At 46.0% G+C, this 70300-nt stretch overlaps 2 protein-coding genes across 2 annotated transcripts; both read right to left on the bottom strand.

Annotated features, from left to right (window-relative positions):
• Window positions 1-12593: 12593 nt before the first annotated feature.
• Window positions 12594-31955, bottom strand: LOC119372095 (ras-related protein Rab-10). Its single transcript, XM_037642552.2, has 6 exons — window positions 31529-31955; window positions 29208-29268; window positions 25381-25609; window positions 23382-23483; window positions 18833-18917; window positions 12594-14387 (listed from the first exon to the last, which is right to left on the bottom strand). Exons 1-5 carry the CDS (start codon window positions 31653-31655, stop codon window positions 18834-18836), a joined length of 603 nt encoding a protein of 200 aa, XP_037498480.1. The 5' UTR covers window positions 31656-31955; the 3' UTR covers window positions 12594-14387; window position 18833.
• A 25538-nt stretch (window positions 31956-57493) lies between these two features.
• Window positions 57494-62421, bottom strand: LOC119406479 (uncharacterized). Its single transcript, XM_037673226.2, has 3 exons — window positions 62335-62421; window positions 59555-60013; window positions 57494-58558 (listed from the first exon to the last, which is right to left on the bottom strand). Exons 1-3 carry the CDS (start codon window positions 62413-62415, stop codon window positions 57494-57496), a joined length of 1605 nt encoding a protein of 534 aa, XP_037529154.2. The 5' UTR covers window positions 62416-62421.
• Window positions 62422-70300: the final 7879 nt, after the last annotated feature.

The following is a 70300-nucleotide window of genomic DNA, read 5'->3' as shown; positions in this document are numbered from 1 at the left end:
TAATGTCACTCATAAGTAGCTATCGACTTATATTCGTGACCAAAGAAACTCGACTATATATTGTCGACCAAAGCTAGCAAATGCACAGAGCTAAGGGACAACCCCTGACGTGCCCACCGTTCTTCAAGAAGCGTCTACTATTGGGCGCGAGGCCCCCCACTGGAAAAGCTGGCGCCACTGTCGGCGTGACGTGCTAAGCAGGATCAGAGCAGCATCGTCTGCTTCGGGAGCATCGACGCGCGCTGAAAACGAAATTTTAGAATGGCACCTGCGCTGTGATTCTGCATAAATGGGCAGTGTTCCCGCTTCAGCTGTGTGCTTAACAATACTTGAAAACACTGCAATATGCAGTCACTGTCTTTGAGGGCGTCTTACATGGTATCTTCTATCGGTATCGTCTTATATAGAACCCGGTACCACAGTGCAGGATGTACGCAACGGAGCCCGGTGTCACCTTTCACACGTGTCCGCAGGGTAAAATGCTGCGTGAAGCTTGGATTGTGAAACTTAGAAACGGTAAACAGTCATCGACTACAACACGCGCGTGAAGCCGGCATTTCCGCCAGGATGATTTCTGCTTCGGCGTGGGGCTGCGATGTTCGGTGATTGGCAGAAAGCTCTCAATGAGACGTTCGCCCGGGCACGCTCGCCGGCTAATGACGCCTTTCTCCCGTGAGCTAGCCCATATGTTGCCCGCTTCCGTATAGGCCCCAAAATTAGGCTAATTCACTCCCGAATTCAAGTTACCTCATCCCAACGTTATTTGTTTTCTGCGGATCCGTATACATTCATGTCGGAAAGGCGCCACACCTTTTGCATTGGAGACACGACTTTGCCACCAAATTGCTGGAGAACTCACCAAATGCTGCGCATTAGAAGTTCCCGTTGCGGTCTCTACAACTTGTTTTTACCGCGCTTTGGAACTACTTTCTGCAACAATATCTCGGTTTTTCACTGCGATTCCTAGCCCATGCGGGTCCTTGTTTACTGCCGTCGTTTGGAGAACTAGTACAGCGAACGTTGTTATGTAACATTTGTTCGTCTTTGCGTTGCACGATACGCCACATATATCGCCTCGTAGACTGCTTCCCCTACTCACAGCAATCGCGAAGTCTACGGTAAGTCTTGGTATACGCACTTTTTGATGCTATAGATACTGGCAAGTTCATTTGAATGGAAAGGGAGCGGTAGGAATCTGTTAAAAAAGGAGGCGCGGCATATGCTCATGTTTGTCTAAGCCCCAAACACTGAATGTACTGGATTTTTAAAAAAAAAGGAACCAGCGGGAAATTGTTCGCTGAAGAGACCGATAAACGTATGCGACGCCACTCGAGTAGTAATGATAACGAAACGTCGAAGAACATACAAGAAAAAGAAGAATCTTGCTGGAGACATGTGCAGTTAGTCGCCGTAGGCGCCCATTTTGTTAATTTTTAAGAATTTACTTTCGGAAAGTTTCGATAACGTCCACGCAAGAACGGCTGCCTGTGTACAGTTATAAGTCCTTTATGATCCGGCCGCGCTAACGCTTAATTGAGGCTTCATTATCGTATGTCCTATTTATTCGTACAGATAGAACACTGTGGGAGTGGGTCACATAGTTCGCCCTCGGGGATTGTCTGCATTTCATGCAAGGCCTACGTAATCGTCCACCAAGATAATGTGAGGACCAATGTGAAACGGAATACGGCCGTATTGAGGCACGGAGCATATTTTGATCACGATAATTATGAGGCGGTGCGCGTAGTTTTGAAGGGATTCATGATACGCGCTGCATTACACGGTCATTATTTGTCTACAGTTTTTTTTTTTTTTCGTGCTGCCGATGATTCAGTGTTGTCGAGACGGCAGTCAAACCGATAATCTCAAGAACATGCTGAATAATGTCTTACGTAAGGATATGAAACAAAATTTGATGCCCCTGTTACCCCGAGTCGGTTGCACGCGGCGGTGTAACAAGGAAGTAAGGGTGATAAGAGAAGCACTTTGCATTACAGCGTGAAAAGACATCAGCATATCCAGTTTTGTAGGTTTCCTATCTGTCCGGACCCGGAGAAGGGGGGCGGGGGTGCATTAGAACAATGATGTTATCACGCGATTCTTGAAATTCTGTCGCATCTCGTGGATGTGTAGGAAAGGATGCAATGATGCTTTCGATATTTGGCGCCTTGATCTTATCAAAACAGCACTTGGCAAGCGACGGATCTACAAGGCGCTGTAGTTTCGGAATTTCTTTTCTCGGAACTCGGATTTAGTGCTTCGCGATATCAAGTCCGTTTCGGTGAAGTTGTCTGGGAAGTGATTCGGAAATGCTATGATATTGTGGATATTCACCGTGGACTATGTCTTCTGTCTTAATTGTTCTTTCCCTCTTTTTTTTACGCTTCATGAACACAGAACGACGACCGGAGAACAGTATAAGTTATTCACGGTTTCATTTATCTCGCACGCTACCGTAGTTTCTTGTTTTACTTATTTCGGGTACTTTAGTATGATGTTATCACACTGTGTATAATAGCAGCTGCCATAAAAGTGTTTTTTTTTTTCCTGATAACAATCGGTAGAGACCCTTTAAGAAATTTGTCTGGTCCCAAAAGTTTGTCTTTTGTAACTGTCTAGTGTTGAATAAACTTTCAAACTGTCAAACCTTCGCAATTGGCAAATGGTGAAACAGAGGATTCTTGGACTGATATGTGAGAGAGCAAAGTTTTTGCCAGCGGACAAATCGGGGGATTTACATTACTGGCAATTGTTAAGGAATTTATCGTCACATTACATTAAGTCACTTATCATATGTGTGTCCTACTTATATGTATTATTATATATACGCATTCTATGCATGTGCTAAAGCCTGTGAGCTGTTATGTTGCCCACATGTGTGGATTCATCGCCATAATGACCAGACATCTTCCCTGTTATATTACCCATACGTGCGGATTCGATTAAGTGATGACCAGAGTCAGAGACATGATTAATTACCTTTCGGACATTTTCTTTTACATTACGGTGGTGTTCTTTGATGTGTGTGTGTGTGTGTGTGGGTGTGTGTGTGTGTGTGTGTTTACATAAGTGTGTTTGTGTGTTTATTTTTGTATGTTTATTACTTCTCTTTGTATGTTTATTTCTTGCGTTATATGCTCGATCCACCCAAGAGCTAAGGAGTAGCCGGCGCATTATTTGCGCGCCAACATCTCCTTCTACGCCAGGGGTCTCAAACACGCGTGCCGCGGGTTCACACGAAATAATGTTTTGTGACTTTCCTAAATAGCACTCGCATTGTTTTCTCGCCTATTGCAATTAATAGCGTTTCGTTCGGTTAAGCTACAGAGACGGGATTGATCGCAAGCATTCTTTTTTTGTGTGTGTGAGCCACCCCATGCGATTACTGTGAGTTGGAACATCAACGCGGAACGAAAACTTTATCTTTCAGAATCGGCGTCCACATTTTAGTCATTGTGAAAGTCAGTATCGATATGCGTTTGAAAACCTGACGTCAAATAGACCTCAGAAATGATCCATATATATGGGCTATATGGGAAAGGCGTTCTTTCAAATGGCAACGTTCGGTGCGTTCGGTGACATTTAGTTCAAACTCTCTGTTCTTTTTTTTCCTTCTCATGAATGCTTCTTTCCTTCTCATGAAGGGGTAATGTTTTAATTATAAAACGGACCTTCGGAGCTAAGGGTGTTGTGGGTTATCGAAACACCTGTGGCCCATACGACAGCGTGCCCGGTGATAATTGGTACTCGCTGATTAAAAAGTCGTTGGATATTAGACGAGTTTAGATTAGAAGATATGTCTCTTTTAGTGTTGTCTACACGCATACCATAAATTTGCGCCTAATCTGTGAATGTTTAATGTTCAATTATACGGAACAGGAACATCCCCACCGGCACTGAACGGCGGCTCAAGATAACATGGTTATTTATACCAGATGGTCGGTGTAAGGCTGTGTAGCGCTATATAGTGCTCCGTCCATGCGGTACTTTACAATATGCTATGTTATGTGTATTGTTGGACACGTACGTGCACCCTCTATGCCGATGTCATATGTAATTGGATGTTCCCTGACTGGCAGACTTTACTTTCCACGGTTTTCCAGTGATAAGGGTGTTTAGACGATTGGTAACCTCCATGATATGGGTGTTTTGATTCGCGAAAACGCCTATTTCCTAAGGTGTAAGGGTGTTATAGACGCGGTAAAACCCCCTTAATGTGTGTAAACTGATTTACTGTGTATCTGTCCCGACGTGGGAGCGTTCCGCCACGTGCTAGTTAACGCCCCGAAGGGCCTAATTAAAGATCTTCCATTCCATTCTCAGCAATGCACACGTGATAAGGGAGATGAGCTCTCCGTATGACTATACTGTTCACCAGTTCTGTTGTTATACTTTCATTGTTCGTTTTTTTATGAGCTAGCTTCTTTAATACAAAATGTTTTGTACGTATTAGTGCATATATAGTTTACGATTGGTAACAGTCCGTATATTTGTGTATATGTGTGTGTGACTGATGCATATAACTGATATGCATCGGTCACGTGACTGTTGCTATTTTTTTAGGCTACTATTTTTTATACGTCGAGAGTCGCTGTTGCCGTCTTTACTCCGCGATACAGAGACCAGTTCACTCCTTCCTATAGTCTTCTATTTAGCCTTTCTCTTTAGTCTACCCTCTTCTGTAGCCCGAGCGTGTCGACAAAGATATGATGGCAACCTCTCCCACAAGCACTTTCATTTTTAAACAAACAATCTTAGTTTCAAAAGCAATCTTGATTGACTAAATGTATTGCTGAGAAAACCCGCCGTGGTATAGCTTGTTAGCGGCTAAGGTAGCGGACTGCTAAATTCGAGAGCGTAAGTTCGATTCCCTGCCACGGCGACCGCACTTCGATGAGTGAGAATTTTTAAAAAAGAAATCGCGTAGATTTGGGTGGCGGTTAACGAACCCCAGGTGGTAAAAATTTTATCCGGAGAGCCCCGCTATGGAGTGTCTCATCATCACATCGTGCTTTTGACACGTAAAGCATCAGCACTTAATTATTCTTTAACTTAGGCAAAAAAAAAGACAAAACACGAAAGACACTTGAATACCGAGGTGTTTCCGCGATGTGCCGCGGCAGCGTACGCGAAAGCGTTTTGCCTCTAGCGTGCAATGCTTGCTGCAATCTCGCGAAGAGCCATGCAACAACCTTCTCTCCACTCAGCCTGTATCTTATCAGCTTCGCGCGGCGCGTGGGTTAAGACAGATAAGGCGGCAAACGGCAATGTCCCTTGCAAAGTTAGAGCAAAATACAAATACGCGAGAGCTACCTCTTTACGTACAAGCTGCTTCCACCTGTTTATCTTAGCGCGGTGATGCGAAGGAATGCCAACGCTGCAGCAGCGTGAACGATACGCACGCAGCGGGGCATTCCATTCCTAATAGGACCGCACGTGTGGACGACGCTGCGTCACGTCTCTCCGTGGCGGATGCTTCGAATTCCCCGAGCACGGCGCATTCTCCACGGGGAATTCGCTACAGAATTGCCACGCTGACGTCCTGCGGCAAAAAAGATAGCTTCGCTGCATGACGGACATGCAATGCGTAGAAGCTGCGTCAACTCTTTTGAAGGATGTCAGAGTTTGATGACGTGTCGCGTGGAGGGAGCGCGGGACAACTTGTCCCAGAGTTTTGGAAACTGGACGTCTCAGTTTATCTACAGTCACGTTCATTCATTAATTGGTCTCTGGGTTTACCAGTGTTGGCTTAGCCGGGGGGGATTAGACCCCCAACTCCCGAAAATTTTCAATTTTGCATGTGTATATACACACGCACGCATAAAAACACACGCACGGACATATATAAAGTGTGGTTGACCACTCCATCTCCACCCCACACGCCAGAAAAAAAAAAGAAATTTCTGGCTGTACGCCTTTGTTGGACAGAAGTTCAGGGAAAGATGTAGGCTTGAGGTGAGGGGGGGGGGGATCTTATATAACAGTGAACGCCGCTGGAGCCCAGGTTCCCACAGGTGGACTTTCATCCCAATTCTTAGCAGCGCAACAACCAAGAGAGGGGTCAGAAGAGATGAGACAGAGCGCAAATGTCTCCTCTTGGTTGTTGCGCTGCTAAGAATTGTAAACATGGTATGCCAACACGCCCAATCCTATACGCTCTTCAGACTTTTATTCGTCAGGTCCTGACGAAGACATGTCCTCCTGTCGAAATGTTGGCTCCAGCGACATTCCCCGTTATTCAATTTTGCATCACTTGGTATTCCGATATGACGACGATATTATACAATCCAATACAAAATACAAAGAAACACAGCTGTGAACATCTTTTCATGCACATTGAAAGCATAACATTGTCAAAAAATGTTAATTATGCAGTCATAGCAATGCACTTGTGTTATAAGCGGCCCTTCACTGATTCAATAAAACCTTGATTAAAATAGCCTTAAAAATAAAACTTCACTTGCGACATGCATTGTCGCGGCGCTCGCATTTTCGATGGATTCGCAAAAATGACAGAAGCGCGTGCGCTTAGATTTAGGTGCACGTTAAAGAACCCCAGGTGGGTCGAAGTTTCCGGAGCCCTCCACTGCGGCCTCCCTCATAATCATATCGTGGTTTTGGCACGTAAAACACCAGCAATTATTATAAATAAATTATTAGTAGGAAGGCCTTACGACCCACTGCAATGGTTCCCAAAAACATTGAGTGCTCTCTTTTGCGTTGCCTCAAATTTTGTTCTGATTCGTACCAAGCATGCCAGGCATGCCTAGTCAGCTAGATGCATTCCAGATTCCACTCTCTTCTTGCAGGACACTCTCCAACGTGCAGTATGCGTACGCCCGTCAAATATGCACGGCGTGGAACCCAACTCTCTCGTAAGCAAGCGAAGCTATTTCCTCTTACGCATAGTCAGTGCAGACGAGGAAACCCGATATCGCGAATGCGTCACACCACGCTGAATGCGGAACGAAAAGTAATCGCGCCTGCTAGATAACGTATACAGGCTATGACGTCACGGCAGCCATACGTGACATCATGCGCGTAGGCCGAATTCCCTTCGCACAATTGATGCGGAACGGCAAAACAGGCAAAATGCCTACGACGTTTTGTGCAATGTATGGTGTGGTTTTATTTCATAATTCTATTGTGTGTTATTTGTTTATTACAGCAGAGCTGTTATACTCGAGGTTTGCCGTGTGTCGTAGATAGCAAATTATCATCATCACGAACCGGCACTGCCTCAATCACCGCCCAAACAAGAGAATCCGAAACTTAACCGCGAGCTCTGTTGTGACTCCGCTTTGCGCGACTTAGTGCAAGCTGCGCTAATTTTTTTTTTATGTATGTGTTTTTCGAAATGCGCTAACGCTGCCAGCAAGCAAAAGCGAAACTAGAATTGAAATCCGCTGCAAGATGCCGTACTGCTTGCGGAGTGACACGAACGTGCCTTCGGAAGGCCCGCCTCCGTAGCCTTCGCTCCGCTGCCATTATAAGCTGTCCACGAGTATAGCCATCGATGAATTTTCACAAATGCTTCGCGTCTCCGGCCTTCCAAAATTGTATTCCCGAAACGGACCCCATATCGCTAAGCACTCCATCTGCAGGTTTCGGGTGAGGGAATTCCGAAACTACAGCGTCGGCTGCGTATATCGTTCGCCTGCCAAGTCCTGTTTTGATAAGCCGCGGTGGCCAATTGCGAGAGCCTCGTTTCGTGCCGTCCTACACATCCACAAGATGCGAAGAGCCGTGAGATATCGTTCCACCGTTTTACTAATGCTATGTCCGCAAGACAAAAGGCCAACTGCTGACAGCAATGGAGAAGATATTATTTCATGCTTGTACAGTCTTTAGTTGGATGACAACTTTTTTACAGCGAAAGCTGTTATGAGATCATTTCAACGGCCGCTCTTGGCGCCGTATTTATCCGCCGCTGCAGGTGTCCGTAACCACTATCGCGCGAAACAAGAAAAAAAAACGAAATAAGAAAAATTTCCAGGATGGAACGGGGTTCGAACCAGGGCCCTCTGCGTGGGAACCTAGTGTTCTACCTCACAGCCATACCGGTGCTTGAAACTGCCTTGCAAAAAGACGCTATACAGGCTTCATGTCCGGAAGTAACCACACTATTCTATGTAATATAGCGTGATAGAAGAGTGAAATAACAAACAGGCGTCACACGGCGTGAATTCTGTAACCAGGCCTCAACATGGTTACAGAATTCAACATGGTTACAGAAGCATTCAACAACCGAGTAGGTTGTTGAATGCTTCCAACCCATTACAGAGGGCTCTGCCATAATTCTTCATCATCATCAGGCACAATATCAACAAAGTGCGCATAATGCCTTACATGTTTTTAGCGGGTACCACGGTTCTCCGTTGAATGACGAAAAATGGCATAGTGGCTGCTTCCCTACCTCACAGAAATTCTGATGAGTTAGAGCGTAGTGGGTTCCTCGCAAGTGTACTTGTATTGGTTGCCAAGGAAGTCCATAAGCCCATGATCCATTTCCTCAGGGTCTCAATAAAGTTCTCCCCCCCCCCCTCTCTCCCTCTTCCTCACGTCAACGTATGTTATATTGCATGGTGGAAGAGCGAAATGGCAACCGGCCATCAAACAATGCGAATTACGTAACTGGTGGGCCGTTTAAAGCTTCCGACCCATTACAAAGGGCTGAGCCACAATTCTTCGTCGTCATCAGTCGTCACGTCAACAAAGTGCACATGCCTTACAGATGTGTAGCTGGTACCTCGTTTCTGCGCAGAATGTCGAATAATGGCGTTGTAGGTGCTTCCCAACTTCACAATAATGTGATTTATGGCGTAGTGGGTACCTTGCTAGTGTACTTGTATTAGTAGCCTCAAGAGAGTTTACAACGAGCTCTAGAAATGCCGCTCTTCCAGCTTTCGCTGTAACTGTGCTGCGCTCTCCGCGCAGGCCTGGCGTTTTTTTTTTTTTTTTTCAGCTAAAACGAGTCATAGGCATGCGCGGGGCAGGGGATTGGGGCAAGTGTCACTGAAGCGCACCCCCCACCCACCCGCTCGAAAGAGAACAAGTTTGGCTGCATGGCTGCAACAAACGTGGCTGCAAACATGGCTGCATGGCTACAACATGGCTGCATGGTTACAACATGGCTCGCAAAATGACTATGAAGCCATGACGTGCTTCTCACAACAGGCAGCCATTGGTCCACGGCTTTCCGAGGGTAAAGGTGGGCGGTAAACATGGCTTTCCTCCATGGCGGTAAATAGCAGCCGCCATTATTGTAAAAAACCTGCACTTACAAAAAATAACGGTACGGGTCCGGATGAGTAGAGGTATGCCCCCCCCCCTCCGCCCCTCGATCATTTGAGGCCCCAGCTGCCCCCACCCCTCCTCTGTGCGCCCGCGGGCCTATGATATTCGCGTTTTCTTTGAGGACCAAGCGCTTTAGCTACACTTATGTGCAGATAAGCTTCCAGATCCTTTTGGTACGTGCAGTCGCCTACAAATCGATCCGGTTTTACGTAATAGGTGTCGTTATTGTCGCTAGCAAAACAAACTTTTTGCATTAACACGACTAGTGATTTTAACTTAATCAGTTAATGATAATCACAGTTCCGAGACGTTTTTAATGCGAAGCATTTCTTAACAAACCAAAGGCATTTTGACCGTATCTATCTATCTATCTATCTATCTATCTATCTATCTATCTATCTATCTATCTATCTATCTATCTATCTGTCTGTCTGTCTGTCTGTCTGTCTGTCTGTCTGTCTGTCTGTCTGTCTGTCTATCTATCTATCTATGAGGAGGACACGAGTGTATGACGAACACGATTCACAGGTCATGGCACGAAGTGTGACTTGCCTGCCGCACACGTCACGAAACTCTTTCCACCAGTCACGTGCGGCACATACCCGCATAACACGGCCCGTGCAGTGGCGGATCCAGAGGGGGGGCGGTAGGGGCGATCGCCCCCCCCCCCCCCCCAAAGCATGTGTCAGTCCTCCCCCCCGCCTGCCTGCAGTGCTGTCTCTCCTCCTCCCTACCCTACCCCCCCCCCCGCTCAGATGAAGGAACCGCCCCCCCCCCAAAGTTGGCACCTGGATCCGCCCCTGGGCCCATGGAATAGGAGTATGCGCCACTGGTGATTCACAGTATATGTAAACCAAGGGGCAGGAAGAATAGACAGGAAGTGCACAAAGTACACTAACAATATGTCATTCCGTTAAGTTTTAAAAAAGTCCACAAAGGAGTCATAACCATACCATACACATCACCTTAAAGGGGCCATGGCACCCAATTTTCGATCACAATCTGTGTTACGTAGGTTAATCCTTGTGCGTTCACGAACAAGCTGATAAATTTTAGCGTATTTGGTCGAGCACTTAATTTATAATTAAATGTGTTGTAAACCCGCAAGTGGTCTGCGAGTCGGGCAACACTGGTGCACCCGTGAGCCGTGACGTAACAAGCTGCTTGCTGCGCGAGCGTCTGCATTCCGGCGAACCATTTCGTTCTATGGTCATCTGCGTGTGCAGTCGAGCTATTTAAGCTTTCTTCAACTTGGCATTGAAATTGAACGATTTACAGCAGCTCAAACTTTGGTCGAAGGCGACGGCTCCGCTCCATGCAGCACATGACGTCACACGACGTCAAATGTTATGGTATGTTAAACATTCGAGAGTCAATTTCAAGCTAGAATTTCATTCATGAATGTTCAACATATCATAAATTTTGTTAAAATGGGTCTAGAACACCCATTTTCGTTGCACTGCACACAGTTCAGATTCCAAATTATTGCATCATGCTGATTCAATTTTGTAACTCTTTGTTTAGAAAAAATCTTGCTCCCCAAAAGGCACGTGAAATACTTTGTACTTTAAAAACTACACATTATACTAGACAAATAAATGCATACTTGAAATCAGCAGACATATATATATATATATATATATATATATATATATATATATATATATATATATATATATATATATAAACTCGCCATGTTTCATCAGAATCGATGAAATAAAAATAAGAGCAGCGTCCCCCAGCTTAATTATAAACTCTGGAAAAGTGACTTCTTTGAATTGGAGTGTTCCTTTATAGTGTCAACCTCTAGCAGCCAGGTTTTTTTTTTTTTTTTTTGCCTACTGAAAAACATTCGCTTTGCATTCTAAGCGACCAAGGTGACATATGAAGGCTAGTTTAAAAAACTCAAATGAAACTTATGGCACAAAAAATGTCTTGGTGTAAAGATGTTCACAGAACTCCAGACTTAGCAGGTGAACCGATCTGTCACTTCATGGAAGTCTTCATTTTGCAGAGCAGATTTCAGTTTTTTTTAACGCGATAGCTCGTGTCGCAGAAATGCCGCCGTCGGTGTCGGCGTCGCTTGTGACCGAAAAATCAAGACACAAGTAAAATAAATAATAAAAATCTTCGGTCCCATTGCGGATTCAACCCGGGCCGTTTGCGTGGCAAGCATATGTCCTACCACAAAGCCACGATGTTACTTGCAACTGCTTCGCAAAAAACACTACATAAATGCCATGTAGTGGAAGGAGTCTCCTTGAAGAATTTCGTTCGGCAAGTGTCACGACGAAAATGAGCCCATTCGGTGGTTTGTAGGCGCATTGGCGAGGCCATCAAACTACGTTTTTTGCGCGACGTCATGCTTCGAAAAAAGCCGGGATAGTGCAGCCATCGCCGCTAAAAACACACACGAACTTTCAAACAGCTACAAAAATGGACAACTATGTCCATCTAGCGGAAAACATATAGAGCCAACGCCTGCTTTCTAAAGGAGGCGTTGATCAAGCAAAGAGCAAACGTTAGATAATGTGCTGACATTTGTGAGGCATTGTGACAAATATACCTCGACTCTTGCACAGGGCTGAACTTGAACTGATGGTGCAAACGTTAGACAGGGACGAAGAAGACACTTAAGACACGGAAAAGCCCGTGTCTTACGTGTCTTCTTCGTCCCTAACATTTGCGCCATCAGTTCAAGTTCAGCTATGCACCAACTAGCCCGACAGCAAACGTTACTTGCACAGGGAAGATCGAAAACCTGTACCATTACTATAAATACATCGCGCGCGCGCGCGCGTGTGCGTGCGTAACAATACACATTAATAAGTATGCACTTAGTGGTTTAAGTGCGCACTAGGGGCCGGATTTCGCTATCGCGTTCAACTCTTAAAGGCGAAGCTTAAGGGTCCCACAACTTTTTCTTTTTTTTTTTCTGGGTTTAGCGTCCCAAAAACACGATATGATTATGAGGGACACTGTAGTGGGAGGCTCCGGCAATTTCGAACACATGGGGTTTGTACGCGGGCCTGAAAAACTTTCGCATCCATCAAAAATTCAGCCGCTGCGGCCGGGATTCGATCCCGTGAGCTTCGGATCAGCAGTCGAGGGCCATAACCACTACACCGCCGTGGCGGGGCGCAGATTTCAGTTTGTACAGCTGAAATGGGTACAGCTGCACGAGTTCTCTTGAAGCGTTCACCTTTCTTGAAAGAAGGGTGAACGATCACTCACCCCCTCCTCCCCCTCAAAGACCAATCTAGCAATGCCCACTCAAAATGCACTCCATCATGCTCTTTCTAGAAGAACTGCAATTTATTCAACAAAAAGAGGAACGCTTATTGTACAGTAGAAAGAATGTTGCCTCACTTGGAGCCCATTCTTATTAACAAAAGAAGGCGTCGCGACATTGCTGGCAGCAGATCGTGAGAAATCGATGTAGAAGAAACAGACATAAGCTGCGAAAACACAACACCAAGAAAAGGGGGCGGGATTCAAATGCAATGAAAGAAAAAAGTACACAAACAAGCTTTCGCACAGTGCAAGCGACACTGGTACCCAAAGCGAAAAAAAGAAATCCGAGAAACTGAGGGGTAGACCGCGAGGTTTAAAAGCAAGCTAGCCGATGAGCAGGCAAAGTTGGGGTAAAAAAACAAAACAAAGCAAATCAAAATGAGTTCACTACACAAGTCTTTTTTTTTTCACACATTTGTTGTGGGCTACAAGTCCTCCACACGTCATCGGCGTTTCGCTCCTCGCCGGCTCCATCGGTCGGATGTGACTCGCCTTCGCAGAACTTGTGTACGAAGCACGCCGTGAGAAAGAAAGCTAAAGAAAAAAAAAACAGTGCGCACTCTCCCGTAGCACGATTTGTTTTAAAAAAAGTGGTGCACTCCACAAGCGAGGCAGGAAACAATCCCGTTCTCTCTCTCTCCTACCCCAATCTCTCTCGAAGAAATTGGCAAGACAACCCGACCAATAGGAGGAGAGATCACTTAAGGCTCTAAGAGTATGCTAGTGCAGACAATGAGAGGAGAGGGGGGGAGGCACGGGAACCAATGGGAGAGGACGGTCACTGTACTGTGCAGCAGGTGGGAACGTGTTCTTGCCCTTGACAAACCGTGACAGCTTCTTCTCAAGAGACCAGATGCAAAACTTGACGCCGAATTCACAAAACTGCACCCTTCTTGCCACTTCGGCCATCTTGAAGACACTCGCTGGGGTCTCCTGCTCCGTATCGTCGCCACCTCGGTGGCAGCACAGTCAAGAGACGCGCAACACTTCGTCGCGACACTTCGTCCGGACTCAGTGTGCGCACTCCATGTAGAACAAGGTGCATGGTGACGCAGTTGACACACACGGCGCCTGGGGGAGACGATGAGCGTCAAGCTTCTTGTCGCCAGCTCTTGCTCTCCGAGTGCGAGAGGCAGCTTCGACGGTGAGAGTTCCGAGGCCTCTCATTGCAAAGGCGATATCGAAAGCTCGGAATCCTCTGGGGGAGAGAGAGAAGCAACTGTGGCAGCCAAACGAAACGAAGCGAACAAAAAAAATGGGAGTGAAAGGAATAAAAAGTAACGGGAGAAAGCTTGTACACAGATACGGCACACACATCTCAGTCATCCACTATCACAATGTGGCCCGGAAAAAAAGGCCCAACAGGGTTTAGAGATGGGGAAGAAGGCTGGGAGAGAGCCAAGAGATCGCCGCTGCTCGTGACGTAGGAGGAAATAGAGCCGAGCTCGGCCTTTTTTTTTTCCACGGTGCAAGCACAAAAAGCGTGGTTGTTTCTTTGTCGGGACCAATATGCTACAGTTAAGACTGGCTTCTATTTTAGCGATGAGGGGAGGGGATGCACAGAGCACGTCAGAAGATGATGCCGGGGCGGCCAGCTCGATTTTCCCTCGTGTTCCATTTCTTCCTCCACTCACGGCTTCACACTTGCTCACGACGCCAAATTTCCTCTGTCCCTGTGTTGTCCCACTGATGCGCGCGAGTGTGTTGCGTGTGTCGTGTGTGTTCGTTCTCTTGCTCGTGTGTTGTCGAAGTGGCCTTCCCTCTACGCAGATTGGTGGCCGCCAAGTGGAACATTCCTGCGAGAGAATTTTGAAAATGCCACGTTACAAAAAGTTGATCCCTCCTGTTCAGAAAAAGGATGGCACACTGGGCAAGTTGGTTGAAATCCATGGTACCTGAACAACAGCGCAAAAGACTGAACCAAGAAATGTGACGACGCTGGCTAGAGAACGAAGGTGGAGGAAAACAAAACCCCTAGAATCATGGTTCATCAGTCGTGACACATCGGTTTGCAACAACAACCGTGGCCCCCTACCTGACATTTACAAGGACATATGTAACTAGTGGACAAGGCGACCTCTGCTCATTTGTTGCCAGTTTATATTGATGATGCCAACTGCATAGGCGGCGCAACATCATCGGAATAAACCTTTTACAATCATGAATTCACCTGGCTTTCTGAACATGGTTGCATGAAAGAGAAGACAACGCTGTACTTGCAACTGAGTTTATTGGAAGAAAGATCTTGCTTTCTAAGTCTGATAACAAGCATACGTGCACACTCATTGTCAAAAACAACACTGAAAAGAACATAAAAGGTATCAAAGCCTTGTCTCAAACACGTACACGCGATTAAAGCAAACGTTAGGCTTCAATGATCAGGCCTACCGCTTTACTAGACAAAGCTACAGAAGGCTGATTAACACGATTGATTCCTTCCCTAGAAATGTGAAAGGCTTCCACCACTTCTCTAGTACAGCATCTTTATGAACAAACAGAATACCAGTATCAACAAAGAATGGTGTACAACCACATTCAAAGCAGTACTTGGCCAGAATAGTTAATTTCTTAGGTAATGAGTTAAGCAGTGTCACGTTAACACACCTTCCAATAAACTCAATTGCAAGTACAGCGTTGTGTCTCCTCCTTCTTGGTCCCCTCTTTTGCTCTGTTGTTCCAAGTCTCCTGTTCAACACAGACTTTACTATAGCCGGATGCGACTTGAGAAGTCTGCGGCATTTCCTCCTCACAGGAAGCACACAAGCCTGCACCAATGGACACGCACTCCAGACTGACGTAATGAGCCAGACGGTCGGTGACCCCACCTTTGGGAAACTTTGCCGAGTGCATGAGCTGGACTACTATTTCTTTAGTCACGTAGGTGACCGGCTTCTGCGCTTCGGTCGTCTGCGGGGGGGGCCTCTCTGGACTTCACAGGCTGCATCCAACCGTAGTCAGCAAGAACCCCTTTTACAATGTGCCGTGAATTTGTTCTTTAAACCACTAAACCAGAGGTACATGGCATGCAGTTCCACATAGAAGGAAACCCCGACACTGGCAGAAGGTGGGCCAGCCCAGCCCAACCAAAAAAGTGGTGACGGCACACATGGCAACAAGGCCACAGTTGTATTATAAAATAAACATGCTCTCATTCCTTGTCAGTGACTGGCCTAGAAGGAATACATAGCATAAAAGATGTTACGAGTACTCGTATAACAAGAGGACGTCGAAAAAAAAAGCTTAGAGAGGCAAAAAAAAAGTTGAAGTTTTGAAACCCAATGTTGAAGTTGCTAATGTGCCAGTCAGTCACTTTTCAGTACATTTTCCAAAAAAGAAGTGTTAGCAAGAAAAGAGCATGTACAGTACGTTCAAGCTTACTTTGCACGCAATTCCCAAAAGCGGTGCTCCACTGACACTTCTGCCTTGCCAGAAACTGTTCTTGTCGGAGCCAACAGTGTTACCATGCATTTCAAGGAGGTTGCCACAGGACCCGCGTCAAAATACATGACAAGAGTCTAACAATAATGGAAACATGTCTGCCAGGGGTGAGGAAAGAATGTAATAATAATTGTAGGGGTTCTATGTCCCAAATCCACAACATGATTATGAGAGAGACAGCAGTGGAGGGCTCCAGAAATTTCTACCCCCTGGGGTCCTTTCACGTGCACCTAAATCTACTGAGCATACGGGCCTCCAGCATTTCGCTTCCATTGAAATGCAGCCACAGCATTGCCCGATGTTCGGGTCAGCAGTTTGGGAGCACCGTAGCTACTAGACCACCACGTCAGGTAGCCAAGAATGCATACGTTGAAAAGGAGACTCGTGTGTCTAGTCTGTGTGGTAAGAACATTTGCCCGCTTGTATGGAAACGCTTATTTTTGTGCCTCATACATTCTCATTCGCTGTTTAACAAGTGCGTTCTTCTGTATGCAGAGTGGGCATGGGAGAAAGGTCGCCAACATTGACACACACATAGATGGTAGTTTACCTTTTGTCAATGGCTGTTTACCATCTAATCTTCTCTAACATCACTCATCACACCAACATGTATATGAATCTTTCAAGATGATGCTGCCAATTATATATCGCAAAACTAGATTACCCAATCCGATTGCCCGCATGACGCAAACGGTAAAGCACATTCTCAAGAAAATTACCATTAAATCCAGGCACATTATGTACCAAATCCACACTATGAATATGAGCAAGTTTGTGCAAATACCAGTTTTAGGGCTTGAAGCAAAGTTCAAGCATATTGTAACTAGTAATAAATAACTTCGAAGCGAATTCGAATAGTAGCATGATTTGAGTAGCAGTAGGGTGCAAGTTACAAGTGGCAAAATATGCAACGTTTTAAAACTTGCCATACTTAGCCCTTATAAGCCTGTAACACGCTTAACCTTGGCTTCAAAGCAGTGGCAATTTACCCTGAACAGGCGGTTTCACGGCCTAACTGCACAATGGTGCAGTGAAACCCCCTTTTCAGGCGTCTATTCATTCACTTCGAAGCTGACTTGAATACTGTAATATTAGTTTACAATACTACTGAAGGACTGCAGATTGATTCGACATATCAGGAGTTGCTGCTATTCTTGTTCGATGTAACCGTGATTTTCGCTATATATTCTCACTGTAACTATACCGTGTCCAGAAGTTGTTCGATATACAGGATAATTCAAAGTAAACGGGTTCGATATAGTCGGGTTCGACTGTATTGTACTGGGAAACAAAACCTTTTGTTTTGAAGCTTACGCATAAAAAAGCAAAAACAGATGTGCACACTTTATACTCATTACGTACCCTTGCTCGCCACACTATACCCACACTGCAGTGCCAAGATGACGCTACCCAAGTTTAGAATAACAGAGCTGAGCTAGCTGGTAAGTATTCATTCTAAAAAGGCAGGGCGTGCAAACACGGACACAAGAAAGAAGTCAGGACACCACAAACGCCGACTAACAACTGAAGAGACGCACAACGGCTGAAAAGAAAGAAGGCACGAAAACTTATCTGCGCATGCCCATACAACATGCGAACCTTTCAATCTGGCACGCGTGGCGGTCTACGTGAAAGATAACTGTTAAGGCATTTGATTTCATCTTTATGCAAGTTAATCGACGGTTGGCTCACGCATGCGCTACCACTATTCTCGATGTGGCATGCTTCAATGCCTTAACAGTTATCTTTCACGTAGACCGCCACGCGTGCCAGATTGAAAGGTTCGCATGTTGTATGGGCATGCGCAGATAAGTTTTCGTGCCTTTCTTTTCAGCCGTTGTGCGTCTCTTCAGTTGTTAGTCGGCGTTTGTGGTGTCCTGACTTCTTTCTTGCGTCCGTGTTTGCACGCCCTGTCTTTTTAGAATGGCTACCCAAGTGTTTGTCTAGTGGATGAACCGTTAGGCCACAAAGTGATGCACCATGCAAAACCCTTCTCGCTGTTTGCGAATAACGTTGGCCACAACAGTGCCAAGCAAACAAGTCTCACTGCAGTATGTTCTTTGTATGGCTACAAAAGTTTGATTGCACACTGCTGACAAAAGACATTCCATTAGTCAACGTGACATTTGACCTGCTAGGCTACCACAGCGGGCACTGTACGTTCTCAAACATCCGCGCATATCAGCGATTACAATGGAACATTCAATTAGTCACATGAAGACGGACTTTGCACTTGAACCACAGACCATATTTCAACAACTGGTGGCTGCGCTTACTCACTGCTATTGTTATGCTCTACATATCCTTGTTTGCACAGGTTCATTCTAAAAAGTTAAACGCAAATTTCTGCTCTGTTAGTGCATAGCGCCTCAAATCTAGCAGGTAGCTGTGCAGGTCGCATGAACTGCTGCAGGCTAGAACATTTAACTGGAGGCTATGTTCCCAGACAAAGCAGGAATACAGGTTTCTTAAAAATTTCATCTCCTGCAGTCCTGCAAACTTTTGCTGCAGTATGTACAAACGAGAAATGGAAACTTGAACTTGGCCATTCTGTTCTTCTTGTCACTACAGCTAGCCAGTCAGTCAACAAGCTTTATTGTGGTCCTAAGGAACTACTCAGTCGTAGTTGCGGGCTGTGCCAACGTTGGGGCCGGAAGACCATGGTTCTCCGCTTGACAAAACAGCTGACAATTTTCAGCATAAAGGAGACAGTACGCTCATGGTTAGTCAACGGCCATTCCCTAGTCACACCACCCCTGCGAATGACCAATGTGAGTAGGGCAAAGAAAGGCTCAATACTCACCCTAGCAACAATTCATCACTTTCTTTTCAGGAGGAAGCACCCTAAGTCTATCTTGGTTCTCAGCCTGGTCCTTGCCCGCCATTTGCTGGAGAGAGAAAGAAAAAAAAAAAGATGGTTCCATTAACCCTTTGAGGGTCGAATTTTTTCGCGAAATGCAGACCAGAAATGTGTAATTTTTTATTGCTGAAATAAATTCTTCAGGCAGTTCTATTTAGGAAAAAATTGTCTAAAATATTCTTGCATGACCGCAAAGTGACAAAAAGATCATTTTTGCTGTAACATACACATGGTTTATTCGTATCAGGCAAAATCCTAAAAAAACGCACAATCTTTTATCAATCATAATTATGCATTGTAGTAAACATAGCTCACAGACATACAGAAATGAACGCACCAGAGTACTCTAATGGCAAAAAATGTCCGTGCTCCCCGAAACAGGGAACGCAACCATGGCAGCATCGTTTGTGTAATTTAGCGCCGCACGGAAACAAATGTAATCGCGCCCCGGGGAGCAATAAATGAGAGAGTCACAAGCGGTTACCCTTTGCGAGATTAGAAACCAGACAGCCATCAGCACTGCGGGCGCAAGAAGCGATAACCACCGAAAGGATGAAACCGAAACCAGCCACACCACGTGCACGCGTTCTGATGCGCAAGTGGAAGCCGCCATGCTACTTCGGAAAGCAAGAAAAAAAAACAACGGAGAGATATCGGCGCATGAAAAAAAGATCTACGTATTCCCAAAGCATGGCGGCACATTCCAAGCAAGAGAAATGATCGAAAACGGCGCATGTTTTGAACATACAGGCTATGCTGTACATGTGCAGCGAAAACCCTTAAAGGGTTAATGCACGCAACCTTCAAGTCACCCTGGAAGGCACACAGTATTTCTCTGGCTAGCTCTCTGCCTTTCGGACCAACCAACCACGTATCAAACAGCATGCAACATCACACACACGCATGCATCATGTCAGCTTGGAGTGCTCAAAAGAGCCAATTAAGAGTCAATTAAGAGTCAAAAAGAGTCAATTAAGCCACTCTCCGAGTGGCTTAATTCTTTGAGGTGCTTTGTACACAATTGTGTACACAACTTGTTTTTGCTAGTTGTGTCAACTAGTGGCTAAGAAAGAGCACGATACATTGGGCTTTGGATTAAATGAACCTCCTGCGTAATAAATGTGTATTCGCTTCATTTCATTTTGCAGTGCACTGTCACGTATGATCAGTTTGCTGAAGCCACTACCACATTTGATGAGTTGTTTGACGTGTCACTTTCTAAACCTGCATAATAAATGTGTATTCGCTTCATTTCATTTTGCAGTGCACTGTTACGTATGATCACTTTGCAGAAGCCACTACCACATTTGATGAGCCGTTCGACGTGCCACTTTCTAAGAGTCACATCAAAAGTATAATTTCTTTTTGCCCGAAATAAAAACAATCGAAAATGAAATTGCACTATATTTTTAGCCTTCTATTTGGTTCTATATATGCAAAAAAACAGAATTCAGGGTTAATTGATATTTAATTTGAATTTAATAGAGATTAATTACCATAAAACACAAAAATCAATGTATTATGACATTTTTTTTTTTTTGCAATAGAATATTGAGTGCCCCGAACTAATGTTAGGAAAGTTTGAAGCATTAACAAACAGTTCTTCATATTTCGTGCCTGAAAGGGTTAATATGGCGTCATTACTGATTGCATTATTGTCGCATTTTCTGTCCCGCCGCTTTTGGGTTGTGCCCCACCAACACCCAATCACTCGCGGTTGCGCACAAGTAGGCAAACGCTGATGTTCGAGGAATTCAAGAAGTGCATTCATTCCTGAACTAGTTTCAAGGGCCCCTGAATATTTCCTTTTTCCAAATCCCACGTTTTTCAAGGATTTCAAGGAGCTGTATAAACCCCACAAATACTGCAAATGTACTAACATGGCTCCGCCACTTATTGCCTAGCGTTACTCAACCCTGCAGGAACACGCGAATGAACACGGCTTATGATATGAACACCAGTGTGCTGTAGCGTGCAGCTCTCGACGAAATGGACCTGCTAGAATGTGAGCGCCGACGTTACATCAGTTTCCTACCCCTTGCGCGTCACAGCATAGCCAATGTGCCTGGTAAGCCAACATCGTGCTCACTACTCCATTTACACAAATACAGTGGAACCACGATTATACAGTTTTGAGGGGGCCACGCGAAACAGTCGTATAATCGAAAAACTAAGAATATCGGCAGTGACGTTCAGTCTTGCCCAAAAAACAGGTAGAGACTGCCTGAATAAGCCGGCAGAACGACTCCAAGGGTACATTACATTATTTTTAAAAATGACAGCCAAGCATTTAAGTGGAGGTCTGAGCGAATCTTTATTCTCAACTTTAAAAAAAAAAGAATCTACCCAGATTTTCTGTCCAATAAAACGAGCCTGAAAATTCCCTGCGTACATATAAAAATGAAACCGAGACTGCGTTGGCAACCAACAGCCTCCTGTCAGAAGAGTCTGATACAGTGCCATCGCCATCACATAATGGCGACGGAGCACATTTTGTTGAGATTTCGTGTAGGATGATTGAGTTGTACACGTCGTATTTGTTCCCTTGTGAAGTGCAATTGGTGAGGTGTCGCTGTTATTAAGAACGCTCACGTCAAGGGAAAGTTATTTTGCATCACGTCCTTTTGCTTGCTTGAGGCCTGTGACTGGTGGATGCCGCAAACAAAGGGAAATTTTCAGCTGCATTTTGACCAAAAAAAGCTTCCACAGGCTGAAAAGGTGAAAGTATCCAGATCGCAAAGATGAGCTTGTCGACTAGCTGAAGTTTGCCGGCACCAAACCGGTTTGTTATCAAATGCAGGTCGTTGCAAAACTGGGGGACGTGTAATCGAGGCTTCACTGTACTTGTATCTGCCTTGTAATGCATGGCCCAAAGCAAAACTATGACATAGGCAGCTACTCGTCGACTACTTTGCATGACGTCAATTTCCACAGAGCGTAGGATGTACTGGTATTTTCTTTCAGTTTCAGTATCGAAAACATCTCTTTTTTTCTATCTATTTCATAATATATACATTCACATTTCAAACATAAGATCTTTCACAAAATGTTCTCTAAGTTAAACTGTCTGAAACTGGACCTTCACACGCTAGTTCTTATAGCATAGATAGAGGTGCAATAACCTAGAAAAACCACACAAACATGTGAAGTGGTGGTTATGTTCCAGGTTCCTCAACTAGCTTGCCACTATGTCAAAAATTATGGCAGCATCATAACGTAGTACAGCAAGCGTTGTTGCTATGCAATGCTTACGCTGCAATTAAACATAACCTTGAGAACTAGTGTCTTGCCTCTGAACTTCTCATAACCATGAAAGTGCACAAGCCAAAATTCTTTATTCATACAATGTCACAGGCGCCACAGTTCAAAACGAGTGATGTACCGAACTGATTTTAGTACCCCTATTTCGCAGGCTTAAAGGAAGGGTGTCAGGACAGCGTAGGTCGGCAAAAAATGTGCAGCTCACTCAGACTCACTCGTGAAATATAACTTGCCCTTAGGGCTCACTCAGACTAATAGACTCACCAAAATTTTCCTCTACTAGACTCACTTGGACTCACACTCACCAAGATATTACTCACCGACACTCATTCAAACTCAGACTCACGGTTTTATCCGAGTCTGAGCGAGTCGACTCATGAGTGAGTTTGCCGACCTATGCAGGACAATGCTGTCCTGGGTTGTGCGCAATGTGCCGATGAATTCATATATTGTAACTCCCCTATGCCCTTCCTTTAGCCCTTCATGACGCGGCGTTCTAATTTGCAGACACAACTTACTATTGCCGTTTCTGTGCACTATTAGCAGGGAAGAGGCCCCAAACACTGAGCTAATGGTAAGTTATGCATTCTTGATGCTAAAGTTCCTTTATATTACTTCTGGTTGAAATATTTTGCTACAAGGTATCTCTAAGATGAAGGCAGTACAGTGTTTGAGACGATGGACATGGGGCATTTCGCAAGAATTTCAAGATATTTTTTCTTTACATTTTTAGGAACGCTCGCTACCCGCAGATAACTATCGCATGCAATTTCAATGGGTCATTGAATTCGGTTTATGAAGAAATATAGCATGACTGACTGTACAAATTAGATAATGATGTACATTTTCATTACAATTAATTGCTGTAAGATACACTGTGACTTGCTTTAACACTTTCAGTTGCCTTAAATTTGTTCTCCAGAACCTCGGCATCAAATTATGTAAATTTCTCATGCGTTTATAGACACTCGACCATAAAGCGTGTCGCAAAGGGTTAGGGTGCAGTTTTTCTAAACCCATTCTTATGTTTCACATCCACTGTATCCCCGCAAACGATGCAGCCTCGCACGAAAACGGTGAACGCAGAATGCACGAGCTCTTGTCTATTTTCACCACGAAACGATGGTTGGCACAGAGGAGGATAGAAAACGGCGAGTGCAGAGTGCAGTCGGCGGAACGCAGAGTGCGGGTACAGTCTGGTTACAGATAACTTTACTGGAGAAAAAATTACCTTATTTAATATGGCTTCAGCAAGCTCCGTGAAGGCCCGCTCAATGTTGACATTTGTCTTTGCACTTGTCTCCATGAAGCGAATATTGTGATCTATCGCCACCTGCAAAATGAAAATTTTTAAAATGAGATACTCACGTCAGAGAAAGAAAGAAATAAAAAAGAAAAGGTAACACCGTGAAATGATATTCACCACCTCAGGAGAATCGCGATATGATACTGAATTTCGCAACCGCAGCACATCTAAACACTGTGAAAGATAACGGCATCACCTATATGTTTGAAAACTTTTGATGAGACGTGCTTTGCTCGCATATGGACTGAGGTGCCTGAACTGTAATAATACCAGCAACATCAGCTGAGAAATACTACTGTTATGCAGTTAGTGTCAGGTGATGCAACCTACAATATGCACCACTAAGCATGCGTAAACTGAGGTTGCTCTTTCAAAACACCAAATGAGCCAAGTGTTCTCAAATCAATTACGGGATTCAACATTCTAAAGTAGTAACACTTGCACTTACGAGACGTCGCAGCTTGTGAAGGCTCGAGATTGTATTTTACCACCGAAGCTTCTCAACAGGACTGTCCACCCTTTCTTTACTGCCTCTCTTTTCCTGTTTTTTTTTTCCTTTTTTGCACTATAGAAAACTGACTATTAGGTGCATCTAAACATTAGTCTTCGACATTGAGTAGAAATTTTTTACGATTTTTCTATTTTGCTAGTCTTTCAAACAAACTGTGGATGGATGTCTGCAGCACTGTGTGCTGTAGTGACGAGCAAAAATGAAAAAGTGGAAGCGCACATGGTTAGATATACTGATACTGAGCCTGCAGCCTAGTTGATACAGTAATATATTTTCCTGCACATAATCTGCGCCTGCATATAAAGTGCACACCCATCTACAGCCCTCCGAAAAATTTTATAAGGTCCCCATACATTACCTGCATGTTTTAACTGTGCAAATTACTATTACACCTTGACAGAAATGTTCCCACTATCTATGCTCTAAGACTACAAAAAGCTTTACTTTCGCTCAGTTTCAGTGACCAGTGTCACTCCACCGCCCTCACCTACTGCCAGTTTCAGCCCTCACTGTCACTACAATCTTCCTTGCACGGCTGTGCCACCACCTCAGACACTGAAATTCACGCATATTAACCTGCATCTTAACCACAGCTCCTAATTTTCTGCATATTTCTACAGCTTATATGCAAGAAAATATGGTGTTTCAGTTGTATACAATACACATTAATAATTTGGTTTAGTGAAGTTTCACTGTACTCTTATCAAAGGAGTACTGACACAAATTTTAGAAATTTTCATGTTCCCCTAAATACCAAAACCATAAAATACATTGGTGGCAAGAACCCTAAAAAGAGTCTCGTGGTGCCTCAGAACGCATTGAATGTACTTTTAATACCGCTACCTTAAAAACCGCTTTCAGTTTCAATATCGAGATGGCGGTTTCACAGTGACGTGTCAACACAGTCTGACATAGGTCGAAGTCGCGTGGAGACAGCAACTTGTGACGTACTAGCAGTTGCTCTGTTGTCCACTGTCAGTTGCACGTAAACAAAGATGAATGAACTGTCATCGAGCAACTCCGACAGCGATTTCGGCTGCATGCAGGACCCAGAATGTGCAAACCCAGCGAACTGTGTTGACTCATCATAATGATGTCCATTGCAGTGGGACCGCCTTGCAGATGCTGGATGACGAAAACATTAAAATCAAGCTAAAATATTTTACATGCGTTTCCTGGCTCCGATGTGCGGTGAGCATTAACAGTGCATGTCAAGGAAATTAAAGATGTCCCTTTTGCGATGCCTCAAAATCGTGTCAGTACTTCTTTAAAGCAACATTCCAGTAGGAATTGCACTTGCAATGTGTTTGCAAGTTGGTTGTGGCTAAGCTCAACTGAAGACAGGTTGCTTGCGCAGTGACAAAACAACAGACGCAGATCCATGCAAAACACTCACAGTGCAAACGAACTCACCGCCTCGCCTCGCTCCCTGGAAATGAGGCGCTTGTCCTCCATATCGCACTTGTTGCCCAGTATCATCTTCTCGACGTCCTCGTTTGCGTGCTCGTCGATGTACCGCAGCCACTTCGCAATGTTGTCAAAGCTCTTGGTGTTGGTGATGTCGTACACGAGCATGATGCCCATGGCGCCCCGGTAGTACGAGGTCGTGATGGTGTGGAAACGCTCCTGGCCCGCTGTGTCCCTGCAACGTCGAAAACAAACAGTGCATTACACGATGAACTTGGCCAACGCAATTACGCACTGCGATTGACGCAGCAATTACCAAAGACGAAAGAAAAGCCATTTTTGACCACTTCTTAGTGGAATGCCGACATTTTTTTTTAACTTCTTTTTCAGTCAATGATGATCTGGGACCTCAAAAACATGGAAAAGATAGTGCCAAACATTAAAGCACCTTGAATGAGATGTTAGGCAGTAAATGAGATGCTTCAATGGGATGTTTTAAAGAGATGCTTCAGTCACTAGGGCACTTAGCTAGACATTGCGCAAGATGTGGATGTGAGCCCATCTTTAATCAAACGCAGAAGTTAGCGCAATGCAGTTCTAAAAGAACACGTGAAATCTGGGAGCCATATTTCACGTTAAGTTCTTATAATCACATGAGCTCGCCTCCTAATGGCCTAATTGAGGCAGTCTTTAACTTTATTGGCAACTGCTAGCACTACACATGAGAAACCCGAGGGCTTGAAATAACTTGTTTTTGAGTGCATCATGTTGAGACATAGTTCTTCGCCATCATTACTGCTTCGTGCATATCCTTGACATGCTTTTGCAAAAATGAACAGTCGAAACTTTGCGCAGATACTTGTCCTGTTCTCTTTGTCCTTAGTCCTTCACGCCTTTCACTCAGCGCAGCTACGTTTAGAGCTTCAGTCCTCACAAATGGTGGCTGTACAGGAGGCAACATAGCCAGCCAGAGCTGGAGTGTCAATATGACACAATGGGCCAGTTAAAAAGCAACTTTTCTGTCCTCGCGAAACATGAGCATCAGCTCACGTTACGCGAGGGCAGCGAAAACCGACGCGAGTTGTGGGTCTGCTGTTGCCAGTATGAACATCGGCCGCAATCGGTTGCTTCTTGGTGACCAGTCGCTATCAATCACATGAGCTCTCTTGAAACAATGAAACAACAAGTGAAACAATGTATTTTGACTGATAAATTATTCTTTGGCAATTCTACCATTAATCTCCTGACCATGAGCTCATTACTAGAAGACAAAAGTAAGTTCAATGTCTCATTCTTGAATTTTTATGAGACGTTGCATGTTTCAGTCTTTGTGTATTTTGGCAACATTGGCTCAATGAAATTCCCGAAAACTTGCCATCTCTAAGCTTGCGGCTGCCTTGGAAAGCAACATGATTCAATTTTGCCAATAAATAAATAGGCCCTAGCAGATGCCGCAAAAATAAGCAACGTCACAGCGAGTTGGTGTGGAAACCTCAAGGCCGTCGTGCCACCTTCATTTCTGCTCACCACGAGTCTTCTCACGACAAAAGCAGCACTTTTGGCATTGTAAAATGGAATAGTTTACTAATGCAAGACAAATCTCTTTTCTCTTTAATGCACCTTTAATCGCTTGCATCAATTAATACACAGGCTGTATGTGTATGGCATTTTTGCAGTCTGTTCAGCTCACAAAGTTATATCTAAATGGGCTGCAATTTTTTACTAGGCAACTTCTCAGAAATGGATGAACGGAAACACCGATCCTATACTTCTGCACCTTGATTTACCAAGCCCAAAAATGAAGAAAGGTATCAATATTTCTCTGCCGGTTCCCCGCACCAGAAATCTGAGAGCTGAGTATGAAGAAGGGGCCCCTTACATGTGAATTTCCCTTCGCAGCATAAGCTGCAAGGCATTAGTTATAGTCCGGGGTTAAATGAAACACAGTCTGGTGAGGGGTACACATTTCTTGTGAATAAAACACTCATCAAAGTTGAAACAAAAAAATGAATTTACGACGTTTCGACACTGCTACGGGTCTCTTGCTCACATACAAGCGAATCAAATTGGGTCGTGCCTTTATATGCGTAGTAGATGGCACAACAATCTGGTGTACGTATCAGCTAGACTTCCATGTGTCCGATTAACGGTATGAGGCGTCAACAGGACTGTTAACGATTCCAAAAGAAGGCGGCGTGACAGCTATTTTTCAGTGTCGATGATAGTCGACACTGAAAAATAGCTGTCACGCATATAGTCGCAGAATTCCAATCGATGTTCTCACCTGTGTTAAGGCAACGTTCAGCTAGCGCATTGGCGATGGCATGTCCCTTATCTACGTCATTTTGGTGCTGCTTCATACGCCAAAACGTCATAAATTAATTTTTCGTTGCAACCTTGGCGAGTGTTTGCTTATTCGCAATGTCAGCACCGCAATGTCAGCATAACGTTGGTTCCATGCGAGGGGGATGGTAACTTACGCAATAATGGGCATCACTGCAGGAGATTATGTGTAGAGGTCATGCACAAGGCACTGTTTCTCCTTTACTGCAGGCTGTTTAAACAATATTACAAGGGCTACGTCTTAACCTGCACAATATTGAAATGGTGTGTCTACCCTTTCCATGGTGTGAATGAACTGTACACCAGCAAGGAAGATTTGCCCATCACAACAATAGAGAAAAGAAATAACACTGTTGATTAGATAACAGCTATATGAATAAACCGGATGGTTCATGGGGTCGTAACAAATAAAAAGTCTAGTTACTCAGATTCACTTAAGATGCAGCCACAGTGAACAAGTTTGATGGATTTCCGGTGGCAGCCAGCTTTCACGCTTTGCTAACTACTTCGGCATTGGTGTGATGACCTGGCATGGACAGACTTTGGCACTGAGTGAGCGCTGCCCTCAGCCCTGCTTTGTTCTTGACAATGCCATGAATACATTGCAAATTTCTTTCCTGTGATTAGTTGGAGGCTGTGATCAGGTAACAATCATGAAAAATTTTTAAAAAATGAAAGCTTCACATTTTATGGCCAGAAACAGTGCCCTTTTGGTAGTGGTTCAATATTTGGTTCAAATGTACTAGTAGAAATAAACCGCTGTCACGGACTCATTTTATCTATATCGACACTATCGAACGCTATTTCACATTGTTCTGCTATGTATGAATATTTGAAAATTCAGCATTGTTGAACTACAAGCTCAAAACACCTAGTCACAGCATGCTTTGCCTGATAAGCCCACTATGTTTGCTTGTGGCAAATTAGTTCAGCGGAAGCGTGCAACGTGGAGGAACTTTCGTGAAAAGGAAATACAATGTCATCTACTTCCTTGTAGCATGAATGCACAAGGAAATCCATATGGGTTTCTAAGAAATAAAGCTCGACTAAAACAAATTTTTCATCAACTGGGAAGCATTATTTCCGAGAAATACGTACAAATTTGCCGTGCAGCTCAGTGCTACGATCAACTAAACGATTTTCCCCTTCTGCTATCTTTGCATAAACAGAGTTTTGCCACGAGAGCGATTCTAGCTTTTTTTTTTTTTGCTCTGTATTAGCTACACAAAACTACACAAGCAACAAAAACAAAAACAGCGGGAATTGCGACACCAACGGAGGAATGTATGCCAAGCTCCGCAGCTGTGCTACGAAACAATGCTAAATGACACGACTATAACATACCCGCAATGCCAAAGAACAATGGATTTCAAAATGACAAGTGGAAGGTTTACGATAGAATAAGGGGTGCCACGCGACACGCAGCACAACAAATGCGGGCGCTAAAGCAATTTACCAGCCAGTCATGGATGGCATATCGCTATTCTCACCATATCTGGAGCTTTATTTTCTTGCCCTTCAGTTCGATGGTTTTGATCTTGAAGTCGATTCCTGAAACGTGACAAAATAAACAGCACTGAGCATAGAAGTACCTCCGACACAATCTTAACAACGTGATGCTGTTCAAGTGGTAGTTAATTTCAACGCATCGATAACTAAACCTAACACGCTTCATGCAGCTCCCACTGAAGTGCAGCAGTACTTTGACAAAGCCATAGATTCACAGTCGCAAGTTGTGTATTGAACATACAGAAACACTAAAAGCTCATATTCAACAAGATGATTAAGTGAAAACACTGCGTGAAGCACCACATACAACAATACATGAATGGAATCAATAACTCAGCCTATTGATATTACATCTATTAATGACATCTTGATCACTGATAGAATCATTCTTTATGCATTTGAGTTATTGGGCATTTGTGCTGCTCCATCTGATCAGTAATGTATTTAGTACTTTTACAACTGCTTATTAGTTGGTATATAGTGTGCTTTTTGTTGAATACTAAGTTGCACTTCCTTGTTATAGCCGTGAGTTTTTTATTGAATGTTCATTGGTGTACATATTTACCTAAGGTATTTAATTTAGCACATACTTGTATTTTGTGTGTGGCTGTGAAAGGCTCTTACACATTTATTTGTGAACATTTCTTTATGGTGCTCTTCACGCTTGGCTGCACTCTGTAAGCTTTGAAGTTTTCTTTCAATGTTTTGCTATTTCAATGAGTGAATCTAACTGAATGTGGTATCATCGGTCGTTGATACCCCATTCAACCGATTTCTCTACAGACCGACAAGCCTGTGATTGAAGTGAACCTGCGACAAAACAAATTTCGTTACTTCAACAAGGCTGGCTCATCATAAAGCTTGTGATTGTGTGAACCTTTTGCATTAACCCAAGTTTTTAATGGTGTCATTTACTGGTGCCGTGGTGTTAATGACATCACTTACGAGTAATGTGCCAAAAGTAGAATTTTTAGGTAGATCACTAAGATTTCGCAGCTACTCTCTAAATAGTAACGTGGCTTTGACATCTGATCCCCCATGGGCAGCAGCACATGATTTAAACTAGATTTCCTTAGGCAACGTGTACTTTTCACAAATTTGGCCACAATGCTACTCTACGGCCAGATATTTGGGCTAGCAGCTGCAACGTCAGCCTAATTATTCTTTACTGCCTCGAAACGTAGTAAATGCCGAGAAGTCAGAAAAACCCAATTTCGAGAGCATAGAACAGCTGTTGCCGCGCATGCCCTATGCTAATTTAGTACATCACCTTTGGTAAAACAAAATATACTAAGCCCTACCCAACAAAGCGTTCACTCGTTTCGGCAAATACCGCGACTGCTTGACTACAACGTGACACATTAATTAAACGGGCAGCCGCAAAAAAAGTACCGCGCTCTCTCAACGCTCTGGGCAACACGTCAGCGCTGCCGTGGCTAGACAGGTAAGGTAGTCAGACGCCCCACCCCCCAAAGAGTTCTTTAACCCCACGCCGGCGGCGCGAAAATAGAATAAAAATACGAAAAAGTAAGCGGGGGGGACAAGCCAAGAATCGGACGAGGTAGCGGTCTGAGCCGAACAGGCCGCAAAATGCGTCGCTGCTCTTTCACACTCTGCTGAAACTGTCCATGCACGACGGACACTCGCCAATCAGCTCAAGCAAAGGTAAACCAACCACTGCCCGACAACGCATCGAAGTGAACCGTCAGCTGAAGTGAAGTGGACGCGTTCTATATCGCACCAGATACGCCTCTTCAAAAAAACAGGGGAACCGAAGTTGTTTGTCGCAGTTTAGCACTTCTCGAAAGAGACCCGTAATTTTACCGTCACTGTCCGTAGTGCAGAGAAGTCGCGCAGGCTTAGATGTCAATGTAATCGATGGATTTGTTCTAACTGATCTATTACGTTTGTCCTGGTTTGGTTCATATTGATGATGATGCGAAAGGTAAAACGGCCTTTAGAAGAAGCTTTCCCGATCGGTTTTGTTACGTGCGAGCGGACGTTGACGGAAGGTCGTTTTGGAAATAGTCGCTCAGGGGAGCGGCTCGCCGGCGGTGGTGGTAGCATTCGGGTAGGGAGCGCGTTCATGTTGTACAGGCGGGGAAGTCGCTATCGCGCGCCCGACAGCGACGAACGAATAAACAAACGCACATACACAAAAAAAGCAGCATTGGGTGTTACCCCCGGTCCGATTTCGAAGACATAGGCAGCGCGACAGGGAGTGGGGGAGAGAGGGGGGGTACACAACGCGAAGACACAGGAGGGGAAGGGGAAAAAAATAAAAGGAAAAGAAAGCACTCACCTATGGTGGAGATGAATGTGGTGTGAAATGCGTCGTCGGAGAACCTAAAGAGAATGCACGTCTTTCCGACTCCGGAGTCGCCGATGAGGAGTAGCTTGAAGAGTAGGTCGTAGGTTTTCTTGGCCATCACGCCAAACTCACCCCCCGCTCCCTCGCAATGGCTGACCCGTCGAAGCACGGAAAACGCCTCAACGGCGGCGGCGGCGCAAGGCGATCACGTCGGCACCGGCTGACACGGCTGGGCTTATCTCCAAGGAGCGCTGGCGTCGTTAACGGCCGAAGCACCGTCGGACGAGTCGTTGCACACTCGAGGATCGCCGACACCCGCGATTAACGCCACAAGCGAGTCATCGGCGGCGTTCAACAGCGCAGCCCCTCCACCTTTTTTTTTCCAGGCCTAACCAAGCGCTCGCTCACTTGCGCACGGAGTCGGTCCAGTGACGTCACGGACGGCGCCGCGTGGAGCGGATATCCGGCCGAGCTAGGGCGTTTTTCTCTCAACTGGTGACGCTTTTATTTTCGGTTTCATTTTATTTTGAAGGTAGGATATTAAAGGCGACGTCATCTACGGCGCAATCGAAAACACCGAGGCGCGCACTCGGCCGCCTTTCGAACGTTGCCGTTACAAGCAGCTAAATCGAATGCATTCTGACGCGTTCGCGATCGTTGTATTGTGTTCAGAGCGCAATGCACGCGCAATCGACTGTTGTAGTTGCGCGTTCGTTTTTAGCGATGCTTGCTGTAACTCCGCTTTACGATGACGCTACTCAGATCGTTAAGGAACTGTTTTATGGGTGCAGTGCACTTACATCCAGCTGCGACTGCTTTCGATCAACAAAACTAGGCTCGGCTTGTTTCTCTGACAGCGCGCACAGTACGCGTTACGTCAGTTTCGGAACGCAAAGCAACAAGATCACGCGCGCGAGATGTGACAACGCTCCCCGTTTATCGTGTTCGTCACGGGTCTTTGATCCCCGCTGCGCACGACGCGAAGACGGTGTGGGGGGTAGAGCCAGCCGCCCACAACTTAACTCGTACAAAAGTATTTTCGTCGTGACGCCATGCGTGTCGGGACGCCTACAATCGCGCGCCGCGGAAGGCTGCGTCCGTGTAAGGAACGCGTGTGCAGCTAACCTCCTTATTACGCATGCAACGTACGCGCAGCGTTGGTGTAGCATATGACGTGTATGCCTAGCTGCGTATCATCGGGTTAACATCCTGCTGATACGCAGTTCCTTGTATCGTTCACGTCAGTTAACATTAAGTTACAAATAAAAAAGGATCGGTATTATTTGCGAATCGCTGCGCTGAAATACGAGAATCGTTGCATTTATGCCAACGTCCCTACCATAATAATTAATAATTTAACGAGGAGACAAACACAATCTCGGGCATAAAACCTGTCAGTGACAATTTTGTCGCATTACACTATGCGGTAAAGAAATCTATGTTCTCGCTGCAGTGACGTAACCTGCATCTGATAAAACTGAGCTTAACGTCCAATTAAGTCCCGCAGTGGCATGATTCATTATTTTTATTTGCGGTGACGTCATATTATGGAAGTTATAATTACGATATCATTTTATTGATGAACGAATTAAAATGTGATTCGACATATATCAGGAATTGCGGAATACTCTACCTGAAATCTGGCTGACATCTCCCTTTTTCGCTGAAAAAGTTATCTTACCTACCACATTCCTCTAGTAGGACATTTGATACAAAGTCGATGACAACACACTTTGACTCGAAATCAGTGTTGACACAAAAGGTACAAACATGAAATCATCGCATATCGCACTCTACGGGGCATGTGATAAGTAGCAGATGATTGACGTATCCCCACCGTTAGTTGGAGATGTTGCGGCATGACTGCAATGACTATATTTACAGTCGTATCTCACATGACACCAGTGAGCTCGCTGTACTTTTTCCTTCTTTTTTTTTTTTTTTTTTTGCCAAGGAGCTGTTGTCCGCGCTTATTTTGGAAACCCATTGTGCAGACATTCGCGTGTTTGTGAACTATTCGTCGCGAGAACGGGCTACAGGTGGCAGCACCGTCGCCGCGCTAGTGTGGATCAACGTTGGTGTGGATCGTAGTTCTAGTAGAGTGTACTAGATTACTATAGTTCTAGAAACGTTGGTGTGGATAGGCGGTTGTGCACAACAGCGCTTCGTTGTGAGCGATGTCACCCGATTTCCGGCAAACAAAATGCGTTGACGGCAGCTTTGTGGTAATATGTGCGCTCTTCATTCCCGAATTAGAGAAGCGCATTCTGCCAACGAACGGGTTGCTCGCATTCGGCGATAGTCGGCGTTTTCGCAATGGGTGACGTTTTCTTGTTGTTTTATTTGTACATGTTTAGCTTGTGTTCAACCTACTACGCACTGCTGTATAGCGCGACTGAATTAACTATTTACTTCTTGTTCATTTCGATGCCCCTCAACAAAAATAAAGCCCGCATTCCTGCACGATGAGTTGAAATAGCACTTTGTGCAGTGCGTGCTCAAATATTCATTCGCATTTCTTATTCAGTTCTCCATGAAATGTAGGCCAGTTGATAGGTTTACTGAGGAAAGCTACGTGGCTGACGGCACTTTAGCGCTGCGGAGATGTTTAACACGCACACGCTTGTTTTTATTCCAGTAACATTTTGTTACACAATGGTAACTGTACAGCATGGAAATTTCTTCGATTGATTACGTGCACGGCAGTAATGGGACAAAGGTCCGGTTATTTCACGGGACCAAAGTACGTTTTTTCATATATACGAATAATGTCCGCTGCCTTCCGTCAATCTAAACAACGCAACACAAACGCTCAAGATAATGTAAAGAAAAAAAGATGTGGCTTCGCGTGAAATTACTACGTCATAAATGTAAACTATGCCGTTTGGATTAATTTTCACCATTAGCGCTCTTTAACGCGCACCTTAATCCAAGTACACGGGTGTTTTTGTATATATTTCGCCACAAGTTCAAATTGCCCAAGGCAATTCAGTTTTGCGATTTCCGTGTCATTTCATTTTCTGTTCTTCTTAAGGGACAATTTAAGTACCGAAGTGTCAGACGTGACTTAACAGAAATACTTCTCTCTAGTGAGACCAGGGCCGTACACAACTAAAGCTCATCGCGTAACGTATAAACAACACCTAACTACAACGCTCAAGTACAAGTGAGCTTTTTTTTTTACCACCGCGCCGCTAAAAGGCTATACTAACATGACATTTATTACTTCTCATCTTTAGGGCAACGCCAAGTGCACTTTGCAATGCGCTTGAACCACAGAGCAGCACCTACACTGATATGACTCTCGTGAACGGAGGGTAAGACGACCACACACAGCACTCTCGACAGGTGCACTCTCTGATCTTATTACAGCACATACACAGCCGATCAAGGCGAAATGCTTCTTTACATCGTGTTAGGCATACGTACGAGTGGTTATAGTTGCACTAACGCAACGGAACAAACCGCCTTTTGAGGATCTGCATGACGTAGGCGCACATGCAAACACAACGGGGCTAGCAGACGATGCATGGAGCAATCCACACTAGGCGCGGTTCAGCCAGAAGCCTCTAGGTGGCGACTCCGCTCGACCTCGCGGCCAATACGAATATAGCTGCTGAGTTAGCAGCTAAATTGAACGACGATGAGATAAAATCATGTAACGTCGTGATCCCCCAGCGTTAATTAATTACCGAAATGAAACACCCTTGCGCCCTTGCATACGGTATGCCACCATACCTCCGCTCTCGCCCGTCACACTTCCCCCTCTAGCCACCATACATACGGTGCGACGATAACCTTCAAAAACACGCCATTCGCGCACCCTCGTTGGTGTTTTTGTCAGGGTTACACCCTTTTAAGAAAAACTTCCGAAATTAAACTCTAAAAGCAGTTTGCACTCTATGGGGATTCTTTTGTCCCACAACAGTAATCGCCATCTGGATCGCTTACGTTTCTGACTCGCCACTTTCCAATCGGTCGTTTTAGGTCACTCTGATAGCGCACACGCCGTACGTCCTGGAAGTGCCGTTTGCGCGGCGATAACTCATGGGAGGGCATTCTAAAAGAATATCCGTTACAGTTGTGGGACATAAAGACGCCCCAAATACACTTTTACGCATTTTTATGCGCCCTTTTATGAAAGTATGGGTTTGCGGACGTTTTTGTCCGCAAACCCATACTTGGCAAAATGCTATGAGCGGAACGAACGCCATTAAGAAGTTCTGTTAGTGGCCATCCGTAAAGCGAATGGTTGCGGTGAAAACGTTGCTACAGGCGAGGTAAAAAAAGAGAGAGGGTGGGTGAATACGTAGAATTAGCATACGCTTTTTTTTCTTTTTTTTTTTTTTTTTTGGCCAGAGCAGTTTGTGTATAAACCAACTAAGGACGGTCGGCCACAACTCAACTATACTGCAGGAACTGAGCACCGGAATGTGAAAAATTAACAAAAAGGCAGGATAAAATGTCTGCATGAGCATCCACAGGTAATGAGGCACAACCATTTAGGTACGTTCTATACCTGCAGATGTGTGAGGTTGTCTTGCAGCCGATAATCGAAATATCTTAACAACATAATCGAGCTGAAATTAGCGGGGACGACCAAAGTTTGTTGGTTATATGAAGACACATACTGAAATCTTCGCAGTTAGGGTATTCATAGCGCATTTAAAGTCATTTCTATTGCAAGAATCCTAAATCTATTCTACGTAAACACGGTGGACACGATACCGTGAAACGTATTTTGAAACTAATCTAAGGTGTCCAAGGCACGAGTGCAAAACAACTTAAAAAAATAACAAAAAAACTATGTGTCATATAGACAGACTTGTACTTAAATCGATTACGTGCAATCAATCACAATTTTTAGTACATTTTTCTAATTTGGTTGATTACTCTTTTACTCAGTGACTGCACGTGGGTCAATTATATTTTTGTTCCGTAATCAATCACACGTAACCGGTATACATTATTCACAAGACAAAAGCGTGTGACAGGAGATGCCACTTTTAGCATTCGAACTCGACGCGAACAGTTTTCATGTGTTCAAGTATGTCAAAACATGAAACTTCCATTTAATCGTTGCAATCAGCTCTTTATGCATGCAGGATAACGAAATACAGCTTGTCGACCCCTCCCCCCCCCCCACCTCTCTCTCCCTCCCTCCCTCCCCCCTCCCCCTCTTTTTACGTAGACGGGTGGCTTAAAGTGCTTTCGTGCTTCCTTATTTCATCGAGATGACGTCGACTGCTGCTTCGTATTGCTCCCGACCGATAGCGAGTAGGCAAGCCGCTTTATCAGGAATTTCGGAGCATACACAAGCCGAGCATTTGCTTAATGTTTCAGTGTCAAGCGAACTGTAGACGCCAGTTAAGCCGGAAATGCGACACACGTGCAGCCGCAGAGGCGTCAATTACGGAGGGATGCGAATTGCTCGAATTACATACATATTACTCGAATGCCCCGCATACCTTGACGAGACAGTTTTTTTGAGCGACAAGTGGACGTGATTTGCCACGATCCGCTAACGTTACGCAGCATATAAGCTCCAATGCCCGGCCCTTCAGGACATCGACGTGTTTTAGAGTTATTATCCAGTCAGAAGCATGGCCTAATATGAAAGCTTTGAAGATTCGCTATTTCATATAGAAATGCCTAGACCTACCCGACATTACATTTGTAAATATTAGTATCAGGTTCACCTGCACATTTCATGTTTGTTTATATTATTTCTGTGTATTATTACTTTCTTTCCCTCTCTCCTGGAATCTTTCAATCCCATTCCCCTTCCCTATGCATAGCAGCATGCCAGCAGTATATAGATGCCCGCAAAGATCTGTTTTTCCAATAAATAGTATCTCTCCCTCGCGCGCACGCGCTCTCAGAAGAGTTCTGCGCGTGCGAAGAATATGCTTATTTTGTTCCTGTGCTCCATTTGTGGTTACAGTCCAAAAATTATGAATGCTATAGGATATGAACATCACTTTAAAGAAAAATTGGGGTAGCTCCGCACTAGTGGTGCGAAGACTGCACTCCCAGAAGAAAATGTGTCCTTAATTGACTCTCTTTTTATACATGTGAGAGTCACCCCCTTAAGAGAGGCAAGTTGACGCTCTCTAGCAGAGTCGTGCATTGACTCTTTTGGAAAGTCGTGCGTTCCGCGGCTCTCCTAAAGAGGGTCAACGTTTCATACGTATAAAAAGAGAGTCACAGTTCTTAGAGTGTGATGAAGGAGCGGAGCTGGTGGCGTTGCCCTCCTCCTCACCCTCATTTCCCTTTCCTACCCTTTGCTATACTACATACTATACTACATAGCTATTTTTGCTTACTGACTAACTAGCCCAACAAAAAGTTCTACTATTTTTGCTTTCTCTTTGTTCTTTTTTTTACAGCGAAAGCTGATATGAGATCATTTCACCGGCCGTTTTTGGCGCCGTAGTTGTCCGCCGCCACCGCCGCCGCCGCCGCCGCCGGTGTCCGTAACCAGTATCGCTCGAAATAAGAAAAAAAACTAAATAAGAAAAAAAAATCCAGGATGGAACGAGGTTCGAACCTGGGTCAAGAAAAAAATTCCAGGATGGAACGTGGTTCGAACCTGGGTCCTCTGCGTGGGAGCCCAGTATTCAACCTCTGAGCCATGCCGGTTTTTTTTTTTTTGCTTTATTGCCTGCTTCCAGACATAAACCACATCACAAACACATAGAATAAATAACATCAAATGTTGTCCGTCCTACTGGACAGACATCAATTTTAAAATTCCTTGAGCACTGTCAAGGGTTCCACTCTCGATAACCACTCAGGTACAATCTCCTGCGTTTTCTGCAATTCAACAAATTTCGACATACACTCTCGAAAGTACATTCTTGCGGGCCTTGCATCTGGATCGCGGTGAAATCCTGCCATACGAGCCCGCCATAGACAGTGGAGGCCGGTTAACATTATTAAGTCTAACGGCAATCCATTCTCATTATCTATTGGGAGAAACCTGATACCGTATTGATCTAACGGGAATTCCTTCTTGATTGTCCTCTGTAGTACATCCCAAAAGTACACGCCCTCCCAGCAATGTAAGAAAACATGGTCAATAGTTTCGGGCTTATTACAGATAAGGCAGTCTGAGCCCCAAGGTAAGAAAAAACCACGCTCCTCAAGAAATACCTTGACATGCAATGTGCCTGTGTGAAGCTTAAAGAAGAAGGACTTCGTGGAAGGCGCCACTTGCATTCTTTTAACCCTTTTTAGCACGTCCTGCCCTTGGCCTCTACTGTGCATGGCTCTGTACAGAGGGACGGGCAAAATTGCATCACACACATCTTTGTACAGCTTTTACGTGACACTGAGAACAGATACTCATTAGAAAATCTAACAGACAAAAAGCGAATACCTAGAATCACCTCCTTGAGATACCCGCAGACTGCGCCATTCATGTGATCTGTACCAACTACATATCCAGGTAGAGCCCTGATGAGCCTCAATTGGCACACCGTGCGCAGGAAAGGGTCACTCACATTACGGAAAAAGAAGAACCTGTTTATGATTTGCCGAATGAAAAGATGTGGCAGTCCCAGACCTCCTTTCTTTACTCGTCTAAACAGATTGGTTCGACTGCATCGTTCCCAACTAGAGGCCCACACAATCTGAGCCATGCCGGTGCTTGAAACTGCTTTGCTAAAAGGTCCTATACAGGCTTCATGTCGGGAAGGAACCACATTAGCATATGCAATATAGCGTGGTAGATGAGTAAAATAAGCACCAAGCGTAGCACAACGCGAATTCTGTAACAAGGCGTCACACAATGCGAATTGCGCAACGAGCAGGTTGTTGAATGCTTCCAACCCATTACAAAGGACCCTGCCATAATTCTTCATCATCAGGCACAGCATCAACAAAGTGCGCATAATGCCTTACATGGGTTTAGCAGGTACCAACGCTCTCCGTAGAATGACAAAAAATGGCAGAGTGCCTGCTGGCCTACTTCTCAAAAATTACAATTATTTATAGCGTAGTGGGTTCCTCGCAAGTGCACATGGATTGGTTGCCAAGGAAGCCCATAAGCGCATGATACACTTACTCTGGGTCTCAGTAAAATTACAATGATTTATAGCGTAGTGGGTTCCTCGCAAGGGCACTTGTATTGGTTGCCAAGGAAGCCCATAAGCGTATGATCCATTTCCTCGGAGTCTCAGTAAAGTTCTTCGCTCCCCCCCCCCCCCGTCTCTTTCCCACGTCAACGTATGTTATACAGCATGACGGGAGAGGGAAATAGCGAGCGGGCGGCACCCAATGCAAATTACATAACTGGTGGGCCGTTTAAAGATTCCAACCCATTACAAAGGGCTGAGCCATAATTCTTCATCGTCATCAGTCGTCGCGTGAACAAAGTGCACATAATGCCTTACAGACGTGCAGCTGGTGCCTCGCTTCTCCGCAGAATGACGAATAATGGCTTAGTAGGTGCTTCCAAACTTCACAAAAATTGTGATTTATGGCGTAGTGGGTACCTTTCTAGTGTACTTGTATTGTAGCCCCAAGAGAGCTTAAACGGGCTCTAGAAACGCCGCTCTTCCAGCTTTCGCTGTGACTGTGCTGCGGTTTTAGCGCAGACCTGGCGTTTTTTTTTTTTTTGTCTGTTTCTTTCCATCTCTTTCTCTCTCTATTTCCTTCCCGGTCTTTCTTTTTTCTCTCTCTCTCCCTTTCTTCACTTTCTTTCGTGGTACATCGTATGTACGGCTACGGTAAGTACGACCAAGCATTTCCCATAATTTATTAGTTATCGATCAATTATTCACTGGCTATCGATTGGTTATCACGACGTATCGGTCATGCATTTTTGGGTCAGGCTAAGGTCACCCAAGCATTTTCCAGAATTTATTGATTATTGATCGATTATCATTGAGCTATGGATTGGCTATCGATTGGCTAATAATTGGTTATCGATTGGCTATCACTTTTGGCCATGTATTTGGGCCATGCTAAGCACATCCAAGCATTTTCTAGAATTTCTTGGCTATTCATCGATTATCGACTGGCTATTGATTAGTTATCGATTGGCTATCACTAGGCATCGATGTGTATGCTAGGAGTTGCTTGGCACATATATCCGCTTTCAGTGGCGCATACCCGCCGAGTTTTTGCGAGCGCCGGACGCATAAATTTAAAAAGCTTAAACAGCTGCACTCTTAAAAACGACTTCTTGAATATCAGAAAATATTAAGAAATTGCTCGATATCACATTCGGTTCTCTGTATGCGCGATTTGGCTCCTGTTATGTTCGCTATCGGATATCACTGTTCACACTCCCGCAGCGTCATTTCACAGCTGCGGTATTAAAATGCTTCCTTAATTATCTGCGTCGACATACACTTCACGGCGGCAAATGTCGACGTGGTCGCCGCATAGTGGGAAATGGGCGAGAGCGCCATGCGACTAATAGCGAGCACATCTGTATGCGTATCATCATATCCTGGTCGAGCCTGTGCATTTTTCTTCGAAACCCGGTAGGACAGCATGCGTGCGTGTTTCTTTTACTTGTAACCCCGCTATTTAAAACCCCGAAAGTGTATGTGAATTGCAGCTTCGCAGATGAATCACTCGCCCAAGGGGATACTCTTTAAATTTTTATTAGTAATTACATTTTTCATAATTAATTGCAGACATTAACATATTTCTACAAGAATGTTTCGGTAAATTTTTATACGGAGAAGTCAAAGGCAATCGTCATCATTTTTGTCGTATCCGGCCTTCTCACTTATTTACGCTTATCGAAATTTTTAATTAAGAGACAAAGGATTTTCTACGAAAAATGAATTGGACAGATGAAGAGAAACTTAGCAGGAGTGAATCGAAACGTCGACACACACGCACACTGCCTCACCATTTGTCTGTTAAGGCCAAAGTCTTATAGATGTCTCATCAAACGCGAAAATTGACCGTCGGCGGCATCAACACGAGTGACGAAAACGATCATCATCACGCGATGACATCAACATATGACGTGATCATGACGTCACAGATGCCAAAATTTGCGGCGGCATCATGATGTCAATTTGACGTCACGTTGACGTCCCATACCGTGACGTCACATGATGACGTTGCCACATGACATCGTCACTAGGTCAAAGGTGGGCCGATCACGGAGGCAATGCAAAATCACGTCAGGTGCAGAAAGCTTTAGGAGGGGGGCGCGGGAGGACCATTACGTCTAGTGTTCCTGTATATGCTACCGCAGGTAGCATATACAGGGCACTAGTTACATTGACTGAAGGGAGAGAGGAGATGATTTTCGCCTTCCAGTCATCTTAAGTGAATGCACGCATAAAGGATCCGTGTGTTTTTTTTTATGTCCATTGGCTGCGCCAGCACAGATCCCAAAGTTCGTCGGTCTGTCGGTGCCTGGTGAGGTCCTCTTCGATGACTTGATCAATCATTGGGACAATATCTTGTGAGGATCGAGAATCTCACGTATGCAGCAAGTATGTTTCGGCTCTCTTTGTCAACGCACAGCGCTGTTAAGAGCTTACGGCACAGATATCAACATCGGTATAGATCACAACAGCAGGAACTAAAGTGGTTTATACACCTCCCTTATCTGTTGAAATGGCTATCCGCGTTATCGGTCGGGAGCAATGCAGAAGCAGCAATTGGTTTCACCTCGAGGAAGCAAGGATAGTGCAAGACGTACTCATTTTACGTCACCTATTACGTAAGCGATGGGTCGGTCGGTCGGCAAGCCGTGCTTCGCAATCACACTTGCATAATGAGGTGAATACGCAATGAATGAGTTGAACGTAATTATTTCGAAATACGTACGAATGTTTTTTGAGGCTTCGGTCCCCACTTCCGGGAGTTGTTTCTTCATCCCCTCCGACTCATTTTCTTTCTATCTTATAATTACTACAAGCCAATTGGAAACAACCAATAACGTGTTCCTATAACGTACGCTTCACTCTAGGAAAAAGAAAGAGTCCTTTGACTCTCTTTTGTGACTCCTGACTTGCCACGTATGTGACTCTCTTTAAAGAGACAAGTGAACTCCCTTTGGAGGTCATTATAGGTGATCACTTGAAGATTCTCATCGGAGAGTCGCTCGACTCACAAGAGAGTTAACGTGCCTCTTTAAAGAGAGTCACATACGTGGAAAGTCAGGAGTAACCGAAAAAGAATAACACATACTCTTCTTTTTCGTTTTTTTTTTTTAAAGAGTGTTTGCTTGGCTTCGTATGATTGTGTATAGCAATAACACAAACACACAAAGAAAACGGTCCTCTCGAGGCTTCCACGATGGCCCTTTGTAGACCAAGGTTGTGGGACCTATAGGCTTCATATGACGTTGATCTCCGGGTCGGCGTCGATAATGCCATGTCATGTTATTCTGTACAGACTCTTCTCTGTACGGCATGTAGCCTTTTCATTGCTCTTATCCTCTCTCGCCATGTTATAGTATTGTGCACTCCGAGTGGCGCTCGTTTCGTTTTATTCCTATGCACTCTGGCTTCGCTTTGTTGTCGCCCGTACAACTTGGTGAGTCAACGACGCTTGAGCGGGGCACGCTCCGACGTCTCGAGAAACTGGCTTGGCTCTCTTTCCTGTAGCCTTTGTTCATTACATGCGTGACCAGCGATACAAACGAGCTGTCTGGAAGGCCCGCATGGGTGGGATGAAGTAATTATTCGCTTCTCAAAGAATAATAAAGAGGTAAACCTTGTGAATGCTTCCTTCACCGCGACCTTGTCTCGTCGCTCTACATTGGCTACAATATCAAACGAAATGAGGAAGTTCTTTTTTTTATTTCGCACAAACTTCACGAGCTGTTTAGGTGAGAACGGGCCAGCTAAAGCCAGTCCTTAAGTGCGTCACAAATAAGTCAAAAAGATATTTCCATCATCGATGTCCCATTCGTTACAACGACAGCCGCGATATCGAAATGTGATCGATATCGCGATGAGTATATATGTTACCTTATCTCGTTGTTTTTTTTTTCTTTTTGAATGCTGTTTTTTTCACCTAGCCAACACCAATTCGCACTTGGGTTTTTTTCTTTTCTTCGTTATATCATGTTATACCAGTGTGCTACAGTTTCCGCTTATATGTATCAACAACTATTGTGTACCTTTGCATTCTGATCTGTTCCATGTTATTATTATTTGTCCTGTTCACTGCCTGCTGCTGTCCTATCAAGGAGGGGCTGTCACCTCGTCAAGCTACTCACTGTAGTAGCTTTTTGTGACAGCTCCTATCTTTCCTTTTTCGAAAGATGAATAAACTTGATTTGATTTGATTTGATTTGATTTGATCCAGCTTGCCTAAGCCTTCGAAACACATCTCGATAGCAAAGACCTAGATAGCAAAGCTTCTTAATATGACTTTGCGTTGACTAGCCTGCGCCACGCGTGTCTGCAGCTTCTCGTTTGCTCCGAATGCATTCGAAGTGCCCGCGTCATCACGGTCGAGCGGCGAAAAATCTTAATAAATAATAATTGTTGGGGTTTAACGTCCCAAACCCACGATAGGATTATGAGGGGATTATGATATGATTACTGCACCGACGGTTGGGGTTACATTCGTTATAGTGAGACGTAAAGCAATAAAAACAAAGCAAGGGCCATTGTTAACAACGCGCTTACTGGTAGTTGTACCCATAGGCGTGCACAGGGTTCCCCTTCAGGAGGGGGGGGGGGGGTTCATCGCAGCGCCTCCCTCCTAAGTCAATGTATGGGGCAGACTCTGCATCCCCCTCTTCTTAGGTGACTAGGGGGGGGGCGCCCCCCTGCCCCCCCTCTGCGCACGCCTATGGAACTTGTACCAACTAGCCTACAAGTGATGCGCGCCACGCACAACAACGTTCTCAATCAAAGGCGACCGCAGAGCTCAGACGTCTTCATAAAGTGCATCGGGTACTCTTGTGGTCGTCTGCACGATCGACCCGTCACTGACCAGAGGGCGCAACGTATACCTGTTATCTGCCGCCTCAGTAACGCCGGTATCGGCCGCCAGGGATACCAAGAAAATTAGACGTTCGCAGAACACGCAGACACGCTCAAGCGCCTCCCTTCTACGCACCTTTCCAACGAAGGATGCCGCCATGATATCCTCTGGGCAGTTGCGAATATGCGTGACACCCAAAAAAATGCACTGCCGGGCCCGATTTTGCTGCTTCTATACTGGCGCTACACTCTAAAAAAAAAAATCGAGTAAGAAAAGGTGTATTTTTGTCCTACAATAATTATCGTCATCGGGATTGTTCGTGTTTCCTTTCCTGAAAACTCGGCGCCTCGCCAACTTCCTATCAAGAAGGCTATGTCACGCTGATAACGCGCATGCCGTTCGTGACCAGGAAATGCCAGGCGTGCGGCGATGGTGCCAGGAAAGACATGCGCGATGGATGACGATTACAGTTGCGGGAAACTCGTTTCCTTTTTTTTTTTTAGAGTATACTCTGTCATATTGAAAACCCCATTGACGGGTGTCTATATTAGGCATTCGTGACAGTGTCATAGCGAAGTTGAAAAGAAGACGGCACTTTCTGGCAGGGGCCTATACCCAGTAATTTTTTTCGGGGCGGGGGGTTCAACCAAGCTTTATGTATGTTCGCGCGTGCGTTTGTATGTGTGCGTGTATATATACGCAAGCAAAATTGAAAAATTTCGGGGGGAAGGTTGACCCCCCCCCCCTGGCTACGTCCCTGCTTTCTGGAGAAGATGGAAGCACGAAGGATGAAAAATCGCCGAAAAAGGAATGTTGCATGGAGTCGGCATGTTGACATGGAGACGTGTCTTTGTCAGGTCCTGACGAAGACGAGTTCTGTTGTCGAAACTTTCGCTCCATTCCATGAGACATTTCTTAATCGCTTTACAAAATTTGCTGCTGGGATAGTTGGTTCATAATCTTAAAAACCGGATAGAGCAGATTCAACACCGGACAGAGAAAGTGCATCAGTGCTTTTCTTTCTCTGTGCTGTGTTGAATTTGCGTTAATTCAGTTTTTAAGGTTCGTTAATAGCTCGGCGACTTCTCAGCACACGGGGTTGGTAGTGCGAAGAAGTTGCCTAAAACACAGGCAGCTTTGATCTGTCCCCCTGGTGGCTATGTCGCGGTATACCGCAGCTGGCGCCGCGGGCGCTTCAGCCATGGCCTCAGCCAAGACTTCGGTTGGCAGGCGGTGGTTGACGCGAGGCGAGGCCGATCGAGGTCTGGCATCGGCGGCCGCGACTCTCCAATCCGACCTCGGCCTTCGCGGTGCCCGAATAAAAACACCACGACGACGCTCCGCTTTCTTCGCCGCCAGTCGTTCGCGAAAGTATTTCTAGGTCACTCCGCGGCGTCGCAAGGTCGCAGGGCGGCGCGCTGACGGGGTCCGGGTTGCGTAGTATATAGTTGGGCGGCGCGGATGATACGCAGCGAGCCCACTCGCACCGAGATGCGCGCGCCTTGAGAGACGACTTCTCTCTCTGGGCGTCGTCCACCACGACGCATCGCACACGTCATCGAAGAGGAACTCCAGAAATGCGCGGCGTTGTCGACTGTGCCAAGGGGAAGGGATAGAGGAGGGAGCCTGGCTGGGTAGGAAGCAGTATCAAAGGACTCTGGCAAACGAAAGAAAGAAAGAAAGAAAGAAAGAAAGAAAGAAAGAAAGAAAGAAAGAAAGAAAGAAAGAAAGAAAGAAAGAAAGAAAGGAAGGAAGAAAGAAAGAAAGAAAGAAAGAAAGAAAGAAAGAAAGAAAGAAAGAAAGTGATCGAGGAGTGAAAGTGGTGCTGGTCTTGGTGGGGCGTTGTGAAAGGGCGGTGGCACAATGCCAGCGAGATTTGGCTTGGCGAAAATCTCAGGGTGGAGCCCTTCCTTACGTAATGACGTTGGAGGCACGCGCGGCGCGAGCGAGACGCGCGGCGTTTGATGGTTCAGATGTGAAAAGGCGCGACCGAGGAATTCTGGCGCTCGACTTTTTTCTTTTGTTCGTTTTCTTCGACTGGTCGTCGCTATAGAAGCGTCGAGACTTGAAAACAAGTATGGGTAGAGCGGCAGGCTGGGGGTATTTTCGAAACACAAATGCTCACGTAAGATGTGCAGCCATCACTTTCTCACTTTTTTCTTGGGGAGGGGGGGGGGGGGAGGCGGTGCATCATCCCTCAACCCCTTGGTCACCTGTTTACTCTTCTAATGACAGATGTAAACTCTCAGTAATTATAGCGATGACATCGCTATACCAATGGCGTAGGCACTAATTTGTTTCGGGAGGGGAGGGGGGGGGGGCACGTCTTTGATCCGGCATAGGGTCCGAGCAGGTAAGTGTGTTCAAGCGTCATTTAGTGTTCTGTATCCCATGGGGAATAATTTAGGGGGGGGGGGGGCACGGGCCCGGTGTACCACCCCCTGGCTACGCCATAGCGCTATAAACACGTAATTTTGCCTTTTTCTTAAAGGGGACTGACACGAAAATTTTCAGTTGTCGATTTTTTGCGTCAAATGGAAGGTCAAGCCCTCGAGAGCCTAGGAAATGTACTGGTAAGCGTGAGCAAACCCTGAAAAAGTAATTTTAGTCTGCTTTTAAAAGCTAGCTTTGGACCACTGCACCTTGATGTCACGAAACGATATGAGCTCATTAATAGTGACGCACAAGCGGCCATTTTGTATGTTTCGGTACCGGAGGTTATCACCCGTATACTGGCTCGTGAGGTCGCCGGAATTTATACCGTAGCCTGACGTTACGCTGATGTGGATGTCAGTAGGTAAACCCCGCGAAAACTGACTTTAATATCAAAATAAAGTATCAGCATTTTTTGAGCTTCACACTTGCACAGAGCCGTTTGTGTATACAGGCGATTTGTGTAGCAGAGCAAGCTCACCTTCTAACATTCGTGTCAGCGACCATTTAATAGTTCGAATTCATATTTCTTAACTTCATTGTTTTCTTTTGTTTTGTTTTTTAAATGCGAAGAGACAATACTCTAACCTGTTCATTCAAGTACGTTGCCACATACGCAGTTTACGCTCCTTGTTTCCTTTTTTTCTTTCTTTTTCTTTTTTTTTTTTGCTAGTGCGACGCAGATGTTTTACAACCGTCCTGTGGCGGCAGATGGCGCGTTCGCGTCATTTTATTAATTGCGTCGTGATGATTTCATAAGTTGCGCTACAGATTTCAGTAAGCCCACAATTAGCCAATCACAACATAATATTTAGCTTCCAGGAAATTGTCCCCCCCACCCTCTCTCGAAAAAAAGAAGAAAAAAAAATCGAGATATCTGGCATTGGAACTGCTGTTTTCACGTATACCATACTCTAAAAAAAAGTTCTCTGAGTTCTTTTTCTTTCTTTTTTTGCCGCGTATATAACTCTCACGCATATGACTCTCTTTAAAGAGTCACGTTACTCTCTTTTTGAGAGTCCTGGGAAGCACGACTCTTCTAAAGAGAGCTAACGTGTCTCTTTAAATAGATTCATATACGTGAGAGTTACATATGTGAGAGTCGTATATACGTGGCAAAAAGAAGTCGGCGGACTCGTTCTTCTTTTCTTTTTTTTTTCTCGTAGGCAAATCTTCGCAGGTATATCTGTATCAATTAATGCATCACCAGTATATCGTGCAAGCTAACAGTGTACACTTTCGATATTAATCGTGGCCTTCGAGATCTCGTGGTGCAAACGTGAATTGCGCGTCACCCAATCCCCGAGTCCGTGTCTTCGAGAACTGACGTGATACATTTGCCTCCACATTTTTTCATTAATTAACGGGGATAAAACTGACTCAAGTTTCAGTGCATCGTGGCTTGCCAATCAACTAGCCGGCGCAAATTAAACGTGGATGGCGTATTTGAATTAGAGAGTGTAAATTTAAGTCCTGTCGTTCCACAAACGCCAACGTTGCGAAGCAAAAGCAAGACAAGCCTATGCCGGCCGCCATAGACGTGCGCTTGGTTCTCCATTAAGGGGGGGGGGGGGGGGGGTCATGCTTGGGTTCTCCTATAGGGAGGGGGAGGAGGGGGCTCACCGTAGCACCCTCCTGCTCCCTCCACTGAGGCCCTTACGGTCAGTACGCGCAGTGCAAACACGAGGATCAGCGGCAACGCACGCGTATATTGCCACTCGCGCTTCTCTGTACTCGAACCATGTCCGAGCGGTGTCTTCTAGGGCGAAATACACGTGCCGTAGTTTGTCTTGACTTGTCCAATTGTTGAAAACGGCGACTCGGTCTTACCTTTCCAGCCAGCTCTCCGGACCTTCTAGCGATTACCCGTGGAAGGTTGGTGGCTCCCGGGGCTGATCCGGATCGATGTAAGGGCTACTGGGGCGGTCATCGTTGCAGTCGAGGTCACAGCGTTTGGTTGCCTGGAAGGGGGTCCGTAATCTGCAAGGGCGTAGCCAGAAATTTTTTTCGGGGGGGGGGGGGGGGGGTTCAGCCATACTTTATGTATGTTCGTGCGTGCGTTTGTATGTGTGCGTGCCTATATACGCAAGCAAAACTGAAAATTTTCGGGGGGGGGGGTTGAACCCCCCCCCCCCCCCTTGGCTACGCCCCTGGTAATCTGGCTTGAGTCCTAGCTGCCGGCGGCTAGTTCGACGGTCCGGAATGTCTTTAGGTTCTTCCTCTTGACTACTTGGACTTGGATCGCGACTCCGTGTGGACGTGCGGAACATGGACGAACAAGCAGCTCCACCAGATGTCACGTGGTCGTGACGGTGAAGAAGTCTCTAGCAAAACTCGGAAATGCGTAACTCTTTATTTGGCCGAACTTATTGCCGGGAAATGGAAAGTCAAACTGCAAGCAAGGCACGCTATAGCGGCGAACAGAGCGTCGGCCGTCGATAATCTGCCCTGCAATACGGCGCGTCGGCATTTATACATGCAGCATCGAACATTCGAGCCTTGTCGCTGGTGGCCGCGTTAGTTCGAGAATAATCTGAACTGTTCGCGTTTGCGCGCTCAAACTTATAAGCAGATTCTAGATAATCTGGAAGGTTCCCAGACATTAGGGCGCGATTTGCGCAAGGCGGCGGCTACGCGTGCAACGGACTAGTCATAAAAAAAATGAAAAAAAAAAGAAGCGCGCGTGGTGATATTAATGTGCGCTCTATTCTAAAACCGCCGCAACACGTAATCTGATCCTAACCGATTGTCCATTACGGTCGCAACCGCATTCGTTTCGATATGACCACGTGCACTTGCGTAGCCAAGTGGAGGGGGTTGGGGGGTTCATACCCCCCCCCCTGAATTTTTCAATTTTGCATGTGCATATACGCACACACATACACACACAAACGCACACGCAAACATACATAAAGTATGGTTGTACCATACTTTATGTATGGTACAACCATACATCCCCCCTTTCCCCTCACTCTACCCTCCCCGAAAAAAATGTCTCGCTACGCTATACTGACCCTGTGTCGGTGTAACCGCACTCACTAATGGTGAATTCCAATGGCGGATTAACTTTGCGCCGGAGCAGTCCGCTCCGACGGAGAGCAACCGAAGGAAATCTGCCAATGGAACACACGCGCTCCCGTCAGAGCAAATGCTAGGACGCAAAACATTTTTGCGACCACTCGATGCAAAGGGAAAGCCAATGTTTCATCATCATCATCGATCGTCATCGCAAGCGCGCAGCATTCCCCGTGTCGCACCGTTTTCGCCTTCACGGGCGCGAGCGGAGATCACGGGCACGGTCGGACAGCGCAGTGAATGGCGCACGCGGTACGCCACGCTCCGCGCACGCGAGGACAGCTTGCCACTTCCGGTCGAATCAGCTGCTTTTCGCGAAGTAGAGAGAGAGCTGCTCCGCATGGAATGGCGGCGGAGCTGCTCCAGATCTGCCAATGAAACATACAGGGCGCACTCTCAATCCATTCAACGGAACAGATTTGCTCCGAATGTTGCAGAAAAAACTGCTACCGGAAGTGCTCCGAATCTGCCAATGTTAATTGTGCCAATTATGCCACCATAATTGACCGCACGGAGCCGTCAGTATGTCGGTATCTACTTTCGTACTGGGATAAGAGTGTGTCAGGGCTGGGCAAAGAAACTTTGAAATTGTATCGCGATACGATACAAGATAATCAGGCAAAAAGTATTGGAGATACAGATACAAGATACTGCCGCACTAATTGTATCCGATACGATACTTGGCAATTGTATCTTAAGATACTTCGATACATTCTCAAATTTGTTATTATAGATCCATACAATGTAGCAGCAAACGCCTATACACAAAGATGTCTCCTTGAAAATTTCTGAACTGTGACCTATTTAGTTTCACTTGCATGAAATGTCTGTTAGTATCTCAAAAGTTTTGCCCTTCTTGCTCAAAGTACATTAGTTTCCTTCCAAAACAACTTATTGGGGCTTTAGCTTGTTCACAGGACAACTCTTTATACACTTCGCTGACAGCGGGCTGCCATGTAATCACAATAACGTCAATAAGAAGCCTTCGCACGACGGCGCAAATACCGGTGTGGACTTTTACCTTGTCCGTAAAAGAAGGAAGGAAACAGAAAAAGGAGAAGGCAGGGAGGTTAACCAGAAACACTTCCGGTTGGCTACCCTACACTGGGGGGTCGGGGAAGGGGAATAGAAAGACGAGAAATAGAAGGGAGGAAAGAGAAAAAAAATGAGAGAGAGAGAGAGAAGAGATGCAGTGCATTCACTACAGCGTGCGGGATTGCACCACAAGTCAGAGGCGTTCGCATAAGCCCGTCGCACAATACCGTATATCCGGACAGGTGTACAGCAGCAACAACTCAAGACGTTTTTTCTTCCTGTGGGGGGGGGGGGAGGGAGGGGAGGAGGGAGCGGCGCGGGGAGCGCATGGTGTATAGGCTTCCCAAGCAACGCTTAGCGGCGCTGCTGCTCTTGACAGGCAGCGCCATCTCTGGCAGAAAAAGAAAAACTGGGGTGTTAGCAGCGCGCGTTTTCCCTTCTCTCCACCGCGTTGCCGCTCGCTTTGCACGTGCAGAGCTCTCGCGGTGCACTTGCGCCGCCTCACAATGTACCGCTTGCAGTGCGGCTTCAAAAGGATTTTCAAGCTTGACTGGCACTTCCGAAAAGCGAACTTGATGAAATGAGAAAGGCTCGTCAATCACGTTAACGGTGAAGAGCAGACGATCGATAACAACGACGCCCAACTCAAAGCGAAATGCATTTCCGAAGTCGCGATTACACCGTGTAGGACGTATAGCTCGAGCGAGGTAAGTCTCATTCTGTCATGTTAAAGATGAATAATGGTCCACATGCACTCCGAAATGAAGCCGTACACGCTATCGATGTTCTGCGGCGTGGACTACGAATCATACGATCGTTGTATGGCATGCTTACAGTAGCAGCCGTGTACTTTCGTGAACAAACGTTTGCGGCGTGCGAAAAAAAGATTATAGGCCATGGCACTGCTTCCTGAGAAGGTTAGAGTCAAGTCCTCCGTGCCGCTGGAGAATCACCCGCCGATTAAGACGCGAGGCAGCTAGCTGAGCTTTAACCACTGTGAAGCAAGATGAACTGCTCGCCTCGTTTTTTTCGGCTCTCGCGTCATGCTTGTATGATATCGACTTGACAGGCGTATAAAACCTGCTGCGTGAACGCGGCTAGAAAATCGCACAGTCAGAAGGTGGTTACTTCAAGGTTGCAATTGCAAAGCATGTATTAAGTGCCAGTTATATTTAGCGGCTTAAATATATATCACCCTAATAAAGTGACAAAAACAAAGCAAACCTGCAGAACGATGTCAAAGCTTGCTGCAAATGCACAGACGTCCGTTCCGGCGTGATAAAACAGCATTCCCGACGCGTGAAATGCAGGCGCCGAACTTCTGACGATGTGCCGAGTTCAGTTGAATTCAACGAACCGCGCAATGCTAACGGTATAACGCGAATGTGAACGTTCAACAACGACTGGTAGGTCTCACGAACACGGGGAATCAAAACACAAAGTTGCTTCACGTACAACCGTAACTGAACTTTCACAATACGATAAGACAGCGTGTAATCATTACCCAGACAACACTCGACGTCCTGAGGTCGTCCTCAAATGGTACAATGGTCCTCGCCCATTTCTCGATGTCCTTGGTACGTATTGAGTACGACACGAGCTGGTTTGACCCGGAAACGTCTTTGCGAGTGCTTTCTGAGGACAACAAGTTGTCCTCAGAAAGTTCTTCCAGATACCTTTTGGGGATGACAAAAGCAATATCGAGAGCGCGCTAACAGGTTGTCCTGAAAAGGTTCTTCTAGGGACCTTTTGGGGATGACAAATGCAACGCATGCACTGAGCGCTTACATATGATTCCTCGCGTCCTTTTCACGCTAAGTAGATGCATATCCTATGTGAAAATTTTCTCAGCACGGTTGTTTCACACAGTCATTGCATTTTTTCGCCTCGCTGCTTCTCTTTTGGTTGAAAAGCTTCAAATTACGCGTTTCGCTTTCTGAAACACAAGTAATTAATCATCTTGGGTATCGAAACTGATATTGCGAAATGGTCATTTAAAATAGTATGTTCTTAAAAGTGGCAGCCATATATTAGTGAATATCCGCCGCCGTAGCGTGTAATAACAAACTAGCCGCTGGCAACCATTGACCATGCGTTGCCGTTCTGGATAGTCAAGTAGCCAAACGAGCCAAGCCATTCCAAGTCAACTGACTGTCAAGATGGGATCTTGCACGGAGGAGTGGGATCTTGCAATGAAGGTTAGTGCAAACCGCATATTTGTTGTTTGTGTGTACAGTACAGTGTAGTGTACAGTTAACAAAAGTGAGATATCTGAAAGTGCAAATCGTAGACGTCGACGGGAGGTCAATCGCCGTGTTGATGGGTGCTTCACGTTACTCAACGCTCTGACTGATGCTCCAATGAATGGATCGGCATCAGTCGAACAAATTGCGGTGAATTGTGCTTCGGAAAGTCCCAATGCGAATAACGGGGAATCGACGTCTGCGTCTAACACATGGCCCGACCTCGGGCAAGTTAACTCGATGCCCGTGTCGAGTGCACTGGTGGGCTGTCAGAGCGGAGCCTCTAGCACTAATGAGTGCACTGTGAATACACGTGGTGACGAGGACATTGTGCCAGACTTCCAAGGAAGTTTACAAACGTGGGCCATTGAGTCGCAGTCGTCGCATGTTGCGGTGACATCACATGAGACTGTCATGAAATGTAGCATTGTTCTACACGGGACAGCATCTGGTTCCTTTTGCATGTATTAATCCTTTCATTAAAATCGTAACTGCCTTTATTTCACGTCTCTCTCTTTTTTTTGCAGGAGTAGCCCGGTACAGTAAAACATCTTTGCAAATTTGTGTTGAATTCCTTAATATTGCTTTTTTTTTCAGACACTGCCTCTGACTACTCGGACTCGGATGCCTGAGAAAGCGGTCCTCATAACCAGTCGGGACTAATTACTGTTTAAATAAATGAATTTCAGCCAACAAGCTTTGTTTTTTGTTTTTTTTTTATAGTCAAGCACTTATTGTCACCTCTCCGTTTCTTGACGCAGTATACATACATAAGACCTTACAGAGGTGTTTTTCCTTTAATGTATGTAAATACCTTAAAAAGAAATAAATCATATGTAGTAATACAAAATATCACAGCCTACGGTACCGAACCGGCTGCACAATGGTTGTTCTGAAAACATACTAAAAAAGTCCTGAAGTGTTGTTTTGAGGACGTCCTGAGGTTGTTATGAGTACGGACAACAGGACTGGATTAGTGCCATTCTAGTACCTTAACAGGACGTTCTGAGGGCATCATAATGTCCTCAAGGTGGCATACTGAGGATGTCCTGAGGTTGTTATTGTGTTGTCTGGGTACTGTAGTCGCTGCGTGCATGCGCCGCGTTACTTACCTATTCAGGTAGTCGGAACGAACGAAAGCGATGAACTCGAGACAGCCAAAATAGAAGGCGAGACAGCGCTGTCAGCTATCCACGCTTGCCGCCTTTATTTCTCGTACGACACGCCCGGGAAACGATACAGTTTAACACGTGAATCGCGTGCCTTGGTGTTGTCTGCACTGTTGTGGCTGGCCGCTAAACCGCAATACTTCGGACCACGCTTGCGCTTCCGCGGGGTCGCTTCTGCCATCGCTGAAATGCGCAGCTTCGCACAGCAAGCATCTCGTTCAACGTACCCAGCTGACGGTCCCCCAGTTACCCGCACCGAGAGAAGAACGCGTGCGCACGTGCGCTACCGCTACCGTGAAAGTATAGTGCCTAGAATATAAAGTGAAAGGGGCTGAGTCGGCCGCGCCGAAGGTTCAGAGCTTTCCGACTAGTGTGCCTCGAAAACGCGCAACAAAACGCGCATCAAGGCACCCTATTTCCGACAGAGCCGCAGCGCGGCTCAACGTTGGCGCGGCTGGCGCGGCGCTGTCGTCGCGCCGCAAACTTGAGCTTGGGTTCCCTATACGGGGCTTGCGACCGTTCGCTAGCGGCCCGGCCGGCACACATGACCGTCTCCGTTCCATTTGTTTTTGTTTTCTAAATAAGTATGTTAGTGAGCTACACAGACACGACTGGTCTCAAGCATTTCTTTCGTGAGGAACACGTGGTCACCATGTGCTGAAACATAACCGTGGAACAAAAACTCTATATTTCACTCCGCGTCCAGATTTCACTCGTTATGTACATCCGTATCGTTGTTTCTGGAATCCGGACTCAAAATCCCCTTCAGAAATGACCTATATATGAGATATGTCAAAGGCCTCCCTTCAAATGGCAAGGTCATTTTGTTCAAACTCTCTCCGACCTCACCATCTTCACTGTCCCCGGGCCTTTGGAGCTTAATTTCGCGACTGCGGCCCGCCGGCTATAAGCTGAGTTTGAGACCCCTGTTGTGTATGTAGATGACGTAAACCTGCAATGAATTTCCATGTTCTACTTAGCTGCTGGCGTAAGGGATTCTTTGTTGATATACTCACTAACGTGCAATTTTTTAGTAATTTTTCTTGAACGAGAGAACATGTGCAACACAGAAATGTCTCAGACGTATTGCGTAGCTGCACGAAGCATCGCAGGACACCGCCGCTATTCGCGCTATTGCCGCTTATAGCTCCCTTTACGTAGCGATTAGTAATAAGAAAAATATTTGAGGGCTAAAACCGGAAAACAAATATAAGTAAAATAGAGAGGTGGTTGTTTATCAAACATTCACATTGAATGAGTACAGAAACACGATACAGACGGCGCCCTTAACAGCTATGATCACGAAGTATCGTCAACTTACCTGTTGAGACCAGGCCCGTAGCCAAAAATTTTTTCGGGGGGAGGGGGGGGGCACTTGCTGAAAACCTTGACTATTTGAGAAAAACACCTATTTTCATTATTTATTTTTGGTATAACCACCTACTTCACCAAAACTTGGGGGGGGGAGTGGCCCGGGCCACTCCCCCCCCCCCCCCCAACCAAGCCCTTAGCCCCCCCCCCCCCCCCCCGGCTAAGGGCTTGGTTGAGACAATGTGAAATTCAGTGCCTATGGAAAATTGCCTGAAACGGCTCGTTGGGACGCTCATGAGTAAAACGGAGCATTCAGTAAAACAACGTTTCTCGAATCACCTTCCTAACATCTTTAAGATGGCTCTTCCATTTTTATAATGCAAACTCAATTTCGCTATTTTCTTAAGCGGTAAGTAGAATATTTTGTACTGTATACTCAAGGCACGCCCATAAAATAATATATTTGTTTTCAAAATCGCCTTGGCAACGTGTAAATGTGTAAACAGCTAGTAGTAGAAATAAAGCAGACAGAAGAATAAAGCAGCAATCTTTTTTTGGGAGAGCGTTACAAAAGACATACTGCAGTGACCAGACCGGAAAAACAGTGCAGAGACCTAGGTAATGTATGTGACGCAAAATTCACAGCTAAGAAAGCACTTGTGCGTTGTGCTAATAATCAAGTTATGATTTCATAAATTCTTTGAATAAATGCAGATGGAAGTGAAAAATACCGTACGCCAAGATATTTTCTGTTAGGTAAACGCTTGCTCTATCAGATCTAGCATCAGTACCCGTGGTGCTAAAGTTGTTAGAATCTTATTTGCATATAAGTTAATTCATCGCATGCAAGTCAAACTTATATTATCGAGATCTTTTAAATCGCTAATATGTAAAATCCACGCGACGCAAAGCAACCCCATTCTTGCACGCATCACATTTCGTTACGGATCAAGACGCAAGAGAATCTGCAATAACGACACTGTAACAACATCAGAATTTGTGCGATAGACGCCGCACGCAGTGGAGTACGCGGCGCAGGACAGTGGCTATGAGCAAGTGTAGCGGCATTGGAGCAACTAAAAAGTAAAGAAATCGAGAAAACAAAAGGTACGTGGGCTGGGCGTAGACGTCCGCGTGCTTGTCTTCCTGACCTACCCTCACTGGACGACTTTGGCGTAAAAATAACGTCACTGCCCTTAGACTTATTCAGATCGCTTAGTGGCACCAGTACCAACTAGAGAAGCGGAGTTTGGCCAGCGATTATTGTTTCGCACGGCTGTGTTGCGATAGAAGTATCTTGTATCTTAAAATACACGATACATTATCGAATGTATCGGAAATACAGATACAGATACTCGTCTTTCGAGACGTATCGCGATACAGATACAAGATACCCAAAGTGTATCTAAGATAGTATCTAAGATACATGTATCTTCGATACCGCCCAGCACTGGAGTGTGTATAGCTTCAAGTTGCGTCGTTTAATTGGATTAATATAGGTCTACATTCTAAATAAACTCGGAAGGTTCTTCCATACCTCAGCTTATTAACCACGAAACAGGCTACAGAGTGCACGTACTTGTACAAAAAAAAAAAAAATACTTGGTCATCTTACGCTAAAACATGAAGGATATGAGATGCATCAGTCTTTCAGAAAAGTCCTCGCCAGCCCTGCAGGCGTGTTCTAACATAAAGGATAAAATAGTTAATAACGATAACAAAATAACGACAGATACCATTCTTTGGTTCAGGTCTAATCAGCCGACTGGCTAGGCGTCGACGAACAGCATATCGTCGACTTCGAGGCACAGCCTGCGTTTCTTTTGCTGCTGCTGTTTGGGCTGTTCGTATTCCTTCCTTCCTTCCTGCTGTTTGGGCGAAGTCGGCGGGGTTGCCGCAACCATGATGCCCTCTAGCCCGCCGCCGTCGGGGCCTTGGTCACCGTCCTCTTCACCAGGGTCCGAATCACTGACGACTACGTCGCCCGTGTGGATGCCGTCGTATGCTGCAGCGTTAAGACCGCAAGCAGGAGGAGGAGCGTCGTCTTTGAACGCAGCGGTCACCAGTGCCCTGTTACTGCGCCGGCCTGTAGACTTCTTGATGATGTCACTGACCTTCAGCGGCGTCCTGGGTGCGTTGGGTCTTTCTAAGGTAGCTGGCGCCGTAGCAACGGCGGGAGATTCACGTCCCTTGGCAACCAGGTCGCGCGAGCTTTGCGCCCTGTGCGTGGAGTCAACGGTGCCGTCGCTCACGGGTCCTCTACTGTCTCCTCGACTCGAGTCCTTTTCGGGACCGAATTGGGAACACGCTAGGACACCGGTCGCGTTAGTCTCGCGTCTTCCGGAGGAGCAGCTCCTCGAAGTCTCGACGGTCCGGAGGCCTCCGCCTCTGTTGCGAGCCGCGACGCCCTTCCTGTCGCCTTGGACAGAGGCGACGTCCTTATTGGCCTCCTCGCACCACAGTCCGCCGAAGGCCTCGGGCCACGTCCTCTGCTTCGTACTGGTTCCGGGACGTTCTTGAGCAGCGAGACTCTGGGAGGACTCCGCGGCGGAGGCCTTGATGGTTCTCTGCGACGTCGTTCTCTGCGAAGCTTGTGACGACGACGCGCCGGGCTGCTCCGATGCTGGAGGAGGATCGTCTCGGCGATTGGCGAGGTGTTGGGCGAGTTCGGTCCTCGCCCGCTCCAGTTCCTGCTGCAGCGTGACTAACTGCTGCCGGCAGGCGTCGTGGGCCGAGGTCTGGAGGTGCTGCAGTCGTCCCTCGAGTCGCGCGACCTGCTCGTCGCGTTCGAGCTTGGTGGCGATGACTTGGCAGCGGTACTCCTGCTCCTTTGTCTGCGCACGAAAAAGAAGGAATTGAAGGTATAAGTACCACAACGGAGGAATGAGGTCAGCGTTATAGGATTCATGAAGAACTCGATCGTTATAGTGCCCTCTACAGAAGTTCACACCCTTTGTGAAGTTGTCTTTGTTGTCCCACAACAGTAATAGTAATCAGGGGTTCTATCGCGGAGCGATTCATTGCGATGCTACGACTTTCACGGCGAAGCCGTCTTAGTCTACACTGTCGTCGTCATCCGAGCGAGCGTACAACGACGCTCCTCGCCTTCTCCCCCTTCTAGCGAGCCTCTCTCTCGCCACTCTCGGCGAGGCCAGCCAGGTGGCATTGGCGAGGCGCAGCCCTTTCCGCCGAGCCTCACAGGTCACGTGATCTGTGTGACGCCTACAATAACAACAACAACAACTACTACTACTACTACTACTACTACTACTATATACTACTACTACTAGTAGTACTACTACTACTACTACTACTACTACTACTACGACCACGGCACATGGTAAAGACTATACCTCGCTTAGTCGTAGAATCGTAATGGAATCAATAGCACCCCTGCCTGCTTGCGTTTCCTTGCTTGAAAACCCGACACGAATGATACATAATAATAAATGGGGACAAAAAGAGGACGAAAGGACGCCTCAAAGGGTGCAGGTGTTTTTGAGACTGTTGCGCCCGTTAAATAACTCCCGGGAAGAAGTTGTATTTGAAGCAACTAACACCTGCGCGAAAGGGAGTTCTCACGAAGCGTTCTAAGTAGAAGGATGCACGTTTGGACGAGTTGGTGATAAGTAATTTTGTCCAGGACCACGCGAAATTTTTAACGAGGACAAAATGTGTTTGTGCGTATCTTGAGTGTTTCCTCTTACTTTTGTACTCGTTTAGAATTTCGCGCGGTTACTTGACAAAACGACGGTATATAAATATCGCCATCGCCTCGGATATGCAATATCGCGGGAATTGTACTCATCGCCTGCCCACGATCAGCTCACCTTGAGGAGCTCGCGGCACTCCTTGAGCTCGGCGGCAAGCAGCGCGTTCTCGTCACCCCTGGCCTCGAGTTCGTCGCGCAGCTTGGCGCACGCGGTGGTCTCGGCGTCCAGCTTGAGCTGGGCCTCGCGGCGGTCGCGGATCTCGGCGTCCAGCTGTCTTCGCAACTCGGACTGCCTCGCCTCGTGCTCCAGCTGTCCGGCGCACACCGAGGCGCGGGCATCGTCCAGGTCCTCGCGCAGCGTCTCGTTTTCGGCGCGCAGCTTCTTGAGCTTGGCGGCCGCGTCGGCGTGCTCGGCGAGCGCCTGCTTGAGTGAGGCGTTCTCGCGACGCAGCAGCTTCTCGTTGTCCTCCGAGAGCCGCTCGTGCATGCCCAGGTGCACGATCTCGTCTCGCTGACGCTGGTGCTCGAAACGAAGCTGGCTGTACGCCTGGCGCCACTGCTGCACCAACTGGCGCACCTGCGCATTGGATGCGCGTACAGTGGCGTGAATCCAGAAGCGGAGCTTGCACTCGTGGCGCAAGGATGGAACCAACAGAGGAGCTCGACCTAGCTTTTTCAAAGTATTTGCTAGTGATGCCTTAAGCTTTTGCTAAAGATGCTAAGTTTTAGCTAGGTGTACAATGTATGGTTAAGGGCGAGACAGACGGTACGATTTTCCATGCGATGCGACCATGCGACGGCCGACACGGCGGTGGGGGAGAGGGAATGGTGGCTGTCCGATGCTATGAAAGGTCACCATTCCGGTTTCCCACCGCCGTGTCGGACGTCGCATCGCATGGAAAATCGTGCCGTCTGTCTCGGCCTTTAGGCTTGGCTATCCTTCTCCGGTTTCGGTCGGTTCCCCACACTGCGCGCGTATGACGTGGTTTTGGCGGGAACATGTCACGTGACCAATCCGCCCTTTTCACGACGCCTCGGCGCATGCGCTCTACCCTAACAGAAAAGTCGCGAAAGGTCTCTTCATCTCGGAGGCTTTACTTCTGGCAATCAATGCCGGTTGTACCGGCCCCTACCAAACCCCCAACAAAACGGCAGAGGGCAGCACAGGAAAATGAAAGAGGTGGATTGTAGTGTGATTTTAGTCACCTGACTAGCTGTTAGTGGTGTTACGTGATTTTTAGTCACGTGAATAGTTTTTACGTTGTTTTAGTCACGTGACTAAATGTTACGTGCATTTAGCGGGAACGTGTCGCGTGACTAATTACGTGGTTTTAGCGGCAACATGTCACGTGACCAGGTGTTACGTGGTTTTGGCGCTAACATGTCACGTGACTAGGTATTACGTGATGTTAGTCACGTGACTAGGTGATACGTGACTTTAGCGAGAGCATTGTCACGTGACTAGCTGTTACGTGGTTTATAGCGGGAACATGTCACATCACTAGCTTTTACGTGATGCTACGTGATCGTAGTCACGTGACTAGCTGTTACGTGATGTTACGTAATTTTTAGTCCCGTGACTAGATGTTACGTGATGTCCCGTGATTTTAGCCACGCGACTAGCTATCGCGTGTTTTTGGCAGGAACATGTCACTTAACTACCTGTTACGTGATTTTTGTCACCTGACTAGTTCTTAGGTGACGTTACGCAAGCAGTGTCCCCCCCAGCCTGAACACAACAGGCTCCTCCTGACCCCCTCCACCCATGATTTACGCCACGCATGCGCATGAAGCTAGTCCCTCATTTCGAAGGGCACCACAGCCTGAGGCGGCGGTAACACGCGTAGCAGCTTTTAAGGCGAAAGCCTTAGATGCCTCATAAAACACGAACAGTGACCGTCGGCGTCAACACGAATGATGCCAAAAATCATCATCATGTGATGACGTCACCCTGTGACGTTGTCACGACGCCACAAATCGCCAACGTTTGTGATATCATCATGATGTTACATGATGACGTCATCTGATTACATCGTCTCTTAGGCATAGGTGGGCCGATCCTACAGGCACGCGAGTTGCAGAAAACTTGCAACGCCTCCAATCACGGAGGCAGTGCAAAACCACGCTATGTGCAGAAAGCTTTCGGGGGCGGAGGGATCAGTACAAGTGACTGAGAATAAAAATAATAAAAAATGGTTTTCGACTTCGAGTCATCTTAGGCGAATGCATTTGGGCTGTGAGTTTTTGTGAGTGAAGCTCAGTCGTATATGAAAACAGAGAAATAAGCGCGCATGGCAATACGAACTGCGCTGCGTCTCAAAACTATAGCTATAGCGCCCCTTGAGAAACGGTTACGTGTACGGACATGATCTGGGATACCCATGGATGAAGAGCTAGTTTTTACTAGACAGTGCTAAATTATGAGCACATATGTATGCACATCTGTAAGTTTATACTGCGTGACGTACGAGGAATGAAGGCGCCGCGCTTCTCGTAATCTTACGCTTTCTTAATCGTTGCCTAGCATTTCAATTGTGCTTTATTGAAAGACGTACGCTGGTACCCTACTCCTCCCTCTCTCCCACAGCCCTGATACATGATCATCATCAGCAGCAGGTGCCATGGACCAATAAGCACCTCCTTATCTGGCATTTTCACATTTTATCGCATAATTAATGATGTAGTGGTAGTGCTTATGAATATGCATTTCCATTTATCTATCCCCTCACCATCTTCCAACTGTTATAACTTATCGAGTCGGTAAATATGCTGTATTTTTTTTCTTTTCGCCGATCCAGTGCCGTCCACAGGATCATGCCGTCAAATCGTATGCAGCTGTAGAAAATGTTAAAGCAAAACACCGCCGCGCTCCCTGCCGTCATTCAGCCTCATTCTCACCTGGCTCACGTCCGTGTTATCGACGAGGGACGAAGCGCTCTCAGTGCCCTTGTTAGTCATACCGCAAGCATTAATTTGCATTAACGCAACGAAATGAACGAAGTGCGTGAGGTTATGCACTGGCAATGATAGCAACGCGCCAGTCGTCGGTGGTATACTTCTGGTTTTTGCGCACGACTACGAGCAGACGACAAACGGTTTCTCCGCGTAGCCGTTGTGTGTCGCCTGGAGCGGCAGTGACGGGTTCTGGCGCAAAGAAAGTCCCATAAGCGTGAAGCTCGGTAACCTCAAATTTCTCTTGTGCAAATATCGATTCACTTATCAAATTCGTTTCTCGTGCGCTCAAAGTTTGATGAAGAACGCGAAGTACACGCGATGCCGGCGCGCAGTGGCCCAGTCTTCACGCGCCGGATAAGAAGAGATGGGATTGTGCGCTGTAGTAGAGTGTACTAAAAATGCTTCTATGTAGTACACTCTATAGTTGTAGGCGGACGACTGTCCAAGAACGAGGTGAAAAGAATTAGAGTAAGATGCCTCGATTCGCGCGAGCGCGTTCATCAAGGCACCCAAGAGGTGTGTGCGCCGTAGCGGAGACGGGCGCCGGTGAGACGTGCGCGTCTGTTCCTCCAGTCGGTCCAGCCTGGATCGCCAGGGCCGTTTCTAAGCGCAGCAACGCTTTTGAAAGAAACAACTCTCCCAAGCAATCTTCGAAGACCTTCGTAGCGGAGATTATTGCATCACGAATCGATTGCCACAAAAATTTCTCGAATCCATGAAGAACGAGGGGAGCAGATGTTCTCTGAGATGAGTTACAGGGATTTGTGAGATAAACGATTTTTCTCATATTTGAAAATTACTCTTTCAAAATTCGGAAATCACCACACTTGCAGCGAGAAGACGCTTGGCAACCGAGAAAACGCGCAAAAAGAAAATGCGAGTGGCGAAGCCACCTTGAATTTCCCGCATTAAATCCCGCGGCGTCATAAATTTTCACGGCGTCTGCTATAGGTCCCAGGGGCGTAGCCAAGGGGGGGGGGGGTTGGGGGGGTTCAAACCCCCCCCCCGAAATTTTTCAGTTTTGCTTGCGTATATATACACGCACACATACAAACGCACGCACGAACATACATAAAGTATGGTTGAACCCCCCCCCCCCCGAAAAAAATTTCTGGCTACGCCCCTGATAGGTCCTACGTAGTTCCTACTCAGTAAAAATGAAATGCATAGTCCTCTGAGATGGACACAGTCTTAACCTACCAAGTTTAAGAAAACTTTGTTGCGCCAATGTCGGCAAAATACGAAAAATACTATTTGAAAGCGCACTTAATCGGGCTAGTTGGTTCTGCATGTCTACGATTTGGGTGCCCTTTGAAGACGGGACAGGGTCAGGGCTTAAAGCCTCTCTTCATTGGAGGGGGGGCCCCCATAAAGCGGATATATATAACAAACGCGGTGCGCGCTGGCATTCCGAATAATAACGCAGGATTTCTAGATATATCGGTCAAGATCCACTTTCGCGGTCGTATGATCCAATTTCGGGCAAAAATGTGATACGTATGAAAACGCATTATTTCCGAGGGATGTTGGCCGGGAATAAAACAAAATTGTATTGAGCTGAAAAACGTATTATGCAGAACTGTATCAACGAGATTCCACTGTATATAATAATATATGCTATAGATTAAGCGTTAAGAGAGGTGTTTGCGATGATCACAGTGCAGTGAAGCCAACTGTCTCTTCAACTGAACAAATGCTTATGAATGCTACACAAATATATTTCGGGCATTTATTCAACGTGTCAATCCAATCAAGCATTAAATGAAATTATTTTGGGAACGATTCTTCAATATTAACACGTGATATACAGGCTTAAAGATATGTCAACTCAAAGTAAGTAACATTAGTTGACTCACTCGATTCAGAACCTCAGGCACGGCAATGCTATATTTTATTTTCGCTACCCCTTGCCTAATAAAGTGGGCAAATTACATACGTCTCTGTAATTACATACTTGTGATGCACAACTAAAAGAATGAAAATTGAGTGGCAGGCTAAACAGACCATAGTGAACCATTACTGATGCACGAGCAGGTAGCTTCACACTGAAACAGTATGCTGCGCCAAGACGCTCTGTCGAACAGGGTGGTGAACCGTGGTTTCAGGAGGCGTTGCCCGTGCTGTTCAGTGTCTCAGCGAATTGCATTCAGCAGTACGACGATACCTGTTTTCTTCTGTTTTGCTAACACCCCGTCAACCAAACATTCGCGATTAATAAATCATTATTCGGGAAATTGCAGAGTATAATTTCCCCGCACAAAGCACTACTGCCAAAAAATTCAACTCCAGCACTTGTGAATGGGTGCCGCAGTGCCACTGTCGGACTGCCGAGGGTGGGCTGGGCCCCTCCTTAAAAAATGGAGGGGGGCCGGGCCCCCCCGGGCCCCCCCCTGACTTTAAGCCCTGGACAGGGTGTGTCTTGTCTCTTCCCTGTCCACGTCTTCAAAGCGCACCCACATCGTAGACATACCAGAGAACACCCATGACATTACTATTTGAAGTCCGTGACGTCACGCGCTGAGATTTTGGCGCGGAATTTAAAAATGAAACTTTGGCCTTGATTTTCTTCTCTATTAATAAACCTACGATGGTGAGATTAACATTATAATTATCCGAGTACAATTTATCAATATAAACCGATTCATTGTTTCACTTTAGTGACCCTTTAAGCGCTTTCCCTCTTCTCTCGTCCCGACGAGAGCGCTGGAAGCTACACAGGGATGAATGGCACGGGGTAAAGAAGTTACGTCAGCGCGTGTCATAACCTTGATCACGCGTGATGAAACGTGACCGCTCTTTCCCATTGTGATTCCTAAGCGATGTGTTATAGCAGGGGCGTAGCCAAGGGAGGGAGGGCGGGTTGGGGGTTCAACCCCCCCCCCCCGAAATTTTTCAATTTTGCATGTGTATATATGAACGCACACATACAAACGCACACACGAAAGTACATAAAGTATGGCTGAACCACCCCCCCCCCCCGAAAAAAATCTCTGGCTACGCCCCTGTGTTATAGTGCCTAGAATATACAGTATATTCTAGGCACTACAGCTGTGTGTAATGTTAGCAGACGACGGAGCGCGGCCACGTGGCGACACCTCGCGGCAAGACGCGCATCTGATCCAAACGCCGCTATTGATTTATGTCGGCTATTGGCCAATAGCATGCTATGTGTTTTTCCATGTCAAACAGCAGGTGCCCCGCCCACAGAATAGAGTGAAGGCAGACCTCTGATAAAGAGAGCGCGCTTGAGAAAATGGTACCTTCGCGCTCCGCTTCTAAACGCTCCTCGCAGCACCGACTGTAATATTTGGCCGAACTCTTCATAGCAGTGTCTGCTATCCGCAAGATGTGTTTTCCCACCAAGTCTGAAGAGTGGTTCATGGCCCCCGTGGGTGCCAATATACTGATCGAGCCGAGTTGGCCGGTCATTCGAGTTCATTGTCTCTGAAAAGCGAGGGAATACGGTGAGTTTTCTCACCTTACGCTGCTCAACACGCCAGCATTGTTTATATGTGCTTGTGCTTGCCTGCGCGCAGGATACCATGAGCGAACCATTCACCGTAAAAACGGCCGAGTAAATAACCTTACTTATAGCGCTTGTGTGTGTGTCACTCCCTGTCCCGTCCTCGTCGATTCGGTATTGCGCTTAACGTTATGCATATGTCGCACCAACAAGGCCAAAGATCCACCCTTGCTAACCTTACTTTCTTTTGTTGGCTAATGCACTTCCATTATAGTGGTTAGAAAAGAAGAAAAAATGTTGAAGGAGCAGTTCTTCACGCAGCAAGCCTTGACAAGCAAACGCTCCGTGACGCCAGCAGTATTGACCTAGCATGACATCCGAGGCGCAGCGCATTGGCCGTGTACGTTTGTGCAGCCGCAGCTTTGGACAGACTTTTTTTAGGAGCGAAGCACCTTAGGGTCTCGGCGGTTCGGCGTGCATTGTGCATCGTCGTCGCTGTTGGGACTAAACGTTGGCTGGGACGGTCCATTTGCTTGAGCGCAAGAGGGCGCCGCTCGCCGTGTGGCGATATTTTTCAGGGATAAAGCAATAATGCTTATTCCTCCTCCTCCAGGGACTTTATGTGGCGAGAGAGAGTGAACGGTGCGCGTTGACTATAGAAATGCTCGCTCTTTCTGGGATGAACGCTGAACTACCAGCTCGCAAGGAACGAGAACGCGCCCTCGCCCGCGAGAAACAATGCCGACGCAGGCAGCGTCTGCTAGCGAGTTTCTTGATTGAAAATACCGACTGCTCGCGCTACACAATCGTTCACCGGCCACCCCGTATATAGAGGCACTGTCCCCAGATCTTGATCTGCAACGTAGTGCCGGTGGGATAAAATTAACTACATAAGAGTTCTCCGAGCACACTTTATTTCTCTTCTGTGTAGTTTAACAATAAAGATTCGCAGCGTGCACGTTAACTAAAAGCGGACTGCGGCTCTCTGTCTAATCTTCTGTCTCTCATTGCCCATTAGCAGTGATTTTGCTTTGGGAAACACCGGCGCACACTGCATGCTTCGCCCCTCCACAGGTTTCACGTTAGTGAAGCAATTTCATTATAACGCCAGCAGTCCGGAATATTTTTTTTTGCTGTAACTTTGTTGCGCAGCGCTCTTGATGATGATGATGATGTCCTCGTCTTGATGGCGCTCACCCACAAAGGGGGATGGGCAAAGGCAAGAACCGGGCGGCAGGATGCTTGAGGTAATCACCAATTATACTAAACAAATCTTTAAATTTAGGTTAAAAAATGTAATTGTTGAAGGAGCAAGCGAACAGACTATCGTTTCGGTAGTTTCTAAGATAAATAATAACAGATTTCGAATCAAGATTATGGACAGAGATAAATAGGCTAACACGGTAATCTTTTTGTTTCATTGATGTAATCGAACACAGCAGAGCAGACATCCCTGTGGCTATACCCTAACAAAGTGCCGCCAAATGATAAAATTTCTGGAACATTCATTGCTAATCCTAACTTCTTAAATGGCGCTACAAGGTATCTTTTTCTCTGATTAGAGTGGCGGCGACAAAATAAAAAGAAATTATCTATTGTTTCAATTTCATTGCAAAACATGCATAACGAGGACACCTTGAGGCCAGCTTTATGTAGGTAATAATTCAATTGCTGAATCCTACATCTTAATATGGTGTATGAAACTTCTAATTGGCGAGATAAACACCATTGTTTATTCCAGCCATATCTTAGATGTGCGAAGTCTTTAAATTTATCCAATGAGAATTTGCCTATTTCGCTTTGCAAACAAGCACTTCTGAATCTCAATGCTGTCGCGTAAGCCGTATCTGGTAAAATTGGGATGAGGGGTCCACTCAGGGCGATTGTGGCTAATGAGTCAGCCATTTCGTTCAGATATTCCGCGGTGTCCTGGTACCCATAGCAACTGAACTTTTTGTAAGTTTGTCGGTATTAGGTAACTAAACAAACGAATGAGTGTTAAATTTGTTGTCGCAGAAAGTGCAGTACATACTGAGAGAGAATCTGTAATTATCACTGCTGTTGATTCACTTGTGGGAAGTGTGCGCAATGCTAGAACAATTGCCAATAATTCTGCTATGAATATAGGAGTATAATCTGGCGATCGAACCGAAAAAGACCAGTCAAGAAAAGGAGAGAAGATGCCAACCCCCGCCTTTTCCTTTGATAATGATGCATCAGTCGCAATTATATTGCTTATTTTCAGGTTAGCTATATAACCTTCTAACTGGTTATTTAGATACCGAAATGGCATCTGTTTCGCATTAGAAGGGAAAATACCGTGAAATTGTATTTGAAGATTTGAATTAGGATTACCTGTTGAGCCAATATGTTTAATTTTTACATTCAGTGGTTCTAGCAATGCTTGTACAAATATAATCTGTGGGGTGTGTAGTCGTGACCAATGTTTTTCAAAGAATAAACTCGGTTCTTTAATGAAAACGTAAAATGATCGTCTCTGAGGCGAATCGTATATCTTGAGGAATGTTTGAACAGTAAGTAATTTGAATCTACTTAACAAAGAAGGTAGTCGCGCCTCCATATACAACACATTGTTAGCAACAAACTTTGGAAGTCCAAGGCACAAACGCATAGCTTTCCCTTTCCAATAGTACTAGGGGTCTCATTTTATAAGTTGCGCTGCCAGAAAATAAAACGCACCCGAATTTCAGTGCTCCCTCCCTATTTTTCTTCCTCCACGACTTTCATCAATGCTTTCCCATATTAGCGAAACAGTCTTCAAAATGCCTCAGATTTTCGAGGTTAGGGCTCGTGATACATTAACACACACATTACATCACATAGCTGGAGCTAGCGTTCGCAATTTCGGGCTAGGAAATTAGTGAAGGTTCTACACTAAATTTGGCAGATTAATCATCATCGTCCGCCTGACTACGCCCACTGCAGGACAAAGGCCTCTCCCATGTTCCGCCAATCAACCCGGTCCTGTGCTTGCTGCTGCCACGTTAGACCCGCCAACTTCTTAATCCTGTCCGCCCACCTAACTCTTGTCTACCTATGGCACACTTGTCTTCTCTTGGAATCCAGTCCGTTACTTTTAATAACCAGCGGTTATCTTGCCTTCGCGTTACATACCCTAGCCATGCCCATTTCTCCGATTCAGCTAAGATGTCCTTTTAACATCCGTTTGTTCCCTGACCAACTCTGCTCTCTTGTTCCTTAAGGTTAAACCTGTCACTTTCCTTTCCATGACTCGCTGCGTATGGCAGATTATGTAAGCTCAATTAAGCCGCCGGCGTACCGGACTACCCAAGTCCTCTGTTCCGACCATACTTTTTTCTGCAGTAACTTTAGTAGCGATCTCTGGTTTGCATCACTCGTGGCACTTCTGGGGTCCAGCATGTGGTACTACAAGTCCACAGAAATCTTTGCCTTGTATGTTCCACTCACAAGGTTTTGGCATTGGAAGCAAACAAGCGTAGCGTACAGATCACTTGGCAGTTGTGTCAGCAAAGCGTAAAGCGGGAGCATGGCATGAAAGTAGTAGAAATTTTGAACAGAATGGGCTGCGCACTATTTCTGTCGCTCTAAGCACAGCTTCGAGAGAAAGCAAAAGTAACACGCACAGCTTGCAACATTACTGACCAAACTACGTGGATGGTAAACCAGTGAATTCACAGCAAGGAGACATAGAAAAAAAAAACGGTCTGTCACATGGACATGACCTTGGTTCAAGTATACTGGTGTTTCATGAAATGAGACTGAAAATGTTAAAAAAATAAGGGAAATGCAATAGTTGCTCACTGCCTCCATAATTACATTATCTACGAGGCAGACACCTTAGCATGACTAGAGACATCAATTATGACCGTAATTAAAGAAAATAACTTTTTAACAAGTTGAGACGAGCGGTCAGGTCGAATGGGAGTAGAGCCCTTTCTACGAGGGGCCCATTGGTGCTTCGAGATTTCCACAAAGCAGACGCAAATAAACTCAACAGTGTGAAAGATGAAATCTGATCAGTTTCGCTTGCAAAACCGAAACAACAGCGTTACAAAAGTTATGACAGCGAGGACCGTGTGCTCCTCGATGTCGTAGCTCTCTCTCTGCAATCTGCAGAAGGTAGCCAATCACAATTGAGTGTGTGACTGAGGTATTCACGATGTTTCAACGTTTTAGTTGAAGCAACCTTCAACAGATTTGTCTCCTTTTTTAAAGCGGAGATCTTAGGCACCTGTTCCTGCAGTGAGTGTCTGTGTGCATGGTTTATAGTAGCTGAGAGAATGAACACAGTGAAAGATGGAAGCGAACACAGAGAGGATGATAAATGGGTGAGGAGGAAAGCAGAATGCTGCACAGCACTACGAGATGGCGTTATAGTTTTTGCAATCTGCGCCGCTGAAACTTATTGCTGCCACCCCCAAGGGACCTGCGAAATGAAAACAC

This window comes from Rhipicephalus sanguineus, chromosome 10 (genome assembly GCF_013339695.2).
Source record: "Rhipicephalus sanguineus isolate Rsan-2018 chromosome 10, BIME_Rsan_1.4, whole genome shotgun sequence".
NCBI lineage: Eukaryota > Metazoa > Arthropoda > Arachnida > Ixodida > Ixodidae > Rhipicephalus > Rhipicephalus sanguineus.
The sequence above is the reverse complement of the archived record's forward strand: the minus strand, read 5'-3'. Positions and strand labels throughout refer to the sequence as shown.

Bases quoted from the DNA above. Each gene is read 5' to 3' on its own strand.
- LOC119372095 (XM_037642552.2), bottom strand. From the start codon at position 31,655: ATGGCCAAGAAAACCTACGACCTACTCTTCAAGCTACTCCTCATCGGC. The intron at 29,269-31,528 runs GTGAGTGCTTTC...GTCACGTTTCAG, and splicing joins CACATTCATCTCCACCATAG to GAATCGACTTCAAGATCAAA. The intron at 23,484-25,380 runs GTGAGTTCGTTT...TTCATTTTGCAG, and splicing joins CCAGGGAGCGAGGCGAGGCG to GTGGCGATAGATCACAATAT.
- LOC119406479 (XM_037673226.2), bottom strand. From the start codon at position 62,415: ATGCAAATTAATGCTTGCGGTATGACTAACAAGGGCACTGAGAGCGCT. The intron at 60,014-62,334 runs GTGAGAATGAGG...TCCAATGCGCAG, and splicing joins ATAACACGGACGTGAGCCAG to GTGCGCCAGTTGGTGCAGCA. The intron at 58,559-59,554 runs GTGAGCTGATCG...TTTCGTGCGCAG, and splicing joins AGTGCCGCGAGCTCCTCAAG to ACAAAGGAGCAGGAGTACCG.